This window comes from Loxodonta africana, chromosome X (assembly GCF_030014295.1).
Source record: "Loxodonta africana isolate mLoxAfr1 chromosome X, mLoxAfr1.hap2, whole genome shotgun sequence".
Taxonomy (NCBI): Eukaryota; Metazoa; Chordata; class Mammalia; order Proboscidea; family Elephantidae; genus Loxodonta; species Loxodonta africana.
Genome location: NC_087369.1, coordinates 85,386,547 through 85,458,635, shown reverse-complemented (window position 1 = coordinate 85,458,635; position 72,089 = coordinate 85,386,547). Strand labels below are relative to the sequence as shown.

At 37.9% G+C, this 72,089-nt stretch overlaps 1 protein-coding gene across 2 annotated transcripts; it reads left to right on the top strand.

Annotated features, from left to right (window-relative positions):
* The first annotated feature begins 44,311 nt into the window (after positions 1-44,311).
* On the top strand, positions 44,312-70,357 carry RLIM (ring finger protein, LIM domain interacting). Of its 2 annotated transcripts, XM_010592710.3 has the most exons (5): positions 44,312-44,503; positions 46,326-46,389; positions 60,626-60,817; positions 61,733-61,816; positions 63,427-70,357. In XM_010592710.3, exons 3-5 carry the CDS (start codon positions 60,649-60,651, stop codon positions 65,001-65,003), a joined length of 1,830 nt encoding a protein of 609 aa, XP_010591012.1. In that variant the 5' UTR covers positions 44,312-44,503; positions 46,326-46,389; positions 60,626-60,648; the 3' UTR covers positions 65,004-70,357. The 2 variants fall into 2 exon arrangements, with proteins under 2 accessions (XP_010591012.1, XP_003412765.1); XM_003412717.4 differs by lacking the exon at positions 46,326-46,389.
* The last annotated feature ends 1,732 nt before the right edge of the window (positions 70,358-72,089 follow it).

Below are 72,089 nucleotides of genomic sequence, written 5' to 3'. Positions count from 1 at the left end.
ATTCAGTGACCAGCTGTTGATGAGATTGGAACTTGGCAGGAAAAGGAGGAGCCCTTTAGGTCTTGAGCCTAAGTTATGCACTGTACCCTAGCTTTACCGGAAAACCCTGTCCCACAATACTGGACACCAGCTCCACTAATCACAAGGTATTACTTTAATTTCTGTCTGTCCTTGTGCCTTGTGGGTATCGCTCCCTTATGAACCTTACATGGGAGAGGTAATTAGGTCAAGTCAAAATGTGACTATTCCTGAGTCTCTGCCCATAATACCAAATTATTACCATCAAAAATCTTACCCTAGTTTCTAAGAGGCAGGACTTGTAGGATCAGGGCTTACAGGACTAGCCACATCCACTAGGATGCAATTAGGAAACAGACTAGAAATGAGTGGAAATAGGGTTGGTACCACATGCAAAGATGCTCAACATTATTAGTCATCAGGGAAATGCATATTAAACCCACAATGAGATATTGCTACACATCTATTTAAGAAAAAAAAAAAAGCAAAACCAGTTGTTGCAGAGTAGATTCTGACACATGGTGACCTTATAAGTGTCAGAGTAGAACTGTGCTCCATAGGGTTTTCCATGGCTGATTTTTCAAAAGTGGAGCACCAGGCCTTTCTTCTGAGTCACCTCTGGGTGGACTAAAACTGCCAACCTTTCAGATACCAGCCAATCACTTAACAATTTGTGCCACCCAGGAACCCCATACACCTACTAGAATGACTAAAATAAAAAATACTGATTATTATAGACTGAATTGTGTCCCCTCAAAATATGTGTTGGAATTCTAACCCCTATACCTGTGGATATAATCCCATTTGTGAATAGAATTTACTTTGTTATGTTAATGAGGCCATATCAGTGTAAGGCGTATCCTAAACCTAATCACCTCTGAGTTACATAAAGAAAAGAATAGACACAGTGACATGTAAGCACAAACAACGGAAGACAGATGCTATCTGAGGTAGACACCCTCACTTCCAGGACTAAGGTGTGCCTGACCCAAGCCACGGTATTTTCAATTGCCTCAAATGCATGCAAAACCTGAACGATAAATAAGGAAGACCAAGGAAGAATTGATGTCTTTGAATTATGGTGCTGATAAAGAATATTGAATATACTGTGGACTGCCAGGAAAATCGAACAAATTTGTCTTAGAAAAAGTATAGTCAGAATGCTTCGACTCACATACCTTGGACATGTTGTCAGGAGTCCCTGGAGAAGGACAGCATGCTTGCTAAAGTAGAGGGTCAGAGAAAAAGAGGAAGACCCTCAACAAGATGGATCGACGCAGTGGCTGCAACAATGGGCTCAAGCATAACAATGATTGTGAGGATGGAACAAGACTGGGCAGTGTTCCATTCTGTTGTACATGAGGTTGATAGGAGTTGGAACCAACCCAATGGCACCTAACAACAACAAGATGATTCTATATATAGAAAATCCCAAAGAGTCCACAAGAAAATTTCTAGAGCTAATAGAGGAATTTAGCAAAGTTGCAAGGTACAAGATCAACAAACAAAAATCATTTGGGTTTCTATACACTAAAAAAAAAAAAAAAAACTAGCAATGATAAATTTGAAAGGGAAATTACGGAAACAACTCCACTTACAATAATATCTAAGAGAAAAAAATACCTAGGAATAAATCTCACCAGGGAAGTGAAGGACTTATACAATGAAAACTATAAAAAAAAAAAAATAAAGGAGATTAAAGAATACTTAAATAAATAGAAAGATGTTCTATGTTCATGGATTGGAAAACTTAATGTTGTCAAGATATCAATACTACCCAAAGTGATCTATAGATAAAAATTCCAACAGCCATCTTTACAGAAATTTAAAACCAATCCTCAACTTTATATGGAATGGCAAGAGGCCCAATATAACTAAAACAATGTTGGAAGAGAAGAACAAAGTAGGAGGACTCACACTTCCTGATTTCAAAATATAATCAAAACAGCCTGGTACTAGTACAACAATAGATACTTAGACAAATGGAATAGAATTGAGAATCCAAAAATAAACCCAAACCTATGGTCAAATGATTTTTGACAAGGGTGCTAAATCCATTTAATGGGAAGAGTCTCTTCAATAAACGGTGTTGGGAAAATTGGATTTCCACATGGGGAAAAATGAAACAGGATCCATGCTTCACACCACACACAAAAAACAAATACAAAATGGATTAAGGACATAAATGTACAAAATATAACCATAAAATGCTTAGAAGAAAATACAGGGGCAACGCTGTTAAGCCTAGCTTTTAACAATAGATTATCTAATATAATAACAAAAGCACAAACACAAAAGGCACAATAAATACATAGGACCTCATAAAAATTAAAAAAATTTTTTTCATCAAAACATTTTATTAAAAAAATGAAAAGACAAGCTACAAACTGAGAGAACATCTTTGAAAACCATGTATCAGATAATCTAAAAGTCAAAATATATATAAAACTTTAGAAACTTAATAAGAAAAAGGTAAATAACCCAATCATAAAATGGGCAGAAAACTTAGACATTTCACCAAAGAGGACATTCAGATGGCCATCAAACACATTAAAAAGATGCTGAACACCATTAGCCATCAGAGAGATGCAAATCAAAATCAATGAGATAACATTTCATTACCACTAGAATGGCTAAGATAAAAAAAAAAAACAGAAAATAACAAATGTTGGTGAGGCTGTGGGGAAGTTGAAACCCTTATCCATTGCTGGTGGGAACGCAAAATGGTACAGCTGTTGTGGAAAAGTGTGGCAGTTCCTCAAAAAACTAAAAACAAAACTACCATTATGACCCAACAATTCAATTCCTAGGTATATACCCAAAAAACCTGAAAGCAGAGACTTACACCAGTGTTCATTGCAGCACTATTAACAATAGCCAAAAGGTGGCAACAACCTAAATGCCCATCAAAAGAAAAATGGATAAGCAAAATGTGGAATACAACACAGCCAGGAGGAGAAATAAAGTCTAAATAAATGCTACAATATGGATGGAGCTTGAAGATACTGTTGTTGTTACTGTTAGGTGCTGTCGAGTTGGTTTCAAGTCATTGCGAAACTATATGCAACAGATTGAAATGCTGCCCAATCCTGCACCATCCTCACAAACATCGCTATGCTTGAGCCTATTGTTGCAGCCACTGTGTCAACCCATCCCTTGAGAGTCTTCCTCTTCTTCAATGATCCTCTATTTTACCAAGCATGATGTCCTTCTCCAGGGACTGGCCTCTCTTGATCACATGTACAAAGTGAGACAAAGTCTTGCCATCTTTGTTTCTAAGGGCATTCTGGCTGTACTTCTTCCAAGACAGATTTGTTCGTTCTTTTGGCAGTCCACAGTATATTCGCCAACACCGTGATTCAAATGCATAAATTCATCCTTTGTCTTCCTTATTCATGGTCCAGTTTTTGCATGTATATAAAGTGTTTGAAAACACCATGGCTTGGGTCAGGTGTGCATTAGTCCTTGAAGTGACATCTTTGCCTTTGAACACTTTAAAGAGGTATTTTGAAGCAGATTTGCCCAGTGCAATATGTCCTTTGATTTCTTGACTGCTGCTTTCTTGGGCATTGATTGTTGATCCAAGTAAAATGAAATACTTGACAACCTCAATATTTTTTCCATTTATCATGGTGTTGCTTATTGGTCCGGTTATGAGGATTTTTGTTTTCTTTATGTTGAGGTGCAATCCATATTGAAGAAGGTAGTCTTTGATCTTCATAAGTAAGTGTTTCAGGTACTCTTCATTTTCAGCAAGCAAAGTTGTGTCATCTGCACATTGCAGGTTGTTAATGAGTCTTCCTCCAAACCCAATGCCACCTTCTATTCGTATAGTACAGCTTCTAGGATTATTTGCTCAGAATACCAGTTATACAGATTGAATAAATATGGTAAAAGGATACAACCCTAACACACACACATTTTCTGATTTTAAAATATGCAGTCTCCCCTTCTCTTTGAACACTGCCTCTTGGTGTATGTACAGGTTCCTCCTGAGCACAATTAAGCATTCTTGAATTCCATTCTTTGCAATGTTATCCATAATTTGTTATAATCCACACAGTCAAATGCCTTTGCATGGTCAATAAAACACAGGTAAACATCTTTATGGTATTCTCTGCTTTCAGCCAAAATCCATCTGACATCAGCAATGATATTCCTTGCTCCACATTGTAACGGATTGAATTGAGTCCCCCAAAAAATGTGTATCATGGTTAGGCCATGATTCCCAGTATTGGGTGATTGTCCACCATTTTGTCATCTGATGTGATTTTTCTACTGTGTTCTAAATCCTACCTCTATGATGTTAATGAGGTAGGATTAGAGTCAGTTATGTTATTAATGAGGCAGAATTCAATCTACAAGATGAGATTGTATCTTGAGTCAATCTCTTTTGAGATATAAAAGAGAGAAGCTAGCAGAGAGACAGCCCAATCCCCCCAAAAAAAAAAAATTACCACCAGGTCGATTCCAACTCATAGCAACCCTATAGGACAGAGTGGAACTGCCCCATAGGATTTCCAAGGAGCAGATGGTAGATTAAAACTGCCAACCCTTGGGGGACATTACAACAGACCCAACTGAAATAAAAAGGATCATTACCAAGTATTATGAAAAACTATATACTCCAACAAATTTGAAAATCTAGAGGAGATGGACAAATTCCTAGAAACACACTACCTACCCAAACTAACAGAAAATGATGTTGAAAATCTGAACAGATCCATAACAAGAGAAGAGATTGAAAAGGTAATTTTTTTTAAAAAAACTCCCAACAAAAGAAAAGCCCTGGTCCAGATGGCTTCACTGGAGAATTTTACCAAACATTCAGAGAAGAGCTTATGCCAGTACTACTCAAGCTATCTCAGAACACAGAAAAGGAAGTGATACTTCCAAATTCATTCTATGAAGTCAGCATAACCCTGATACCAAAACCAGGAAAAGACACCACAAAAAAAGAAAATTACGGACCAATACCTCTCACGAATATAGATGCAAAAATTCTCAAAAAAATCAATCCAATAGAATTTAGCATCATATCAAAAAATAATACATCATGATCAAGTAGGATTCATAACAGGTAAGCAAGGATGGTTCAACATTACAAAATCAATCAACATAATCCACCACATAAATAAAAGGAAAGAATCACATGAGCATCTCAATTGACACAAAAAAGGCATTTAACAAAGTCTAACACCCATTCCTGATAAAAACTCTTAATAAAATAGGTGTGAAGGGAAATTTCTCAACAAAACAAAGGGCATCTATGCAAAACCAACAGCCAACATCATTCTTAACGGAAAGGGGTGAAAAAATTTCCCTTGAGAACAGGAACAAGACAAGGATGCCCTTTTTTACCACTCCTATTTAACATTGAGCTGGAAGTTCTAGCTAGAGCAATAAGGCAAGAAAAAGAAATAAAGGGCACCCAAGTTGGCAATGAAGTTAAACTGCCCCTATTTGCAGATGATATGATACTACACATAGAAAATCCAAAAGACTCCATGAGTAAACTACTGGAACTAATAGAAAGATTCAGCAAATTAGCAGGATACAAGATAAACATACAGAAATTGGTTGGATTCCTATACACCAATAAAGAGAAAGATGAAAAGGAAATCAGGAAAGCAATACCATTTATGATAGCCCCTAAAAAAATAAAATACTAGGAATAAATCTAACCAGGGATGAAAAAGACCTATACAAAGAAAACTACAAAACACTACTGCAAGAAACCAAGAGATCTACATAAATGGAACAACATACCATGCTCATGGATAGGTAGACTCAACATTGTGAAAATGACAATTCTACCCAAAGAGATTTACAAATACAATGCAATCCCGATCCAAATACCAGCAACATTCTTTAAAGAGATGGAAAAACTTATCATTAACTTCATATGGGAAGAGAAGAAGCCCGGATAAGTAAAGCACTACCGAAGAAGAATAAAGTAGGAGGACTCACACTACCTGAGCTCAGAACCTGCTATACAGCTACGGTAGTCAAAACAGCCTGGTACTGGTACAACGACAGATACATTGAACAATGGAACGGAATAGAGAACCCAGATGTAAAACCATCCACCTATGGTCACCTGATCTTTGACAAGGGCCCAAAGCCCATCAAATGGGGAGAAGAAATCTTTTAAACAAATGGTGCTGGAAAAACTGGATGTCCATTGCAAAAAAATGAAACAGGACCCATACCTCACACCATATTAAAAAAAATTTCAAAATGGATCAAAGACCTAAATATAAAGCCAAAAACTGTGAAGTTCATAGAAGAAAAAATAGGATCAATGCTAGAGGCCCTGATACACGGCATTAACAGGATACAAACCACAATAAACAGAAGATAAGCTAGATATCTGGGATCTTCCAAAAATTAAACACTTATGCTCATCAAAATACTTCACCAAAAGAGTAAAAAGAGAGCCTACAGGCTGGGGAAAAAAAATTGGCTATTACAAATCAAAGGTCTAATCTCTAAAATCTACAAGAAAATCCAACAACTCTACGACAAAAAGACAATAATCCAATTTAAAAAATGGGCAAAGAAAATGAACAGACACTTCACCAAAGAAGACAATCAAGTGGCCAACAGACAAATGAGGAAATGCTCGTGATCTCTACAAATCAAAACCACAATAAGATACCATCCTACCCCGGCATTACTGGCAGGAATCAAAAATACAGGAAATAACAAATGTTGGAGAGGCTGCAGGGAGATTGGAACTGTTATGCACTGCTGATGGGAATGCAAAATGATACAACCATTTTGAAACACTATAATGCGCTTCCTTAAAAAAAAAAAAGCTAGAAATACCATATGGTCCAGCAATCCCACTCCCAGAAATATATCCTAGAGAAATGAGTCATCACATGAATAGACATTCACACGCCCAGGTTCATTGCAGCATTGTTCACAATAGCAAAAAATGGAAACAACCTAGATGCCCATCAACAGATGATTGGATAAAAAAAATGTGGTGCATACACACAATGGAGTATTGTAATACATAATACTCCATATTATGCAAGGCTAAAGAACAAGGATGAATCTGTGAAGCATCTCATAACATGGATGAATCTGGAGGGCATTATGCTGAGTGAAATAAGCCAATCACAAAAGGACAAATCTTGTATGAGACCACTACTGTAAAAACTCATGAAAAGGTTTACACAAAAAAAGAAACAATCTTTGATGGTTACAAGGGAGGGGAGGGATGGGGATGGAAAAACACTAAACAGACAATAGATAAGTGGTAACTCTGGTGAAGAGTAAGACAGTACACAATACTGAAGAAGCCAGCACAACTTGTCCAAGGCAAGGTCATGGAAGCTCCATAGATACATCCAAACTCCCTGAGGGACCAAATTGCTGGGCTGAGAGCTGTGGGGACCATGGTCTCGGGGAACATCTAGATCAATTGGCATAACATAGTTTATAAAGAAAATGTTCTACATTCTACTTTGGTGAATAGCTTCTGGGGTCTTAAAAGCCCATGAGTGGCCATCTAAGATACTCCACTGGTCTCACCCCTTCAGGAGCAAGGAAGAATGAAGAAAACTAAAGATATAAACAAAAAAAAATTTAATTTTTTAAAGGAAAGATTAATCCAAAGGACTAATGGACCACATCCACCACGACCTCCACCAGACTGAGTCCAGTACAAGTAGATGGTGCCTGGCTACCACCACTGACTGCTCTGACAGGGATCACAATAGAGGGCCCCAGACAGAGCTGGAGAAAAATGTAGAACAAAATTCTAACTCAAAAAGAAAGACAAGACCTGCTGTCCTGACAGAGACTGGAGAAACCCTGAGAGTATGGCCCCCAGACACCCTTTCAGCTCAGTATAATGAAGTCACTCCTGAGGTTCACCCTTCAGCCAAAGATTGGACAGGCCCATAAAACAAAATGAGACTAAAGGGGCACACCAGCCCAGGGGCAAGAACTAGAAGGCAGGAGGGAACAGGAAATCTTGTAATAGGGAACCCGAGGATGAGAAAGGACAGTGTTGACATGTTGTGTGGTTGTTAATGTCATAAAACAATATGTGTACTAACTGTTTAAGGAGAAACTAGTTTGTTCTGTAAACTTTCATCTAAAGTACAATTAAAAATAAAAAAAGAAGAGCAAGGAGCATGACACAAATAAATCATGGTAAGATTAGTAGCCCTTTTAGTTAATTCTTTATATAGCTCCTCTCTTTTCCCCTTAAGAAACTCACTGTAACTGGCCTGTCTCCTCATTTGTCTGAACAGAGCAGTCTGTCTCCCTGTATGCACAAGGATTAGTTGCTCAAATAAACTCTAAAGCTTTTAAAAAAAGCTGTTGACCTTTTCATTAGCAGCCAAATGCTTAACCACTGTGCTACCAGGGCCCCAGCAGAGAGACAGGGTACCATATCACCAGGAAAGCAGTGCCAGGAGCAGCGTGTGTCCTTTGAACCCAAAGTTCCTGCACAGACGAGCTCTTAGACCAGGGTAAGATTGGTGACAAGGACCTTCCCCCAGAGCTAACAGAGAGAAAAAGCCTTCCCCTGGAGTTGGCACCCTGAGTTCGAACTTCTAGCCTCCTAGACTGTGAGAGAATAAATCTCTTTGTTAAAGCCTTCCACTTGTGGTATTTCTGTTATAGGAGCAGTAGATAACTAAGACAGAATTTGATACCGAGAGATTGGGGTGCTGCTCTAACAAATACCTAAAATGTGAAAGCAGTTTTGCAACTATGATTGGATAGAGGCTGAAAGAGTTTTAAAGTGCCTAATAGTAAAAGCCTAGAATGCCTTGAAGAGACAGTTGGTGGAATTATGGACATCAAAGACAATTCTGGCGAGGACTCAGAAGGAAGTGAGGAGAGCTTTTACAATGGAGACGGCACAGACGGCAAGAAGCAGCATCAGAAAAACAGCAGCAGTAGAACCAGGAAACCAGTGTGAGACAGTGCTGGAGCTGACCCATGGAGTGAGAGAGCCAAATGTCTTTGTGCAGGAGGCTTCCTGGTGGGGTGGGGTGCCTCCAGGCACTTAAGGGTGCAGCTGGGATTGTCAACCAATCAAGCTGAGTGCCTTCTGGCTGAAATTTACTGGTGGAGTGGGGTACCTCCGGGCACTTATTAGTTGTGTTAAAGAGCTTTGGAACACTTGCCCCAGCAAGGCAGATGCAAGTGGTGAGACCCGAAGGGCCAAGGAACCAGGGAGAAGAAGAGACAAGAAATACAGGAAGCAGAGTTGCCTCAGTCTCAAAGGATAGGGTCACAATCTTTGGGGTCTCAAAGGGTGGAGTTGATGCTCAGGTGGACTAGGAGAATGGGGCCGCCTGAAGCTGAGGGAGCAGAGTTGCTGTTCCACTGGGCCTGGAAGGTGAAGCTGAAGCCCAGGGCCGAGGGACCTCCACCTAGAATCTGGAGAGTGTGGCCAACACCCAGATTCTGGAGGGCACGGATGTTGCCTAAATGGTCTCAGAGTAGAGAGGATTATTTTCAAACCATGAGAGATTCTGTAATGTGTTCTGCTGACCTGCTTGGTTCCTTTTATTCCTTCTTTCCCTCCAATTTCTCGCATTTGTAAATGGAAATGTCTACCTTGTGTCTGTTCCACCATTGTACTTTGGAAACAGATAACTAGAATTCTAGATTTTACAGATGAAGAGGAATTTTGCAGAATATGAGGTTTTGGACTTGGAGTTGATTTAAGACTTCCTATGATATGATGGGGTGAATGTGTTTTACATGTGGTGAGGACATGAATTTTGGGAGGCCAAAGCAGAATGTTATAGATTGAGTTGTGTCCCCCAAAAATGTGTATCAACTTGGCTAGGCCATGATTCCCAGTATTGTGTGACTATCCACCATTTTGTCATCTGATGTAATTTTCCTATGTGTTGTAAATCCCACCTCTATGATGTTAATGAGGCAGGGTTACAGGCAGTTATGTTAATGAGGCAGGATTCAATCTACAAGATTAGATTGTATTTTGAGTCAATCTCTATTGAGCTATAAAAGACAGAAGAGAGAAGCGAGCAGAGAGACGGGGATCTCATACCACCAAGAAACAAGAGCCAGGAGAATAGCACATCCTTTGGGCCTGAGGTCCCTGCACTGAGAAAACAAACACAATTGCACTGAGAAGCTCCTCAAAACAAGGAAGACTGATGACAAGGACCTTCCCCCAGAGCCAATAGAAACAGAAAGCCTTCCCCTGGAGTTGGTGCCCTGAATTTGGACTTCTAGCTCCCTAAACTGTAAGAGACTAAATTTCTTTGTTAAGAAGTCCATCTATTTGTGGTGTTTCTGTAACAGCAGCACTAGCTAACTAAGACACACATGCTTTTCTGAATCTGGCTTGAAATTCTTGCAGTTCCATGTCGACGTACTGCTCCAACAGCTTTTGAGTTATCTTCAGCAAAATTTTACTTGCGTGTGATACTAATGATATGGTTTGATAAGTTCCACATTCCAATGGATCACCTTTCTTTGGAATGAGCACATATATGGATTTGTTCCAGTCAGTTGACCAGGTAATTGTCTTTCAAATTTCTTGGCATAGACGAGGGCGCTTCCAGTGGAAAATAATTTGGCAGTTCCTCAATTAAACATAGAGGTAACATATGACCCAGCAATTCTACTCCTAGATATATAGCTAAGAGAAATGAAAGCATATGTGCACACAAAGACTTGTATATGAACATTCATGACACCATTATTCATAATAGCCAAAAAGTAGAAACAACCCATACTTCCATTAACAGATGCGTGGTTAAACAAAATGTGGTGTATCCATACAATGGGATACTGTTCTTCTTGTTATTTGTTGTTGAGTTGGCTCTGGTTCATGGTGGCCTTTGTATAGGGTTGCTGCATGTTGGAATTGATTCAATAGCACTGGGTTTTTTTGTTTGTTTGTTTTATTATTGTTATGTATAACAGAACAAAACATTGCCCAGTCCTGTGCCATCTTCATGACTGTTGGTATACTTGAGTACATTGTTGTAACTATTTTGTTATTGGGTCAATCCATCACATTAAGAGTTTCCCTCATCTTTGCTGACCCTCTACTTTATCAAATATTATGCCCTTTGCTAGAGATTGGCCTTTCCTGACGACCTGTCCAAAGTAAGCAAGCTGAAGTCTCACCATCCTCACTTCTAAGGAGCATTCTGATGGTATTTCTTCTAAGGCTGATTTGTTCATTTTTCTGGTAGTCCATGGTATGTTCAACATTCTTTGCCAACACCACAATTCGAATACATCGATTCTTCTCCTGTCTTCCTTAATGGAATACTACTTAGGAATAAAAAGTAATAAACTATTAATAAACACTACAACATGGATGAATCTCAAAATAATTATGTTGAGTGAAGCCAGAAAAAAAAATACTTATTGCTTGCTTCCGTTTATATAAAACTCTCAGAAATGTAAACAGATCTAAAAATGTGACACTGGTTGCTTATGGTTGGGGAAAGGGAGGTGAGGGGTTGGGAAGTAACAATGGGTATGAGGGAGGGACTACAAAGACGTATGAGGAAACTTTAGAGGTGATGAATATGCTCTTTTTTACTTTGGGGTTTCATCGGTGTGTACATTTGTCAACACTTATTAAACTTTATAAAAATGTGTAGTTTATTGTGTGTCAATTATTCCTCAACAAAGTTTTTTTAAAAATAAGACTAATTACAGAGACAAATATAATGTAGCTCTGCCTTTGAGACCATTCGCAGGATTGTGAGGATCACCTGATTGCTTTTTATTTTGTGCCCAGTGATTTTTCAGAATTACTGCCTCTGTGTTACATCTTCCTCCTATTCCCAATGTTCTGTCCTCTTTTAGATTCAGCCTTATGTGTCTCATAATGGACTCTGGGCTGTCTAAGAAGAATCTTCTTTTCCTCTGAATTTAGAATGGAAATAATTCTTGTGACAAGGTACTCAGTAATTATCTGTTGGCTAACAGACACACCCTTTTAGTGGTGCTTTTAAAATTCTAATCATTTCAAGTAATGGACCCTAGAAGCCAACACAATGTTAAAAAATAAATAAATAAAGTAGTTCTATCTTACTCAGAGATGGCTGAAATCAACACCATTTTAGGCAAAATGACCAAGACATTATCCTACATTTCAAAGTAGAGGAGAAGATAGGGTTTTTATATTTATCCAGGAATCTTCACCTTTTCCTAAGAATTAATGGAGAATATGATTTTTTTTTTTATGATCCAATATGAGACTAACTTTCTACTTGAACAGAAAGTACATAGTTAATTAGGTTTCTCCTTGGTCAGGTACAGCACCATTAGATAACGGGAAAGTGTGTCCTCCTCGACAGAAAAGATGCACGAAGATGTCAGCTAGATCAGCCAAATCAATCCTGGTGATAAATGATGTGACCTGATGGGTCCCTGTCATAGACAGACCTATAGCATGGACTGTGCCAGCCCAATGTTCATGCCTATTGCCACTGGCATCTCTAACTCCAGATGTACTCTGCAGTTGCAGCCAGGAAACCATGGTAGGAGTCATAATGACAGAGATTAGGGGACATAGAGAACATGGGGGCTGGAGTTGAATGCAGAAGAACCTGAGGGCTCTTTAATTCTTACAGAATCCTACCTCTTCTACCTCTGCTTCAAAAAATTGTACTTTTAGGAGAATTCTAGAATTCTGAATGCCATTAGTACCTGGGTTGAAGGCCTAGTCCCATCGTGACTTAGGACACTAAACAAATAATATTCCAATTTTGGTCCCTCACAGTGGGGACCTGCCTCCCATAGGTATTCTGCAACTTAATTAATGGCTGTAAAATTATTTTGCACCATACGAAGAAAAATAACGCTAAATCCCTAAGTAACAACACATACAAAGGTGAACAACAATGAATTAAGGAACTAAAATTGAAAAGTGACACTATAGCATTAATACAAGAAGATGCAGAAAAATATATTTGTGACCTGGGGGTAGAGGGTGGATTGGAGGAAGAACTTTTTTTTTTTTTATTGTGCTTTAAGTGCAAGTTTACAAATCAAGTCAGTCTTTCACACAAAAACTTATATACACCTTGCTACATACTCCCAATTGCCCTCCCCCAATGAGACAGCCCGCTCCCTCCCTCCACTCTCTCTTTTCGTGTCCATTTTGCCAGCTTCTAATCCCCTCTACCCTCTCATCTCCCCACCAGGCTGGAAATGCCAACATAGTCTCAAGTGTCCACCTGATCCAAGAAGCTCACTCCTCACCAGCATCTCTCTCCATCCCATTGCCCAGTCCAATCCCTGTCTGAAAAGTTGGTTTTGGGAATGGTTGTTGTCCTGGGCCAACAGAAGATCTGGGGGCCATGACCACCGGGTTCCTTCCAGTCTCAGTTGGACCATTAAGTCTGGTCTTTTTATGAGAACTTGGGGTCTGCATCCCACTGCTCTCCTGCTCCCTCAGGGGTTCTCTGTCGTGTTCCCTGTCAGGGCTGTCATCGGTTATAGCCGGGCACCATCTAGTTCTTCTGGTCTCAGGATGATGTAGTCTCTGGTTTATGTGGCCCTTTCTGTCTCTTGGGCTCGCAATTACCTTGTGTCCTTGGTGTTCTTCATTCTCCTTTGCCAAAGGTGGTTGAGACCAATTGATGCATCTTAGTTTAAGACTCCGGATGCCACTTGCCAAAGTGGGATGCAGAATGTTTTCTTAATAGATTTATTATGCCAAATGACTTAGATGTCCCCTGAAACCATGGTCCCCAAACCCCTGCCCCTGCTATGCTGCCCTTCAAAGCATTCAGTTTATTCAGGAAACTTCTTTGCTTTTGGTTTAGTCCAGTTGTGCTGACCTCACCTGTATTGCGTGTTGTCTTTCCCTTCACCTAAAATAGTTCTTATCTACTATCTAATTAATGAATGTCCCTCTCCCACCCTCCTTCCCTCCCCCCCTCAAAACCATCAAAGAATATATTCTTCTCTGTTTAAACTATTTCTCAAGTTCTTATAATAGTGGTCGTATACAATATTTGTCCTTTTGTAACAGACTAATTTCACTCAGCATAATGCCTTACAGATTCTGGAGGAAGAACTTTGTAAAACAAAATCCTAAAAGTCAAACCATAAGGTAAAAAGTTGATAAATTTAAGTATACTAAAATTAAGAATATCCATCTAATACAGGACACCATGGACAAAATTAATAAAGAGATGATAGAATTTGAGAAGATATTTTCAATGTCTAAAATTAATTTGAAATTTTTAAAATTTATTTTAGTATTTTTGTTGTTGAGATATACACAGCAGAACATACACCAATTCAATGATTTTGACGTGTACAATTCAGTGACCTTAATTACATTCTTACAGTTGTGCAACCATTATCACCCTCCTTTTCCAAATTGTTCCTCCGCCAATAACATAAACTCACAGCCCCATAAGCTTTCTTTTGAGTTGCTGTTGTCAATTTCATCCCATGTATATAGTTCTTTAAAAGAACACAGTGCTCAAGACAGACATTCTTTACTAGTTAAGCTAAACTATTGTTCAGGTTAAAGACTTCAGGGGATATGTTTGGTTTAAGGTTTAAAGATTATCTCAGGGCAATAGTTTTATGGGTTCATCCAGTCTCCATGGCTCCAGAAGTCTGGATTCTATGAGATTTTGAAATTCTGTCCTGCGCTTTCCCCTTTTTGATCAAGATTTTTCTATAGAATCTTCCACCCAAACGTTCAGTAATGATAGCCAGGCACCATTCAGTTCTTCTGGTCTTATGGAAAAGGAGGCAGTTGTTCATGGAGGCAATTAGCTGCACATTCCATTTCCTCCTCCTATTCCTGACTCTCCTTCTTCCTCTGTTGCTTCGGGTGAATAGAGACCAATTGTTGTACCTTGGATGGCCTCTTGCAAGCTTTTAAGACCCCAGGAACTATGTAATGCGCTAGTAGAGCAGAAGCATTAAACATGATTCTTTGTCTTTGTATTGCATATTCCTATTTTCCTGTCAGCACTGTGTCTTAAAGATCCATCCATGTTCCTATGTGTATTGCTTATTTCTGCTGTATGGTACTCCATTATACAAATCATTAATACTTAAAGTATACAAGAACTCTGGAAAATCAACAACAAAAAAAGCAACTCCAGTGGAAAAATGGACAAAAGATATTTACAAGAAACTTACGTAAGAGCAAACCCAAAAGGCAAATAAGCATATGTAGAAATGCTCAAACCCCTTCATAATCAGGGAAACGCAAATTAAAACAACAAAATATCACTTTTTACCTATTAAACTGACAGAAATTAGAAAGCAGGGTTGTCATGGATTGAATTATGTCCCCCAAAAAATGTGTGTATCCATTGGGTTGGGCCATGATTCCAATATGTGTGATTTTCCTATATTTTGTAAATCCTGCCTCTATAATGCTAATGAGGGAGGATGGGCAGCAGTTGCTTTAGTGAGGCAGGACGCAGTTTACAAGATTGGATTGTGTCTTGAGGCAATCTCTTGAGATATAAAAGAAAGAAGTGAGCAGAGAGACAAGAGGACCTCATACTGCCAAGAAAGCAGCACCGGGAGCAGAGCGCATCTTTTAGACCTAGGGTTCCTGCACAGAGAAGCTCCTAGTCCAGGAGAAGATTGACAAGCAAGACCTTCCTCCAGAGGCAACGGAGAAAGAAAGCCTTCCCCTGGAGCTGACGCCCTGAAATTGGACTTTTAGCCTTCTTTAATGTGAGGAAATAAATTTCTTTTTGTTAAAGCCATCCACTTGTGGTATTTCTGGTATAGCAGCACTCGATGATTAAGACAAGGGTGATGCCAAGTGTTGGCAGTGAATGAGGCTATAGGAACTGTCATAGAAGCGTAGATTTGTACCACCACTCTGGAGAACTAACTGGAAGCAGTTAGTTAAATTTAATGCTTACTCATGTCCCAGCAATTCCATTCTTGAGTCAGTATCCCAAAGAAATTTTACATGCATTCAGGTATGTATGTTTATTGCAGTATGGTTTGTGGTGGTGGGGAGCTGGAGATGCTCGGAGAGTGGATGCACATGATGGAACATCACACAGCAGAAAGAAGCAAGAGGCTAGACGTACACATTTTTAAAAAAGAGTGCTGAGGGAAAAATGAAACATACAATGCAAGCCCATTTACATACATTGAAGTAACATGCACGCAAGATAAACACATTTTCTAAGCATACCTATAAATTAAAAGACATACAATAAACACATTACAATGGTTGTATATGGAAAGTGGAGGAGGGAAATAAGAGTTGAATATGGGGATGAAAGAGAATAAACAAGAGAGGGGCATTGCCCAGACCAATGATAATATAAAAATAAAATACCAAAATATAAAATAACTCCGCTAGGAGGCAATAAAAGTAGTCAGCATGCAGATTTTAAGAATACAAAGGCCAAGTTTCTGATTCTTAAAAAAATCTGTAGGATAAGAATCCAAGGAAAGTGAAGTAAATGGCTCAGACTGGAAGCTGAGCTGCTAAAGACAAATATCTAGAAAAAAATGTCCTAGAAAGAGTTAATGCTGCCAAATTTTGGAGTGACATTATTCCTTTCTTTTTAGTGCTTCTACCTATTTTTTTCCACATCTGTGTTAAGAGACAGGAACTTGTACTTGTGGAGCTGGGACTAGAACTCCTGTTTCTTGCCCCCATGAGTTTTGGGACTTAGATGTAAGAAAAAAATTTATAATAACAAAGGTTATTTGACACTGACCCAAATAATTAAGGGAGTTTGTTTCTTTGAAATCTTAAAAATGCAGAACGTTAGTTTTTCCAGGTCGATTTAAATTTGTGGGCTATATGACATTTTCATGTCTCCATCACGCCTGACCATCATTTACCTGACTTATCTCTCAAGTGATCATTTTGAGTCTACTACACTAAACGGAATATGCAGAATAAGAAATAATGTAATACTGTTTAGCCTCAGGTTTTACCTAGGTCAGGAAATAGAAGTAAATTCCTTCCTCCATGAATAATTTCTCACTTTCATTTACAAGTAAGGAACAACAATAGATATGACAAGGTGCTAAGGTAGGTGTTCAGCTGGTCAGTGGTCACTTCCAAACACCTTTTCAAGGATCCACTCTCTATAGTTGGACACACATTTTAAGATGGACTTAATCTGGAAAGCTCACATATACTTATCTCTAGCAGGCACTAAAATATACCATCTTCCTAAATTTATTTATTCATTCATCCAACAAATATCTGTTTAGTGTCTGGTGTGTGAGAATGAGACTGAGGGTGGTAGTCAGACTGAAGGCTGTGAGTCAGACTGGAGGCATAAAGACTTTGCAATAGTATAGGAGGTTCACAGGACGAGGGTGTGAGTGTTGTCATAGGCTTCTGTCCTAAGAGAGTTATTTTTTAGTAAATGTATTGCTTTTTTTTTAACTTTTTTTTTTACTTGTATTGCTTACAGATCCTAGAATTCTCACTACTCCTGGCATCCCCAAGTTTTCTTCATTATGAGCATACCCCCTGCATCTCCCCACGTAATTCAAAGTATAAAATTTTAGCAGCTATCACTCCCAATATTAGATCTGATGTGGTTGAGAGGCTCACAGTGGGTTACAGTTTTAATTATTTACAAATAACACTTTCTGGCTAAATTGAAACAGGATTAAAGCTGGGTGCCATGGGACCTCACTAGCAACCTCTGCTGTTAAATCTTTCCTGACAGTGGGGATCATGCTGCCAGGATTTTGGTGTGGGAGACTTACAGGTTTTGCTGATGAGCAGAGGGAATGTTAAGCCAAGGTCTGCTGCATGGCACTTCGGATTTTAATAGTGGCATTTTATACCTTGACAGCCCAATAAATATGTAAGGAGACAGTGGCATTAGTGTGTCCCCAGGTATAGCCCCTGTCTTAGTTATCTAGTGTTGCTATAACAGAAATACCATAAGTGGATGGCTTTCCCAAACAGAAATTTATTGTCCCACAGTCTAGGAGGCTAGAAGTCTGAAATCAGGGTGCCAGTTCCAGTGGAAGGCTTTCTCTCTCTGTTGGCTCTGGGGGAAGGTCCTTGTCATCAATCTTCCCCTAGTCTAGGGCTTCTCAGTGCAGGGGCCCCGGGTCTAAAGGACATGCTCTGCTTCTGGTGTTGCTTTCTTGGTGGTATGAGGTCTCCCTGTCTCTCTGCTTATTTCTATCTTTTATATCTCAAGAGATTGCCTCAAGGCACAATCTAACCCTGTAGGTTGAGGTCCCTCTCCTCTCTGCTTGCTTCTGTCTTTTATATCTCAAAAGAGATTGACTCAAAATACAACCTAATCCTGTAGTTTGAGTCCCACCTCATCAACTGTCTCTAATCCTGCCTCATTAACATCATAGGGGTTAGGATTTACAACATATAGGATAATCACATCAAATCACAAAATGGTGGCAACCACACAATACTGAGAATCATGGCCTAGACAAGTTGACAGATATTTTTGGGCGACACAACTCAATCCATAACAGCCTCCAACAGGTTAAAATATAATGAGGCAGTATAAATTCACGGTTGGACAATGAACCCAGACTTCTAAATTCCCACCTCTTCAGTCCCCATGGTATGACCCCAAATCTTTAATGGTTACTCTGTACCCTTAGCCTTAGCAAAGTGTTCCTTTTCCCAACATATGGCAAAAAGAGCACTTTTCAAACACTTCTCTTTCATTTTTATTCTCATTATCAATGAAAAAGAGGACGGCATATTTAAATATGTGTGCCCACGTAGGTGCATAGGCTTATATGTATGCACGTGGTTTTGGGTGGGTTTTTGCACAAGTGCAGTCAGTCAACATTTACTGAATGCAGAACACTATGTGGCAGGAAGGACCAGAGGCAATTTTTAAAAAATACACCTTATCTCTGCCCACATGATACTTATGGTCTAATGGACAATTTACAATGCGTAGAAAGATGAGTAAAAACTGTTTAGAGATAAAAATCTCTTTTTTTGTAACATTTAATGTGTTTTTTTGTTTTTCGTTTCTCTTCAGAGTACAAAAGTAATGCATTTTTCCTGCAAAAACTTTGGAAAACCTGTAATGTCAGCACCCAGAAATATATATTAACAGTTTAATACATATCTGTCCAGACTTGATTTTCCTATGTGTGATGGTTAAGATTGTGTGTCAATTTGGCTGGGCGGTGATTCTCAGTGTTTATATGTGATCACTCCCATGATAGAATCTGCTGTGAGTAGCCAATCAGTTGAAAGGGCGTTTCCTTGGGGGTGTGGCCTGCATCCGAATATAAGCAGACGTTCTGGGTTTTTTGCTGTCTCTGAATCCTACCGCTGCCTCCTGTTCATCTCACCTCCAGGTTTTGGGACTTGAGCTATCAGCTTATCAGCAGATCTTGGGATTCATGGATCTTCACAGGCTGTCCATCTGGGTTAGCCAGCCCCTGCGGCTACATGAATTGACAGAGGCCTCTATTCTGATCCACAGACTTGGGATGTTCCAGCCTCTATAATCACGTGAGCCGTTTCCTTGATATAAATCTCTCTCTATATGTATTTGGAAACCCTGGTGGTGTAGTGGTTAAGTGCTACGGCTGCGAACCAAAGGGTCGGCAGTTCGAATCCGCCAGGCGCTCCTTGGAAACTCTATGGGGCGGTTCTACCCTGTCCTATAGGGTCGCTATGAGTCGGAATCGACTCGACGGCACTGGGTTTGGTTATATGTATTTATATGCTTTACTGGTTTTGCTTCTCTAGAGAACCCAGCCTAAGACACTATGCTTATAAAATCTTTTTAAAACAAAATTGGGGTCATATTGTGCACATCACTTGTAAACTGATTTTTCTTACTTGACAATATGTTAAATACATTCTATGTCATTAAACCTTCTAAGATAAAGCTTTTAATGGTGCTATAATATTCTATCATAAAATATGCCATAGCTTATTAAGCAAATACACTAATTGTAGTTGATGAAGAAAAATGAACAAAACGGTCTTAAAAGAAATACAAGCAGAACATTCCTTTGGAGCATGGGTGGCGAGATTTCAGCTCACTTACTTTGGGTACGTCATCAGGAAAGATCAATCATTAGAAAAGGACATCATGTTTGGTAAAATAGAGGGTCAGCAAAAACAAGAGAATCGCACAATGAGATGGATCCACACAATAGCTATAACAATGTACTCAAAAAAAAAAATACCAATAATCATGAAAATGGCACAGGGCCAGGAAACACTTCATTCTGTTATGCATAAGGTCACCATGAGTCAAAGTTGACTTGATGGCAAACAACAACAACAGGGTGTTTCCTTTTACGCAGTTATAAATAATTCCACAATGAACAATCTTTGAGAGTTGTTTTTGCGTGTGTGCATATCTCTGATTCTCTCTTTAGGAAAAAATCCTAAAGTTAGAACTGCTGAGCTAAAGGGTATGAGCAAAAACAGAAATATATTGCTTCTTCTTATTTTAAAAATAATTCATGCTTGTGATTTTTTTCAGAAAATACTGAAAAATATAAAAAAGAAAAAGCTCTACCTGTAACCCTTCCGCCCAGAGATAAACACTATTAATATTTTGGTGAATATCTATCCAGACTTTTTCTATTCATATACATTATACATATTTAAAAATAGGAACGTATTATATTTAGTAACTTGCATTTTCATATTACAACATATCACATATATCTTTCCATAACAATTCATATAGGCGGAAATAACAAAAAACAGATGCATCTTTGTATGCCAAGAAATTTAGAAGTCAGCTACCTGGCCAACCAACTGGAAGAGATCCATAATCTTGCCCATTCCAAAGAAAGGTGATCCAACAGAAAGCGGAAATTATAGAACAATTTCATTAATATCATGCAAGTAAAATTATGCTGAAGATCATTCAGAAACAGTTGCAGCAGTACATCAACAGGGAACAGTCAGATATTCAAACTGGATTCAGAAGGGCACTTAGAACGAGGGATATCATTGCTGATGTCAGGTGGATATTGGATGAAAGCAGAGAATACCAGAAAGATGTTCACCTGTGTTTTATAGACTATGCAAAGGCATACTTTTTTTTTTTTAATGGATCAAAGTTATTTTTTTTAATTGTGCTTTAGGTGAAGTTTGCAGAGCAAATTGGTTTCCCATTCAATAATTTATACACAAAGTGTTCTGTGACATTAGTTGCACAATATGTCAGCACTCCCTCCATTTCCACCCCGAGCTCCCCATTTCCACCTGTCTGGTTTTCCTGGCCCTTCCTGCCTTCTCATCTTTGCTTTTGGGCAAATATTGCCCTTTTGGACTCATTTGGTTAGTTGATTGATCTTAGGAGCACTTTCCTCATGGGTGTTATTGTTTATTTTATAGGCCTGTCTGTTATTAGACTGAAAGGTGATCTCCGGGAGTGGCTTCAGATCCAACTTAGAAGGGTCACTAAGGGCCATAGTCTCAGGATTCCTCCAGTCTTTATCAGACCAGTAAATCTAGTCGTTTTTATGAATTTGGATTTTGTTCTGCAGTTTTCTCCCACTCTGTCTGGGACCCTGAATTGTGATCTTGGTCAGAGTGGTTGGTAGCAGTAGCTGGGCACCACCATCTAGTTATTTTGGTTTCAGGCTAGTGGAGGCTGTGGTCCATATGGGCCATTGGCTAATTGCTTCCTTGAGCCTTTGAGTTTCTTCACTCTCCTTTGCTCTGGACGGGAAAAGACCAATAGTTGTATCTTAGATGGCCGCTCCCAAGCTTTTAATGCCCAGACACTACTCACCAAAGTAGGATGTAGAACATTAACTTTATGAGCTATGTTATGCCAATTGACTTAGGTGTCCCCCAAGACTACAGTCTCTAGCCCTGAAACTCAGTAGCTCAGTCCCGTGAAGTGTTTGGTTATGTCTAAGAAGTTTCCCTGACTGTGTTCCTTTTGTGCTCCATTGTATACATGACTATACATGAGCACATAAGAATATATATGTAGAAATATCCACAACTTGGTTTATATATGCACATGGAAGTACTCATATATCCCCTTTTTTTTATATATAGCATACATATAGGGTCGCTATGAGTCAAAATCGACTTGATGGCAGCAGGTTTGGTTTTGGTTTTTTATCTGCCTATGTATCCATTCATAAATTGTTTGTTATTACTACTGTTGCAGGGTTGTATACGTTGTATATGTTGTAGTATTTAGTGTAGTTGCCTTTTATTCTTGCGTAACTCTCAGTGTCTTTCTTTGCCTTGGTCGTGTTGTGCTGACTTCCCCCATATTGTATATCACCTTTCCTTTCACCGAAGTTAACAAGTGTCTACCATCTATTTGGTGGTTTTTCCTCTCTCCCCATCCCATCTCTGGTAACTAACAAAGAGAGTTACTTTCTGTGTGTGATCATTTTTTTAAACTTTTTATAATAGTGGTCTCAAACAATACTTGTCTTTTTGGGACTGACTTATTCACTCAGCATAATGTCCTCCAGATCCACCCATGTTTTGGGATGTTTCCTAGATTCATCATTATTCTTTCTCATTGAGTAATATTTTGTTGTGTATATGTACCACAGCTTTTTTTATCCATTCATCTGTTGGTGATCTTTGAGGTTGTTTTCATCTTTTGGCTATTGTGAATAATGCTGCAATGAACATGGGTATGTATATGGCTATTCTTGTCATGGTTCTTATTCTCTAGGATATATATACCTGGGATGGAATTGGTGGATCATATTTCTAGCTTTTTAAGAAAGTGCCATACCATTTTTCATAGTGGCTGTACCATTTTATATTCCTACCAGCAGTATACGAGTTCCAGTGTCCCCACAACCTTGCCAGCACTTATTATTTTCTGATTTTTGGATCAGTGACATTCTTGCCAGGGAGAGATGGTATTTCATTGTAGTTTTAATTTCTATCTCTCGAATGGCTAATGATCATAAGCATCTCTTCATGTGTTTGTTAGCCACTCAAATGTCTTCTTGGTGACATGTCTGTTCATGTACTTTGCCCAGTTTTAGATTGGATTGTTTGTCTTTTTGTTGTTGACGTGTTGGCATTTTCTATAAAGTTTACAGATTAGACCCTTTTCATATATGTTGTAGCCAAAATTTTTTTCCAGTCTGAAGAGTCTCTTTTTACTATTTTGGTGAAGTCTTTTGATGAGCATAAGTGTTTAATTTTTAGGAGGTCCCAGTTACCTAGTTTATCTCTGCTATTTGTGCATTTGTAGTTATGTTTGGTATTGTATTTATGCTGTATATTAGGGTCCCTAGCTTTGACCCTATTTTTTCTTCCATGATCTTTATAGTTTTAGGTTTTACATTAGGTCTTTCATACATTTTGAGTTATGTATGGTGAGTTTTTTTATGGTGTGAGGTAGGGACCCTGTTTCATTTATCTGCAGATGGATACCCAGTTTTGCCAATACAATTTGTTAAAGAGACTTGCTCTTCCCCCATTTAATGGATTTCAACCCTTTGTCAAACATCAGCTGTCCATAGGTGGATTGATTTACTTCCGTTCCATTGGTCTATGTGTCTGTAGTTGTACCTGTACCAGGCTGTTTTGACTGCCATGGTTGTATAGTAGGTTCTGAGATTGGGGAATTTGAAGCCTCCTGCTTTGTTCTTCTTCAATAATGCTTTACTTATCTGAGGCCTATTTCTTTTTCATATAGGGTTGGTGATTAGTTTTTCCATCTTATTAAAGAATATTGTTGGAATTTGGATTAGGATTGCATTGTATTTTTAGATCACTTTGGGCAGTATTGACATTTCACAATGTTAAGTCTTCCTATCCATGAGCATGGTATGTTCTTCCATTTATGTAGTTCTCTTTTGGTTTCTTGCAGTAGTGTTTTGTAGTTTTCTTTGTATAAGCCTTTTATGTCCCTAGTTAGATTTATTCCTAAGTATTTTATCTTTTGGGGGGCTATTGAAAAGGGTATAGTTTTCCTGATTTCCCTCTCAGAGTTCTCTTTGTTAGTGTGGAGGAATCTCACTGATTTTTGCGTGTTGATCTTGTACCCTTCCACTTCGCTGATTCTGTTAGTTCCAGTAGTTTTCTTGTGGAATCTCTGGGATTTTCTTGTATAAGATCATATCACTGGTGAATACGGATAGTTTTACTTCTTCCTTACCAATCTGGATACTTTATTTCCCTGTCTTGCCATATCTTCTAGCTAGGACTTCCAGTACAATATCAAATAAGAGTGATGATAAAGGGCATCCTTGTCTGGTTCCCTTTCTCGCAGGGAAGGTTCTCAGTCTTTCCCCACTGAGAATAATGTTGGCTGTGGGTTTCACATATATACCTTTAATTATGTTGAGGAATTTCCCTTCTATTCCTATTTTGCTGAGACTTTTTATCAGGAAAGGGTGCTGGATTTTATCAAACACCTTTTCAGCATCAATTGAGATGATCATGTCCTTTTTTTCCTTTGTTTTACTTATTGGTAGATTATGTTGATTGATTTTCTAATGTTGAGCCATCCTTGAATACCTGGTATGAATGTCACTTGGTCATGATGTATTGTTTTTTTGATATGCTGTTGAATTCCACTGGCTAGAATTTTGTTGAGAATTTTTGTGTCTATATTCATGAGGGATATTGGTCTGTAATTTTCTTTTTTAGTGATGTCTTTGCCTGGATTTGGTATCAGGGTTATTCTGGCTTCATGGAATGAGTCCAGGAGTATTCCTTCCTTTTCTATATCCTGGAGTAGTTTGAGTGGTATTGGTGTCAACTCTTCTCTGAATGTTTGGTAGCATTCTCCAGTGAAGCCGTCTGCATTGAAGCTTTTTTTTTGTCCGGGAGTTTTTTTAATGACCTTTTCAATTTCTTCTTTTGTTATGGATCTGTTCGGATTTTCTACAAATGGATAAACAAATTATGGTACATACACAGAATGGAATACTACGCAGTGATAAAGAACAATGATGAATCTGCAAAGCAGATACAATATGGATGAATCTGCAAAGCAGATACAATATGGATGAATCTGGAAGACATTATGTTGAGCGAAATAAGTCAATCACGAAAGGACAAATAGTGTATGAGATCACAATTATAAAAACACAAGAAAGGTTTACACACAAAAATAAACCATCTTTGATGGTTACGAGGGAGGGGAGGGCTGCTGAGGGAAAAACAGACAAAGACAAGTGGTAACTTTGGTGAAGGGTAAGACAGTATACAGTACTGGGAAAGCCAGCACAACTTGTCCAAGGCTAGGTCATGGAAGCTCCTTAATCCAACCAAACACACTGAGGGGCTGAATTACTGAGCTGAGGGTTGTGGGGACCATGGTCTTGGGGAACATCTAGCTCCATTGGCATAATACAGCTTGTAAAGTAAATGTTCTACATTCTACTTTGGTGAATAGTGTCTGGGGTCTTAAAAACTTGTGAGCAGCCATCTAAGATACTCCACTGGTCTCACCCCATCTGGAGCAAGGGAGAATAAAGAAAACTAAAGATACAAGGGAAAGATTAGTCCAAAGGACTCATGACACAAAAGTACTACAGCCTCCACCAGACTGAGTCCAGCACAACTAGATGGTGCCCAGCTACCACCACCAACTTCTCTGACAGGGATCACAATAGAGGGTCCCAGACAGCTGGAGAAAAATGTAGAACAAAATTCTAACTCACACACACAAAAAGACCAGACTTACCGGTCTGACAGAGGCTGGAGAAACCCTGAGGGTAGGGGTCCCGGACACCCTTTTAGCTCAGTAATAAAGACACTCCTGAGGTTCAACCTTCACCCAAAGATTAGACAGGCCCATAAAACAAAAGGAAACTAAATGGGCACATCAGCCCAGGGGCAAGGACAAGAAGGCAGGAGGGTACAGGAAAGCTGATACTAGAGAACCCAAGGTCGACAAGGGGAGAGTGTTGACATGTCATGGGGTTGACAATGCCACAAAACAATACATATACTAATTGTTTAATGAGAAGCTAGTTTGTTCTGTAAACCTTCATCTAAAGTACAATAAAAATAAATGAATAAATAAAATTTGTTGGAGTAGTGTTTTTTCATAGTCTTCTGTTATGATGCTTTTTATTTTAGTTGTTTCTGTTGTAATGTCACCCATCTCATTTCTTATTTGGGTTATTTGCATCTTCTCCCTCCTTTCTTTTGTCATTTTGGCCAGTGGTTTGTCACTTTTACTGATCTTTTCAAAGAACCAACTTCTAGTCTTGTTGATTCTTTCAGTTGTTTTTCTATATTCTAACTTATTTCTGCTCTAATCTTTGTTATTTCCTTTCTTATGGTGGCTGTGCCTTCTTTTGCTGCTCATTTTCTATTTGTTCAAGTGGTAGGGTTAAGGTATTGATTTTGGCCCCTCTTTTTTGATGTGTGCTGTTATTGCTATAAATTGACCTCTGAGTACTGCTTTTGCTGTGTCCTAAAGGTTTTGGTATGTTGTGTTTTCATTCTAGTTTGATTCTGGAATTTTTTTAATTTCATTTTTAATTTCTTCTAATACCCAGTCATTTTTAAGAAAGGTATTATTCAATTTCTATGAATTTGATTTTTTTCTTGTTCTTCCTGTTATTGATTTATAATTGTATAGGATTGGGATCAGAGAATGTGCTTTGTATTTTTTAATTTATTGAGGTTTACTTTGTGGCCTAAAATATGGTCTGTTCTGGAGAATGATCCATGTGCGTTGGAGAAGAATATGTACTGTACTGTTGCTGGGTGTTCTGTATATGTCTTTGAGGTCAAATTGGTTGCTTATGTTGTTTAGATCTTGTGTATCTCTGTTGAGTTTCTAGTTATTTTTTCCTTCATCAAATATGGTGTGTTAAAGTCTACTATTATTGTGGAATTGTCTCTTTTTTCAATACTGTTAGGGTTTTTTTAAATATATTTTGGAGCTCTGTCGTTTGGTGCATAATATTTATTATAGTTATGTCCTCTTGGTGGATTGACCCTTTAATCATTATATACTGCCCCTCCTTTTCTCTTTTGCTGGATTTTGCCTTAAAGTCTGTTTTATCAGAGATTAATTTTGCTACTCCTGCTCTTTTTTGGCTACTGTTTGCTTGGTATATATATTTTTTTCCATGCTTCGATTTTTAGCTTATTTTCATCTTTATGTCTAAGATGTGTCTCTTGTAGGCAACATATTGATGGGTCATTTTTTCTTAGTCCATTCTGCCACTCTCTTTCTCTTGACTAGTGTGTTTAAAATAGTTATATTCAATGTGATTATCAATAGGCAAGAATTTATCACTGTCATTTGGGTGTGTGTGTGTGTGTGTGTGTGTGTTTGGTGATGTTGACGGTTTCTTTGTTCTGCTTACTTTTCTGCACTGAGTTTTCTTTGTTTACGGATTTTTTCATTTTCTTCTTTGTTGATTTTGTGTTTACTGAGTCTTTATGATTTTCTTCTTTTTTTATTTTGGTGAGTAGATTTTCTTTGTGGTTACCCTGAATTTACCTTTATCTTTCTAAGTTTAAAACAGCCTGTTATATCTCCTTGACTACCCCTCCGTATGGAAGTTCTGTAACTATAACATTTACTCGCCTTTTTATTTTGAAGTTGTCATCTTCTACAGATTGATGTCTCTGGTTCCCTATTTTCAGTCTTGTAGCTTTATTTTGTTTTTGAGAATTCTTTATCTGGGTTGGTATCTGGGTGATGCTGTCATGTGTCAATCTCAGTTTATTGTCTGATATGGTTGGTTCTACAACTGAAAGTCTGATATTTCTTGTAAGGTTGGTCAGGTTTTTACAAATTCCCTTCATTTCTGTTTATCAGAGAATGTCCTAGTTTCACCATTGTATTTGAGAGACAATTTTCCTGGATATATAATTCTTGGTTGGGAATTTTTTTTTCTTTCAGGGCTTTGTGTGTGACATCCCATTGCCTTCTTTCCAGCGTGCCTTCTGCCAAGAAATCAGAGCTTAGTCTTATTGGTTCCCCTTTGCAGATGAGAGTTTGTTTTTCCTTAGCTGCTTTCAGGATTTTTCTTTGTCTTTAGTTTTGGAAAGTTTGATTATGGTATGTCTTGATGACTTTCTTTTGGAATCTATCTTGTTTGGAGTTTGTCGAGCTTTCTGGATGAATATCTTCTTGTCTTTCAAGATATTAGGGAAGTTTTATGGCAGCAAATCTTCAAAAATTCTCTGTGCTTTTTTTGTCTCCTCCAGTTCTGGAATCCCAATCATGTGTAAATTATTCCTCTTGTTACTGCCCCACATAACTCTAAGGCTTTCTTTATTTTTCTTCATTCTTTTTTCTGATTGTTCCTCAAACAAATTAGTGTCAAGGGATTTGTTCTCTATTTGCAGATTTGATTTTGTCTTCCATTGATTCAATTATACTTCTATGTCCTTCTTCACAACTAGACCAATAAGCAACATCATGATAAATGGAGAAAACATTGAAGTTGTCAAGGATTTCATTTTACTTGGATCCACAATCAACGCCCATGGAAGCGAAAAAAAAAGCAGTCAAGAAATCAAAGGACATATTGCAGTGGGCAAATCTGCTGCAAAAGACCTCCTTAAAGTGTTAAAAATCAAAGATGTCACTTTGAGGACTAAGGTGCGCCTGACCCAAGCCATGGTATTTTCAATCACCTCATATGCATGCAAAAGCTGGGCAATGAGTAAGGAAGTCTGAGGAAGAAGTGATGACTTTGAATTATGGTGTTGGTGAAGAATATTGAATATACCATGGACTGCCAGAAGAACAAACAAATCTGTCTTGGAAGATGTACAGCCAGAATGCTCCTCAGAAACAAGGATGGTGAGACTTTGTCTCACGTACTTTGGACATGTTATCAGGAGGAACCGGTTCTGGAGAAGGACATCATGCTTGGTAAACTAGAGGGTCAGCGAAAAAGAGGAAGACCCTCAACAAGATGGATTGACACAGTGGCTGCAACAATGGGCTCAAACATAGCAATGATTGTGAAGATGTTGCAGGACCAGGCAGTCTTTCATTTTGCTGTACATAGGGTTGCTATGAGTTGCAACTGACTCTATGGCAAGTAACAACAACAATCATATTTCACTTCTGCAATATTTTACACTGTATAATTGCACCATAAATTATGTAACCAATACCATATTTCTGCATATTTAGATTGCTTCTACTTTTGCATCATTATTAGCAATACTTTGATGAGCAGTCTTATACATGCAGCTTTATGCATTTATGTTATTACTTCCTCAGGATAAATTCATAAATGTAGAATTGCTGAGTGAGAGTGCACATTTTTATGGCTTCTGGGATACATTGCCAAATTTTACTTCAAATAGTTGAGCCAATGTACACTTTCACCAATTATAGGAGTTTCAGGTTTTATATGAAACACTTTTATCCATATGGATTTTATTTTCATATGTAGTGTGTTGTAATTATGCATCTATTTTTTGTTGTTCTAAGCTAACTAATTGTCTCAACATCACCTCTTAAAAATAATCAATTATTCAGTCGATTTAATACTTGGTCTGATTTGGACTTTCTATTCTTTTCTATGATCTATCTATTCTTGCATCTGGCACTGCTTCTTGAACCATTAATCTAATAACTCGCTTAAATTCTCTTGAAACACCAATAATATACCTCATCTGCTTCCAAATGAGTTCTTCAGGTACTCAAGTCTATAGAATTAACCTTGTCTGGTAAAAAAAAAAAAAAAAAAAAAAAAAATTTTTTTTTTTTTTGGTAATAACATCCTACAGTGTAATTTGACAAACACCATCGAACACTCCAACCAATCTACTATGGCTCCCAAAAAGACCCCCTTTTTGGTTATACCAAAGGTTCCCAAACAGGTTGTACATTCAAATTACATGGGAAGTTTTTTTGTTTTCTGTTTCTTTTTTAATATCTGGACCCCACCCAAAGCAACTAACAACAACAACAACATCTGACAAGTTTGCTCAGGCTTAGAACCAATATCAAGTACCGTATTGTTATGCAAATAACACACATTCTGCATTTGTTTGCGGAGCCTGTGTCCTGCTCCTATGAGGTATTTTCAAAAGCATGCTATGTTAATTTTTTTTACAGCAACACGTGGAAGAGGATTGGCATGGCAGTGCTTGTGAGGTTGCCTCACAGGGGGAGGGCACAGCCAGTAAACACAGAAGAACACGTTATTTGTGTAAAAAATATGGCATACAGTTTTGTTTCTTAGGCTGCCAATTTCATCTTCTATTGGCTTTTACTGTATTTTTTCAGCTGGCATCATGACTCAGTCAAGCTGCTCAACTGCAACTTCACACTGATGGAAGGTGACCAATCCATCTACACTGCTGCCTGCCTAAGTCTAATATTCTATTTATGACTTTAGGCTCCTTGCCGAATCAAGTTCTGAACCAAAGGAAAGGGTAGGAAATCTTATTATGTACCATGACATTTGTGTTACTGCATATCTTTTTACAGAAGATCTTCAAAAACATAGAACGCTAACCCAAAACTCTGACACCCAGGATCAGAGAACTGAAGATTCTTTACTCTTGTTCTTCAAGAAATAGGTTTACCACTCCTGAAACTATTGCCCTGAGATAATCTTTAAACCTTAAAACAAAAATATCCCCTGAAGTCATCTTAAAACCAAACTATAGTTTTTAGCTTGACTAGTAAAAAAGGTCTGCCTGGAGCATTATGCTTTTTTAAGAACTATCTATATGGGATCAAATCGACAGCAGCAACTCACAAAATTAGATAGGAATCTTAGGGGGCAGTGAGTTTATGTTAATGAGGGAAGGAACAACTCAGAAAAAGAGGGTGAGAATGGTTGCACAACTCAAAGAATGTAATCAATGCTACCACACTGTACATGTAGAAACTGTTGAACTGGTGTATGTTTTGCTGTGTACATTCTCAACAACAACAATAAAATAAATGAAACTTGGGGAAAAAATTAAGTGATACAGGAAATAAAATACGGGAGAAAAAAAAACAAAAGAAATAGGCTCATCTCTATCAAGAAGGAGAGTTTGTAGGTGTTCAAAATCAGCAGCTTCGAGCAATAATAATTCTTCCTTTGAAAGTGCAAGTGTGTCTTCCAGCGTGGAAGTAACTGAGATACCATGATGAAGAAGATAGTGCACTGAGTAAAAAGGAGCATGAGGTACTTCTTTTCTGTTCAGTGCTCAAACCAGTGCAGGACAGCCACTACTCAATAGGAAAGGGCATAATAGGTGTGGGCACTTAACATTTGGGAAATCTGCTGGCCCAGTGATCCATGGGGAGAACAAAAGCAGGGCTTTGACCCCCTGCTGAGAATTTGCATTTCTAACAAGTTCCCAGGAAGTTATATATAAAAATCACCTGGGGATCTTGCTAAAATGTAGATTCTGATCCAGTATATCTGGGGTGGAAATGCAAATTCTCAGCAGGGAACTTGTTAGAAATGCAAATTCTCAGCAGGGGTCAAATCAGAACAAACCAGTTTGAAGCATGAACAAAAGCATACAAAATAATATTACTCTGTTCCTCTTATAAGGAGCCCTTGTGGCACAGTGGTTGCAGCACTCAGCTGCTAACTGAAAGGTCAGCAGTTTGAACTTACCAGCCACTCCGTGAGAGAAAGATGCGGCAATCTGCTTCCACAAAGATTTACAGCCTTGGACACCCGATGGGGCACTTCCACTCTGCCCTATAGAGTCACTATGAGTTGGAATCGACTCAACAGCAGTGGGTTTGGTTTGGGTTTGGTATTCCTCTTATTGTTCTGAATTATGTAGGTGTGTCTTTTTAAAAACCAGTCTTAGTTATTTAGTGCTGCTATACCACAAGTGTGTGGCTTTAACAAACAGAAATTTAGTTTCTCACAGTTTAGGACACTAGAAGTCTGAATTCAGGGTTCAGGCTCTAGGGAAAGGCTTTCTCTCTCTGTTGGCTCTGGAGTGATCTTCATGTGGCTAGGCATATCTCTGCTTCTCTCAACTGCTTGTTTAGTCTCTTTTCTACCTCAAAAGAGACTGACTTAAGACACACCCTAGACTAATCCTGTCCTATTAACATAACAAAGAAAATCCATTCCCAAATGGGATTATAACCACAGATATAGGGGTTAGGATTTATAACACATATTTTTGGGAGACACAATTCAATCCATAACGTAACCCATTTGCAGCTGTTTAATCTTTCTAAGTGGTGCTGTTTTTCTGAAACTTTGACTTGTGAAGATTTGACAGAGTGGTTAAAAGCACATGATTTGGACTCTAAAATCAGATAGATTTGGCTTCTATCCCTGACTTTCCACTTAATAGCTGTATTGCCTTGATAAAGTTACTTTAAGCTTTAATTTTTCCATCTGAGTATAATACTAGTACACGTTACAGGTTTATTGTGAGCCTTAAATAAGATTGTTATTGTTAGTTGCTGTCAAGTCAGCTCTGACTCATGGTGCCATCTTCATGATCACTGGTATCTTTGAGTCCATTATTGTGGCTATTTTGTCAATCCATTCCATTGAAAGTTTCCCTCATTTTTCTTGATCCTCTACTTTACTCAACACGATGCCCTTTTCTAGCGATTGGTCTTTCCTGATGATGTGTCCAAAGTAAGTGATCAGAAGTCTCGTCATCCTCACTTCTAAGAAGCATTCTGGTTGTATTTCTTTGATGACTGATTTTTTTTTCTGGAAGTCTGGGGTATATTTAATATTCTTTGCCATCACAGTTTGAATGCACCAATCCTTCTGTCTTCCTTTTTCATTATCCAACTGTCACATGCATATGAGGTGCTTAGGTCAGGTGTACATTAATCTTCAAAGTGACATCTTTGCTTTTTAACACTTTAAAGGGGTCTTTTTGTCTTAGGCTGGGTTCTCTAGAGAAGCAAAATCAGTAAAGTGTATAAATACATATATAAGTAGAGAGAGAGATTTATATCATCAGGAAAATGGCTCATGCAGTTGTAGAGGTTGTAATGTCCCAAGTTCGTGGGTCAGGAAAGAGGCTTCTCCTGATTCATGTAGCCACGGAGGGTGGCGAACCCAAGATTGGCAGGCTTGAGAGCAGGGCTGTTGCTCATAGGCTGTGAAGATCAATGAATCCCAAGATCAGCAAGCAAGACCGAAAGTAACCTGCTAGCTCAAATCCCAAGAACCAGAGGTCAGACCAACAGAAGCCAGCTGCGGGATCCAGAACAAGTAAAAGCCCTGGAGCCCTGGAGCCCTGCAGAACACCCACCCACACTCGATGCAAGACACCACCCAAGGAAGATCCCCTTCAACTGATTTGGCTACTCACAGCAGATCCCATCATGGGAGTGATCATGTATCAGATCTCAACAGGAAAGTGATCACAACATTATACAACTGTCAAAACACTGAGAATCATGGCCCAGCCAAGTTGACACACAATCTTAACCATCACACACTTTAAAGAAGTCTTTTGCAGCAGATTTTCCCAGTACAATACTTCCTTTGATTTCATGACTGTTGCTTCCATGGACATTAATTGATGATCTAAGTAGAATAAAATGACTGACAACTTCAATTTCTTCATCATTTGTCATAATGTTGTTTGCTGGTCCAGTTGTGAGGAGTTTCGTTTTCTTCACATTCAGGTGTGAGCCATCATTATGTCCTTCAAGTCGTTTTCATTTTCAGCAAACGAGGTTGTATCATCTGCATATCACAGGTTGTTAATGAGCCTTCCTCCAATCCTGATGGCACATTCTTCTTCATATAGTCCAACATCTCAGTCCAGCTGAAAAAAATAATCTGAGATGCTGGACTTAAGATAGTTATTACAAAGCCTGGCACATTGTAAGTGATCAATAAATATTGCTTTTATTTTCTACTTATATACGTAGGTAGTAAGGCATATGTTTAACTATCATTATCTTTTCTTCTTGAAATATAGGATTATGGAAGATTGATAGCCATTTTCTCACAGCTGGATGATCTTGAGTACTTGGAAGCAGGTGAGCACTGCGCATATTTACCTGAAGTCAGAAACTGCAACTGTTTTCTAGGTATTTCTAAGTGCTTTTTTTTTTGTCCTACCACAAAGAAAAAAAAAAGTAATATAGCTAAAGAAATAGGTGAATTTTTTTGACTTCTACAATAAGGAGAGAAAGGGAGAAAGGGAGGGAAAAGAAAGGTTGAGGGAGATAACCTATACTTGAAAAGATCATGCCCATTGGAGATCTTTAGTATTGCCTTAGTTATCTAATGCTGCTACAACAGAAATACCACAAGTGGATGGCTTGAACAAAAAGAAATTTATTCTCTCACAGTCTACAAGACCAGAAGTCTGAATTCAGGGTGGTAGCTCCAGGGGAAGGCTTTCTCTCCCTGACGGCTCTGGGTGAAGGTCCTTGACATCAATCTTCCCCTGACTGAGGAGCTTTTCAGCACAAGGACTCCAGATCCAAAGGACACACTATGCTCCTGGTACATCTTTCTTGGTGGTATGATGTCCCCCTGTCTTTCTGCTTGCTTCTCTCTTTTATATCTCAAAAGAGATTGACATAAGACACAACCTAATGTTGTAGATTGAGTCCTGCCTCATTAACATAACTGCCTCTAATCCCACCTCATTAACATCATAAAAAAAATACCCGTTGCCATCAAGTTGATTCCGACTCATAGTGACCCTATAAGACAGAGAACTGCCCCATAGGGTTTCCAAGGAGCAATTGGTGGATTTGAATGGCCAACCTTTTGGTTAGCAGCCATAGCCATTAACCACTACACCACCAGGGCTCCATCATAGAGGTAGGATTTACATTACATAGGAAAATCACGTTAGATGATAAAATGGTGGACAATCACACAATATTGGGAATCATGGCCTAGCCAAATTAACACACATTTTGGGGGAACACAATTTAATCCATGACAAGTATTATGGTAGATATATAAAAAAAAAAAAAATTGAAATTCCAGAACACTTAATTGTGCTCATGTGGAACTTGTACATAGACCAAGAGACAGTTGTTCAAACAGAGCAAGGGGATACTGAGTGGTTTAAAATTAGAAAAGGTGTGTGTCAGGGTTATATTCTTTCACCATACTTATTCAACTGTGTGCTGAGCCAACAATCAAAAAAGCTAAACTATACGAAGAACATGGCATCAGAATTGGAAGAAGACTCAATAACAACCTAAGATATGCAGATGACACAACCTTGCTTATTGAAACCAAAGAGGACGGGAAGCACTTATTGATGAAGATCAAAGACTTGAGTGTGGATTACACCTCAACATAAAGAAAACAAAAATCCTCACAACTGGACTTATAAACAACATTATGATAAACAGAGAAAAGATTTCATACTACTTGGATCCACAATCAACGCACATGGAAGCAGCAGTCGAGAAATCAAAAGGCGCATCGCATTGGGCAAATCTGCTGCAAAAGACCTCTTTAAAGTGTTGAAAAGCAAAGATGTCACCTTGAAGACTAAGGTGCACCTGACCCAAGCCAGGATGTTTTCAATCATGTCCTACGCATGTGAAAGCTGGACGATGAATAAAGAAGACTGAAGAAGAACTGAAGCCTTTGAATTGTGGTTTTAGAGAAGAATACTGAATATATCACTAACTGCCAGAAAAACAAACAAATCTGTCTTGGAAGAAGTACAGCCAGAATGCTCCTTAGAAGCGATGATGGCAAGATTTTGTCTCATGTACTTTGGACGTTATCAGGAGGGACCAGTCCCTGGAGAAGGACATCATGCTTGGTAAGGTAGAGGGTCAGTGAAAATAGGAAGACCCTCAATGAGATGGAATGGCATAGTGGCTGCAACAATGGGCTCAAACACATAATTATTATCAGGATGGTGCAGGACCAGGCAGTGTTTCATTCTGTTGTATATAGGGTCACTATGAATTGGAACCAACTCGATGGCACCTAACAACAATAACAATTATTGTTTTAACTTAAGTCCATTTTCCAAACTCTTCTTGCAGATAACCTGCATCTGAATCTTCTAGAGAGTTTATTTAAAATGAAGATCCCTGAGTTCTACCCTAAAATAACTGAATCAGAATCCTAGGGTGAGGCCTAGATATCTTCTGTATTTTAATTAAATGCCCCTTCCACTTCTCCTTCTAGTTTTGAGATATGAAGGATGTTAGGGAAGAAAAAAAAAATCTGCACTTCAGAATTTTTTGTCAGTGGGTCCTTGGGCAGAGGTGGTCCTTTGGGAGCTGACACTTTTCAGTCAAAGTGTTAAGGAGAGACCTTTCTATGAAGAGCCTAAGAAAGTAGGGGAAAGTGTTAGTATTGACTGTGAAGTCCCAGAGGGCTCAGGGGAAAGTGTTGGGGGGCGGGATGGCAGAAAACAACACATGTGGAGGGAGATGGAGGTGGATTTATAGCTGAGCTGTATGGAGACGAGAGTTTAGTAGTACAGGAGATCAGACCGGTCTGAGGTTTTTGTGGTGACTGAGGAGGACCAAGATAAGAAGCAGGGATGGTAAATCCTGTCTCAAGCCTTCAAAGGGAAAGTTGGTATAAAGTTGCTTGAAGCCAGAGATAGGGCATTATCAACCTAGTCTATTTTAAGCATTTTATTCTTCATACTTTAATTAATTAAATGACAGTCTATTAATTAAAGTAGATTACTAATTGAGGATAAGATGGGTATACCTTCTCTAAATCCAAGCCATCTGTCTCCTGTCTGCTATACTGCTTTTAATTTGCTACAGGGAGATGAATTTCTAGTTGTTTTGGCATGAATTGGAAAACTGCCCTGTGCTTTCTAAACCAGAGCATCTGAAATCTTTATGTTTGGATGTGTAGGGTACTTGATTTTGCTTCATTAGGCACATCATTTTTATATTTCCAGAAAGCACAGAATGTAAAGAAAATAGGTAGCTTTTACTGCTGCTCTAATCATTGGGAAAAAGAAGCATGAGAGTAAATCTGCTCCAAGTTTTCCTGCTACTAATGCAATTAACCAGGCATCAATACATATTTTATTTCTACTATTTCTGAGTCTTTGCAATAATATGTCCTATTTTAGAGTGTATTTTGCTGGAGGATAATAACCCCAGTTAATTAACTCATAGTGCAATTGTGGGAGGAACAATACACATCACTATATACGTTTTTCAAAGAGAAACTGAGTTCTGGAGCAACTAAAATGTTTTTAATAACGATGCTAGTATAAACATGGCATTGTGCTGCTAAGAAATGTAGACAATTGTGATCTTTTCTGCATGCCTAATAGACTCCTCAGCAACCAACAACAACAACAACAAGGTGGGTACAGAAGATGCTGTTCTTAAGGCTTTTAGGTTAAAAAACCTACTAATGGTAAAACTAAAGGGGCTTTGCTATTGTGCTTTGTGTGTTTCACTCCCTAATCTTTCATTTATTTTTAAAATCTATAAAAAAAAAAAAGAAAAAAATTTTTTTTTTTTTTATAACATCCTACAAATAAAAACTTGTGATTGACTTCCTAAAGAGTGTTACCTAGCAGAGAGTAGAAACAGGCAAACCCCAGCACACTACTTATGTGCTATTTTGGTTTATTTTTTAAATCTGCTTTTCTTATTGCAGTGTAAATTTATTGCTAAAAATAATCAAACATTATGAAAAATGTATAATGTAACCACTGTTAATAATTTGGCATCTATTTATCCATATATTTATATACAAGTTTTCTAAGCGCCCCGCCCCCCCCCAGATGAGTGTTTTCTAGGCCTTTACATTGGAACTCTTTTGTGAGTTCAGGTCAGAACATATCTTACTTCACAAATGATTGAAAATTAAACTACATCCTCCCAGATGCCTCTCTTCTCCTGGATGGTGAACTTCCTCAGGAAAGAGACTACTGTGTAGCTTTTATATCTATAGCCCCAGGGCCTAGCACACTACCATGGCATATAATAAATAAGTGTTGAATGAATGATTTAACTAAGTGAATGAATGAATCACTGACTCTTCCACTTTTCTCTTTCCATCTTGCTATCCACTTCCTCAGGGCAAACTAAAGAAATCATTCAGAATTCATTCAAAACTTGAATATTGTTGTGAAACCCTAAAGTAGTAAACTGTGGCAAAATGGAAGCATGGAAGCAGACATTGGTTATCTAGTTAAATTGATTTTGGCCAGTGATTCTTATTCAAACAATAAAAAGTTTAGACATTGGAGCCAGTATCTAAACTAAATAAATAATTTTGTGTCATTTTTTAAAACAAAACCAGTTGCGTTTCTTAAAGGTTAGAGTATTAGAATTTTAAAACAGTAAGTTTATCTACTGTAAAGGAAAGTACAGTCTCAAGCACATAACACTCATAAAGATCTTAAAAAAATAAAACAAAACAAACTTTAATCAGATCATATGGCTCCTCTTTTTAAAACTCTTCAACAACAAGAACAACAATAACAAAAACTCTTCAACAAGTGGCCTCTGGGGTCTTAAACACTAGCAAGCAGCCATCTAACATGCATCAATTGGTCTCAACCCACCTGGATCAAAGGAGAATGAAGAACACCAAGGACACAAGGCGATTACGAGCCCAAGAGACAGAAAGGGCCACATGAATCAGAGACTACATCATCCTGAGACCAGAAGAACTAGATGGTGCCCAGCTACAACTGATGACTGTCCTGACAGGGAACACAACAGAGAACCCCTGAGGGAGGAGGAGAGCAGTGGGATGCTGACCCCAAACTCTCATAAGGCCAGACTTAATGGTCTGACTGAGACTGGAAGGACCCCAGTGGTCATGGCCCCCAGACCTTCTGTTGGCCCAGGACAGGAACCATTCCCGAAGCCAACTCTTCAGATATGGATTGGACCAGACAATGGGTTGGAGAGGGATGCTGGTGAGGAGTGGGCTTCTTGGAGCAGGTGGACACTTGAGACTATGTTGGCATCTCCTGCCTGGAGTGGAGATGAGAGGGTCGAGGGGGTTAGAAGCTGGCGAAATGGACATGAAAAGAGAGTAGAGGGAGAGAGTGGGCTGTCTCATTAAGGGAGAGTAATTTGGAGTGTGTAGCAAGGTGTATATGGGTTTTTGTGTGTGAGACTGACTTGATTTGTAAACTTTCACTTAAAGCACAATAAAAATTATAAAAACAAAAAAACTCTTCACCAACTTCCCATTGCTTTTAGGATAAGATCCAAAGTCTCTAATGTCAACTACAAGCTAATTTATTGATTTATCCAAAAAGTATTTATTGAACACCTATTATGTGTTTTAGGCTCAGAAAATACAGTGATGAAGGGGTGGGGCAAGGCCTCTGTTCCTACAGAGCTTACACTGTGAGAGGTGAGGGGGTCCAGTGATAAGACTGATAGATATAAGCATATAAATAAAATCAATATACAAAAAAAAACAAATAGACATGTTAAATTCCAAAGTGACAAGTGCTATGAGGAAAACAAAATACAGTAATTTGTTAGAGAAAATTAGCTATTTTTTAGTTTCCCCAGGCTCCGCTTTCTCACCCCGGGGTATATGTATAAAGCAAGTCCCTCTCCCAGGGTCCCTTCTTCATCTTGCTTCCTTCCCTAACCATCATTTTCCTTCAGGCCTCGGCTAAAAATTGCAACTTTGCTACATTAAATGTTCCTTTTATATACCCCCCCATTGCACCCACATGTCTCCTTTGTAATGTTCATTGCATTTATAAGTATGTATTCAATGTCTGTCTTCTTGTCTGTGGTCTACTTGATATACCCCCAGAGACCAAAACAGTGACTGGCACATGGTAGGTGATCAATAAATTTTGTTGAATACATAACCAGAAGGAAAGTTGGGGGATTATTATTATTTTCCCTATTAAGGGCCATTTGACCAAGAAAGGTAAAAATCATTTGAAGGTAGTCACAAATATGAAAAAAGCACATGGGAGGGAAATGCAATAGATTAAATGGAAACTGAATGAGAAGTATTCCGTAGTTGCTGCAGTTGATTCTAGGGTGGCACTGAATGCCATCATGAGGTAAACTGCTTTGAGAAGAAATGAGTCATTTCCTAGATATTGGAAGTAAGCAAGTCCATGCTTCTAAGAAGAAAAAGGAGATAAAAGAAATAGTGGGATGAAACATTGAAGGAATAAGTGGGTAAGGGAGATATTTTTTTCTTTTAGATTCAAACAGACTTTTCTTTCGAAATGAAAATGGCTTCCCTCCCCCCTCCCTGAATATCAAGTATTACATACACATTGTAAAATATTCAAGACAATACAGAAAGGGGTAAAGAATAAAGTTACAATGACCAATAATCCTGCCACAGGTGCCTTATCTAGATTTTTTTCTACGCATTTTATACATATCTTGTTAATATAAAAATGTAGTCATACATGCTATTTTGTAAATTGCTTTTTTCATTAAAAATATAACCTGAACATATTTCCATATCTAGCTACTCATTTTTAATCGCTACATGGGAGACCATTATGTAGATGTACTATAAAGTATTTAATTCTCCATTGTTGAATAGTTATTTTTTTCTGATTTTTCAATACAAACCACGCGATGATTAACATCTTTGTACATTCATTACATACATCTTTGCAAACTTGTCCACTTCTTTCCTTAAATGAAATTCCTGTATGTGGACTTGCTGGTCAAACAGTATGCATATAGTGAGGCTCTTGATACACATTGCCAAATTGCCTAAGAAAAAGTTTTGTCAATTTGTACTTCTACCACTAGTGTACAAGTATGCCCATTTCATAGGATTTCATCAACACCTAGGATTATCAATCTTTTTAATCTTGGATGTTCTAATATGCAAAAAAATCAATGTTTTTATTTTTATTTTTGATTGCTAGTGAGGTTGAACATATTTGCATATGCTTGCCAGCCAAGTGTTTCCTCCCTTTTTGAGTTGCCCATTCATGTCCTTTGCTCATTTTTAAATTGGAGCATTTATCTTCTTAAAAAAATCAATTTATTGGCATACCAAAATATATTAAGAAAATGTTCTGCATCCCACTTTGGAGAGAGGCATCTGGGGTCTTAAACACTAGCAAGTGGCCATCTAAGAGCCATCAGTTGGTATCAACCAACCTGGAGCAAAGGAGAATGATGAACACCAAAGACATATGGTGAACACAAAGGGCCACATAAACCAGAGACTACATCAGCCTGAGACCGGAAGAGCTACATGGTGCCTGGCTACCACCGATCACTGCCCTAACAGCGAACACAACAGAGAATCCCTGAGGGAGCAGGAGAACAGTGGGATGCAGACCCCAAATTCTCGTAAAAAGACCAGGCTTAATGGTCTGACTGAGACTAGAGGGACCCTGGAGGTCATGGTCTCCAGATCCTTTGTTAGCCCGGGATTGGAACCATTCCTGAAGGCAACTCTTCAGATAGGTATTGGACTGGACTATAAGATAGATAATGATACTGGTGAGGAGTGAGCTTCTTGGCTCAGGTAGACACATGAGACTCTGTGGGCAACTCCTGTCTGGAGGTGAGATGAGAAGGAAGAGGAGGACAGGAGCTGGTTGAATGAACACCTGGAATATGGCGTGAAGAGGAGGAATGTGCTATCTCATTGCGGGGGGAGCAGCTAGGAGTCCATAGCAAGGTGTGTATAACTTTTTGTATGAGAGACTGACTTGATTGGTAAACTTTCACTTAAAGCACAATAAATTAATTAATTAAAAAATATCAATTTACAATTCTTTATAAAAAAAAAAGTGATATTAGCCATATGTGTTTATCATGCTTATCATATATGTTGCAATTATTTTTGAGTTTGTCATTTGCCTTTTAATTTTGTTATAAACTAAGGATATTAATCCTTTGTTATATGTCCTGTTGAAATTATTTTTCTCGGTTTGTCACTTAACTTTTAACTTTACTGAACTTGTGTTTTGACATCCAGAAGTTTTTCTTTTATAAATATGAAGTCATATTTATCAGTTTTTATCTTTATGGATTTTGTGCCATGTTTAGAAAGTCCTTCTGCAACCCAAGATTATAGAAATAGTCAACTATGTTTTCTTCTACTTCTTTTATGATTTTATATTTTACATAGAGCCACATTTGCCTCAAGAATATGTCAAGGAGTGGCTAATGGGCATTACCTTAAAATATGGCACAAAACAGTTGTTTTGAAACTATTTCTTTCCTCAGAAAATTATATACATACACATTAAATGGTCTCCCCCAGTTATTCTCTCAGATCACCCTGTTTTATTTCCTTCATAGCACTTATTACAACCTGTAATTATTATTTTTTTTCTTTTAAGTTTTATTTTGCTATTGTTGAGAGTATACACAGCAAAATGTACACCAATTCAAGTGTTTCTACATGTAAGACTCAGTGACATTGACTACATTCTTGGAGTTGTGCAACCATCCTCACTCTCCTTTTTTTAATTGTTCCTCCTCCATTAACATAAACTCACTGCCCCCTAAGGTTCCTAATCCCCTGCTGTCCAGTCCATTCTGACTCAGAGTGACCCTATAAAGCTACCTATAATTATTCTTGCTCATTTGTTTACTTGTTCATTGTCTAGCTCTCTGCTCCTCCTCCCTCACCCCGCACTCTCTGGAATGCTATACTGCATTGTTAGGTGCCCTGGAGTCAGTTCCAAGAACAAAATGAAACGCGGCCATCCTCACAATCTTTGCTATGTTTGAACCCATTGTTGCAGCCACAGTGTGTGTAACACAATGACTGGAAGAAATATGGTGCTTGATAAATACTTATTGAATGAGTGAATATTTTTAAAACTGTGTTTTATCTGTTATTGCCATAATCTCAATATCGCACTTAATAGCAGTTGCAGGCCACTGAAGAATTAATTCATTTTACATGTTTTAGGTAAAGGTTCTAGTAGTACATGTACATTCTAGCACATGATTATGTAAAATCAGACAAAAACTGAGTAGAGACACAGCACCTAAATCACATACACATACTGTCGAACATTAAAATACCAAGCCTGCTGGGAAGTTGAGCAGGTATGAGGGATCTCGTTTTAATTGCTTGCAGTGAAATACTCTATTTAAATTCCATGCCGATGAAATGGCCAGCATGTTGAGGAGTGGGTGGGTATTCTCTCAAAAAATGTTTAAGAGCCTAGTATGAGCTTGCTGGGGATACAACAGTGAACATAACAAACAAGTTTGTTGCTTTCAAAAAGGAGGGGTAAACAAATAAATAATATACTTTCAAATTAAGTGCTTTAGAGAAAATGTAGTAGGTAAGGGGATGGGGGAAAGTATTTTAAATAGGGAAGTTAGAGAAGGCATCTCTGGGGAGGTAACAAGAGGCCTGGATGATGGGAGCAAAGTTAAGAAGGGAAAATATTCCAGCCCATGTAAAATTGATGAGGTGTGAACAAGTTTAGTTTGTTGGAAGTCTAGTAAAAAAAGCCAGTGTAGCTGGAATGTTACCTGAAAACACGGAAAAGAGGAAAAGGTGAAAAAAGAAACGCAGCACCACCCTAAAAATTTGGGTAAAGTTGATTTCCTTGAACTGTGAAAATGGTAATTGAATGTTGTGTGGCTAGTTCCCTAACTGGCTTGAGGCATTGCTATCTCTGAAAGGCTTTCCCTAACCGTCGTTTTACAAATTCCAACTTTATCAGATTTTCCCATCCATTTCCAAACACCGCCCTCTTTCAAATATTTCAGAGTTACCTTCTGGGAGTGGCCACTTCTTCACCATTCTTTAAATTGTAACCCCTATTTGCCCCTACCAGGCACTCTCCTATCCCCCTTGCCCACTTTTTTTTTTTTCTTTCCTCCCTGGAGCTTGGCTGCTAACTAAAAGGTAGGCAGTTTGAATCCACCAGCTGCTCCTTGGACACACTTGAGCCAGTTCTCTGTCTGTAGGGTCGCTATGAGTTGGAATTGACCGGATCACAACGGGTTTGGTTTTTTAACGTTGTATTTATTTATCTAGTTATTTATTATTATTATTGCCCCCCAGTAGAATATTAAGATCCATGAGAACTGGGGTTTTGGTCGGTTTTAATTTCTGCTGTATCCTCAGCACCTACAACAGTGCTTGGCATACAGCTGGCACTCAGTAAGTATGTATAATAAAAGGTGAGATACTGTATGAACTGGTCTGGACTATTTGTATGAATTGATGTTAGGTTAGACTAGTATCACGTTTCGTTCTCTCAGAAAGGCTTTATTGTGACGTTCTTCAGTTTCCAAAATGGGAAAGCGAAGGTTCCCACAATTCTCAGACTCGAATTTCTAGCCACAATTCAAAATGGCGGAGGAGGGTGGGGCCTGTCACAATGTGGGCGTCACAGCAGCTTTCCTTTTCCAAACCTTGGCCTGCCTTGCCGCGTCGTCCGCGGTCCCCCTCCTCCTCCCGCCAAGCATTTTCGAGGAATCGACCGGGATTGGCTAGCAGGCTGGGAGTGGGGCTCAGAGTAGGACGCTTCATCATCACTTCCTGTTGTGGGCAGTCGTTTCCTGTCGCTGCTTGGTAACAATGGGGAAGATAATGGCTGCCTGAGCAACGTCTCCGAGCAGGCGCTGGGCTAGAGGCGGGTCTCAACCAGCGACTCATCGGAGGCGGGATTGAGAGCGGCGGTAGGGGAGGTGCAAGGAGCCTAGGCGGCGGAGGCCGAACCGACCGAGTCGGATCCTGACACTAAAACCGAGTAAGTGAAGACTTGGGAATCCCGTGAGAAATGGATGTAGAGCAAGAGGAAGACCGCGGAGCTACTGCTGCCGCGTTTTCTCAAAATGGCCTGAGTGGTGCGTCGTGATAGAAGCTCAGTGCCGCCTCCGAACCCCAGGGCCCGTTCCTGCGGGGGGCTTCGTGGCGTAGTCGCCGCTGCCATTTTAGTTGAGTGGTATAGTCGATGGGTGCTTTGAAGAAGGGGAAGGAGGTGGGTAGTACTTCCTCTTGGTGGCCGCGCGTGCCGCAGCCGGGACCCTCCAAAGTCTTAGGAATTTGGGGCCGGCAGTTTCCGAGTGTTGACCTCAGGCGTGAGAATCTTTTATCATCCCAGGTTTTTCTCCTTTCTCTTCTCTAGAGGCTTCCCCTCACCTCTCCGCCCTCTACATGGCCGGCTTGGGTATGGGAAAAGGAAAAAAAAAATCAGGCCGCTCTCAGATACTGGGAACTCTTGGATCTTTAGATTTCCCAGGATTTACATTTTTCAAAACCCCATGTTGAGCTTTCCTGTAGGACACTGCCCATTAAGCGCCCCCTGGGGTCACGATGACATCTTCCCTTAGGATCTGGGGCAAATGTAGCTTACTTCCTTGTTCGAATTGAAAACCCTGGCGTGTCCTTTGCCTGAAATCACTGGAAGGATCCCCCAAAAGGGAGGGAAAAGCCGTTGCGTGTTTGTTGTTTTTCCCTAGGTTGGGGTAGGAATTGGGACAAATTATTTTAAGTTAATTTCCGTTCAGTCCGCCAACAACCCAACCCCTCCCCATTAAAAAAAAAAAAAGGCCAAAGGGTCTCGTCTTCTGCGGGCGGTACCTGCCACGTACGCCATAGCTTACTAACTAGTATTAACCGGTTGGGCTTCTGCTTCCTGAATACTCAGTCCCTTTTTCCCTTATGCTGATTAATTTCAAGATGGAGGAGACAGCCACGTTCCTTCCCTAGACAGTTTCACCGTACTTATTCCACAGGTTAGCCCGGGAATCTGAGGCCTAGCAGGGCCTTGCTTGTTATTACATCAGAATGTCATCCACCGTTTGCAAGGCCCCACTGTATGTGTATATATATATATAATATATATCTTTTTTTTTTTCTGGAAATAAGAAGCCCACATTTCCTGAATTAGAGTTAACCGCTGTGGTTTTGGATGATTGAAGTGAGGGAGAAATACTAAACGAACTACACAAATCTTTCTTTGACGCTTCATGATTAAAGACAAAATAACTCATATTATCCCTCTGTCCTGGATGACTTGAGAGCAGGCAAGCATAATTATAGCCCCCCCCCCCACCAAAAGACAGTTTTCTAAATTGTAAAAATAGATTAAATACCCAGGAAGACCAGTCTAAACCTTTTTAAAAATATGGTTTTAGGACACTCTTCAGTGATTGAGAAAACGTTTTCAAACATTCTTTAGCCTAAGATGTCCTGAAAATAAAGTATTATTTTTAATACTTTAGTTCCTACCTTAGGCTGGTGTAATGTCCTGAGTAAGTCCTTGAAAGTGACTATCTGAATCTGCAAATAATTACTGGTCTGATAAGGAAAGGCATATTTTAAGCAAGCTTGTGTTAAAAGGTATATGGACTCTCAGCCTTTAAGGGCAATCTTAAGTCTAACTCCTGGTTCCCTCTGACCTTCTGAGTCTACCCAGATATCCCAATATTAATATTGAATTAGGTTGGGTTATGGTGTATTTGTAACTAAAATGCATAGGTATGTGTATTTTTTTTAGGATGTGTCTATTACAAAGAAAATGTGTATCTTATAAAAGAGGAAGAATAATGGATTCTTTTTTTTTCTAGAGCAGAGAGTGAAGAAAACTAAAATCCAGTTTATTGTATTTCAATACTATGTCATAACAGTCAGGTAATTTATTTTTTGTTGCGTCTCCTGATGATTTATGTGTAGAATGCATGTTTAAAAATATTTATTGTTATGTTTTGTAGGCCCTGTAATTGGATGGGCTCATTGATACATGTTAGTTGGTGTTGGGCATTCTTCATGATGAGAAGGGGTACTTTTCACTGGGAATTCAAAGGGTAATGTTCTGTGTAGCTGGAAATCACCATTGCTTTATCTGTGATTTTTTTCCCTTTTTTAAATAATGTCTGAAGTTTGTATAGTACAGAAAGACCAAAAGGAAAATTGCTGCCTAAGTCATTGCTGAAATGAGATGGGTATGAATAAATAAAATAGTGTTTTAAGTGTTCATTGAATAAATGAATTATCAGTAGACTATCTTACAGGAATATAATCTTATATTATTTTTGTGTGGTGCTTGATTTTTTTTCTCTTCAAGATACAAAAAGTCATAATGTATAATCTAATTAGTACTAATTATTTGCATCATCATCATCATCATCATCATGGTTAAGGTAACCACATAGTTTATTGCCCTAACCAGGACACTTTAAAGAGCAAAAGGGACATTATTAATAATTATGCCTGGACAACAGGTGGAAACCTGGATTGTTCCAAGCCTGCGTTCATATCTAGCTTTTATTGGATGGTTATGTTCTAGGCCCTGTGCTTTGCATGTATTATTATATAATCCTTAAAGCCACATGAGTATATTAACGGTTCTGTAGAGAAAACAGACTCAGAAAAGGTTAAGTAATTTGTCCTCAGTTAAATAGCTAATAAGTAAATGGTGGCCCCACATTTTAACTCAGGTCTGTCTGATGCTGAAGTCCCTAAACTTTAATGCCTCTAGATTTGGTTGTTCTCTTATTAGATAGGGAATACAATAGAAATGAAATTACAAAGATTGTAATAAATCTGTAGGTTATGTTGCATCAAAAACTTTTGTTAACACTTAAAATCTTTATGAAACAAGTGAGACCGATCTAGCAATTATCCCTCCACCCTTTTTTTGTCTTTTACAGTTCCTGTTTCAGCCATTAGTACTCTTGATATAATTTGATAAACTTAATTTAAAATCAGAACTGGTTTTAAGAAATGGCTTAATAATCAAATGGTATCTAGATTTGGTAGGCTGGATGGATGGATATTCTCTCAGATTAGTGAACATGGGAGGCCTTAAAATACAGTAGGTCAAATGGGACATCTGCATTTATAGAATTATAATATGTACATTACATTTTCCTTAGCACTTGTGGTTTGGAAAATTAGTGCAAATCACTGACTAGCCTTTTGGTCCCTTGATTGACCATAGAGTGGTTAACAATTAGAAAGTGAAAAGTCTTCTGTCAAACCCAGACCAATGAGGTACTAGAATTTTGAGCCATTGCCTAAGATGGGGACATGTTTTTCTTTTGTAAGTCCAGTTCCTTAACATTTCTGTGTAACACAAAGATCCAGACCCTTATGGCCCATCGATTTAAAAAATTATCCAGTTTACATAATCCCTTGAAGTTTTGATAACCAGTGTGAGAAAGCAGTATAATACTTCTGTGTCCATTTTTTCCCTCATTGTTTCTTTGAATGTGGAAGTTTCCCAGGTAAACAAGCAGTTTATTTTTCCTTTCATCAGTTGAGGTATTTAATATAAAAGACTTGGCAATTTTGAACAGTTTGAGAATACACTTTTGAATGTGTGGTTTTCCTCCTGAGATACGTAGCTGATGTTTTTGCTATATATTTTCTCATATTTTAGTGCTCCGACCCAAGTTTTAATTTCATTAGTCATAATGTTGTTAGGTGCTGTCGAGTCAGTTCCAACTCATAGCAGCCCTGTGTACAACAGAACGAATCACTGTCCCAGTCCTGTGCCACCCTTACAATTGTTGCTATGTTAGAGCCCCGTGTTGCAGTGACTGTGTCATAATAGTACCTACGTATGCATGCGTGAGGAAAGTGTAGACAGCATTTGGTGTCTATATAGATTCTTGGACCTCTTGCAACAATTTTGCAACTAAAAATTGGGCTTAACTTTTTACATTGTAACGGTACTTGGTGGTTAGCATGATACTTTTCCATGGGGGGAAGGAAATAATTGTGTTACAGTATTTTAAATTTTTTCTGGAATGAAGAATGTCCCTTTCCTCTTGATCTCCATTTGACTATAGAAGGAAAGTAGTTCACATTTCTATGGTTTTCATTTTTTATTGATCAAAGTTCCCTTCGGTGTTACTTGTAACTAAGGTGACCTTATAAATTATCCGTATGGACATTTTTGAGTGTGAAAGGGGGTCATATTAATAATTACTCCAGGGTAACAGGTATAAACCATTACTGTTCTGCACAAACCAGGGATGTATGACCACTTATGATAACACTTCTTTATAGGAACACTGGTTCAAGAAGAACTGTCAGTATGGTTGAACTTAAATACAAAACTGTTTTCCTCAAATGATACAACATTGTCAAAGATACGTGTTTTTGGTCAAGTGGTTTTACTTTTTCAAATTGGCTTCACTCTTAACGAAAGTTATTTTTTGATGGGAAACTCTTATGTCCTTAAAATAGTGTAGTTTGGTAATTGCTGAACACATTGCTAGTAATTTCTGGTCAAGTGGTTTTATTTTTTAAAATTGGCTTCACTCTTTTTACAGAAGCTATTTTTTTATGGAAAACTCTTATTCCTTAAAATAGTGTAGTTTAGTAATTGGTGAACACTAACATTGCTAGTAATTAGTGATTTTACATAAACCGTTTTGCTTTTGGAGCCCTGGTGGTGCAGTGGTTAAAAGCTATGGCTGCTAACCAAAAGGCCCGCAGTTCAAATCCACCAGCCACTCCTTGAAAACCCTACGTAGCAGTTCTGCTCTGTACCAGAGGATCTCTATGAGTTGGAATCAACTCGATGGCAGCGAGTTTGGTTTGGTATTTTGCTTTTATAAACACATGAACCTTTCGGATTTTTGAGTCTTTTTGTACTTCTTGGGAATGATGAGAGAAGTAGGTCAAAATTGAGTTAGTGGATAATTCTAATTTAGTGATGTAGCTCAATAATAAAAGAATATGAAGTGAGTAATTGAAGATTAAATCCACAGTCAAAATTAAAGTACATGAGTGAGATGAAATGTCATCATAATGGTTTCCTTTTTTATACTAACTTGATTCTATTAATTGGCAGCATTTGGCATGCATGGTTTTCTGTCTTTTCATTTGTTGACATCCTTAATACTCCTTTGTTTTTAACTGTTTTGGAGGTTGTAGTATTTTTTAGCTGTAAGTAAGTAGATCTCCTGCCAAGAGATTACACCCCTGAGGACTATTTCTGAGCCTTTTTTTTTGTCCCCTTCTAAGTGGTAAAGATAGAAGAATTATAAGCGAGGCTAATCTCTTATTGTTAAAATAGCATCAGCAGTGGTGGATGCTTTGGTAGCATCCTGTGTGATGGGTGAGAGGTATCTTATACAGTAAGGAAAGGCAGTGTAACAGCAACCCTGCCCTGTTTTTTTTTTTTTAAAGAAGAATGTTGTATATTTTTCTTCTAAAAAAGGTAAGATAGGCAGGAAAAAGGAGATATAGTACATAATGAAAGAAATGGCAGTGAGAAAAGAAAATCACATCTTCTAAGTTTACATCCTATTTTTTCATTTTGTTTCTTAAACTTTATTTTTCATATGTAATACTGTAATGTGACCTGGATTATATCTTATTCGCAGTCACAGATTCAATAGAACTGGAAGATACCTTGTAGATGATTTAATCCTATCCTCTAATATTGATGGAGCTCCTAAGGCATAAGGGGTTGTTGAGTGAATTGCCCAAATTGACATAGCTGTTTAATGTTATGGCCAAGAGTAGAACCCAATACTTCCTGTTTTTTCTTTTTCACAGAGCTGAATTCCATGATTCGACGGCAGTGGTTTTTTTTTTTAACCCATGTATGGAGTTAAAAAGCTATCTGGTTGTTATCAAACTTTTATTTGTTGAAAATGCCATCTTTTTTTTGGTAACAACTAGATTGAGATGTAATTACAGTTTACCCATTAAGCTGTATCATTCAGTGGTTTTTAGCATATTTATAGAGTTGTGCAACCATCACCATAATCAACTTTAGAACACTTTCATCATCCCCAAAAGAAAACCTGAACCCTTTAGCAGCCACCTCCTGCTTCCTCCAGCACACCAAACCTAAACAACCACTAATCTACTTTCCATAGATTTGCCTATTCTGGACATTTTATTTAAATGGAATCGTAAAATATGTGGTCTCTTCTGATTGATTTGTTTCGCTTAGCATGATCTCAGAGTTCATGCATGTTGTTCATCAGTCATTTTTTTATTGTGGTAAATTATATATAACAAGATATCCATTTTTAAGTGACATTAATTACATTAACCATATTGTGCTAGCATCACCACTATCCATGGTCAAATGTTTTTCATCCCCCTAGAGAAAAACTCAGTACCGCCTTAAGTGATAACTCTATATTTCTCTTCCCCTCAGCCCCTGGTAACCACTAATAAACTTTTGTCTTTATGCAACAAATGCCAAAAATTTTAAACATTCCATATTTGAAGAATCCAACACTTTTGGTGTCTACATATATGATAGCATTTTATATGCTGACCTCAAATTCAGCAGTTCTTTGTGATTTAACTTTTTTAAACTGTATTAAGTACTTTTTATTTTGATGACGATATTATTGAGCTAACAGTTTTCTTTGCTTTATTGACAAGGATCGAATGACATTAATTCTTATCTCCTTTAGGAGGTTCTTAAAGAAGCTCTATTGCAAACAGGTGTTTGTCCTCTTTTTAGTGTAACATTTTTATATTGAATCTATGATTTTTTTTTTTAATTGACATGTTCTGCTTTAGAACATTGAGTTTGAAGCTTGGATGAACATATGTGAAAGTTGAAAATGGACAGGATGCTTGAGTGGTTGGTTGATGTTACCTTGATTCTTTACTCCTCCCTTTTTTTTTGCCTAAAGAGGTTATTTCTTCCGTATTTAATACATGTGACTTTTTTTAATGTTTATTGTGCTTTAAGTGAAAGTTTATAAATCAAGTCAGTCTCTCGTATAAAAATTTAGGTACACCTTGCCGGTATCATTTTCTATCCCATAGTCCAGTCGAATACCTGTCTGAAGAGTTGGCTTTGGGAATAGTTCCAGTCTTGGGCTAACAGAAGGTCTGGGGACCATGACCCCCTGGGGTCCATCTAGTCTCAGTGCAGCCATTAAGTCTGGTCTTTTTACGAGCATTTGAGGTCTGCATCCTACTGCTCACCTGCTCCCTTAGGGGTTCTCTGTTGTGTTCCCTCTCAGGGCAGTCATCGGTTGTAGCCGGGCACCATCTAGTTCTTCTGGTCTCAGGCCGATGTAGTCTCTGGTTTATGTGGCCCTTTCTGTCTCTTGGGCTCATAATTACATTGTCTTTGATGTTCTTTATTCTCCTTTGCCAAAAGTGGGTTGAAACCAATTGATGCATCTTAGATGGCCGCTTGCTAGCTAGACGCCACTCTCCAAAGTGGGATGCAGAATGTTTTCTTACTAGATTTTATTATGCCAATTGACCTAGAGTTCCCCTGAAACCATGGTCCCCAAACCCCCACCCCTGCCATGCTGGCCTTCAAAGTGTTCAGTTTATTCAGGAAACTTCTTTGCTTTTGGTTTAGTCCAGTTGTGCTGACCTCTCCTGTGTTGTGTGTGGTCTTTCCCTTCACTTGCAAAAAAAAAAAAAGTAGTTCTTATCTACTATCTAATCAGTGAAAACCCCTTTCCCTCCCTCCCCACTCTTGTAACCATCAAAGAATATATTCTTCTGTGTTTAAACTATTTCTCGAGTTCTTATAGTGGTCTCATACACTATTTATCCTTTTGCAACTGACTAATTTCACTCAGCGTAATGCGTTCCAGATTCCTCCGTATTATGAAATGTTTCACAGATTCATCACTGTTCTTTATCGATGCGTAGTATTCCATTGTGTTGAATATACCATAATTTGTTTATCCATTCATCCGTTGATGGGCACCTTGGTTGCTTCCATCTTTTTGCTGTTCTAAACAGTGCTGCAGTGAACATGGGTGTGCATATATCTGTTCATATAAAGGCTCTTATTTCTCTGGGATATATTCCAAGGAGTGGGATTGCTGGATCGTATGGTATTTCTAGTTTTTTAAGGAAGCGCCAAAGCAATTTCCAAAGTGGTTATACCATTTTACATTCCCACCAGCAGTGTATAAGTGTTCCAGTCTCTCCACAATCTCTCCAATATTTATTATTTTGTATTTTTTGGGTTAATGCCAGCCTTGTTGGAATAAGATGGAATCTCATTGTAGTTTTCACTTGCATTTTTCCAATGGCTAATGATTGTGAGCATTTCCTCCTGTACCTGTTAGCTACCTGAATGTCTTCTTTAGTGAAGTGTCTGTTCATATCCTTTGCCCATTTTTTAATTGGGTTATTTGTCTTTTTGTAGTAGAGTTTTTGCTTATTTTTTAAATAGATACACACAAGCATTTGATATGATGTTTTAGAATTCAGTTTTATAAAGTCGGTTTTATTAACAGTCTATGCTGATGCTTTATGCCTCCCTAATTGGGTCTATGATGCAGTGTGTCCATCAAATATAATTAATATGCATGCTTATACTTAGCACCAGGTGGCCTGAACCATTAATATTGAGCAATAGTATTTTAAGTGACTTGCTATAATCCCATAACAAAATTACATTTTTAAAAGATTGACATACATGGATTAAACCAAACACCAAACCCAACCCAGTGCCATCCATTCGATTCTGACTCATAGTGACCCTATAGAACAGGGTAGAACTACCCTATAGAACAGGGTAGAACTGCCCCATAGAGTTTCCAAGGAGCGCCTGGTGGATTCGAACTGCCAAGCCTTTGGTTAGCAGCTGTAGCACTTAACCACTATGGCACCGGGGTTTCCATACATGGATCAGGAGAATTAAATGTAATACTGCTTTTAGCAGTGGTCAAAACATTTGCAGTGTGCATAATTTATATTAACATAATAGTGACTGTAAGAAATGAAGATCACTAACAATGCTTTTAAATTCTCAAGGTGATTAAAATCTGTGTTTTAAATTACCTAATTATAATTAAATCTCAAGTGTTTTTACTGGTTTTTCTTCCCCAGAAACAACTGGGCAGAATTTCTAATTTGGCTGCTTGCTTTCAGGAATGGATTTGGATATACTGGCACGTAGTACTCAGAGAAATGAGGCTAATACAATACATTGTTTCTTCAAGGGGTGACTGTATTTTTTTTTTTTATATTGAGTTGACATTTAAAAATAAGTCCTCATGGATTCATCCTGCTTATAAAAGGTGTTTGTGCCATTTTGGAAGTTTTCGTAAAAGGAGTGAGCATGATACAAAAAGCTCATACCCGTTAAAATCGTTGCTGTCGCGTCGATTCTGACCGATCGTGACCTTATGGGACAAAGTAGAGCTGCCCCAGAGGGTTTAGAAGGAGCAGCTGGTGGATTTGAAGTGCCAGCCTTTTGGTTAGCAGCCTGAACTCTTAACCACTGTGCCACCAGGGCTCCAAAAAGCTCATAGTGAGGTTGAATAGTTCAGACGTGCCTATTGGTGTTGAAGGAATGTATTTTAAAGTATATAGTCTTGGGTTATATTATATTAGGAGGCAATTGTAGTTTAGTGGCTAGTTCACTAGATTTGGAATCAGGAGACCTGTATTTAATTACTGGCTTTTTCCTCTTACGAGCCACATGGACTTGGTAAATCACTTCCTCTCTTTGCTTGTTTCTCATCTGTAAAGTAGAGGTGGGGATTCCTACTTAATAGGATTGTTGTGAGGCTTAAATATAGGTGAAAGGTCTGTATAAATATAGGATGGTGAGTATTGCATATAACTAGGGAGAGGCCTGAGTTATTTAAGAGCAATTATATGTTCTCTTAGATTGTTTTTTATTGATAGGCTTTTCTTAGAAACATTTAAGTTTAAAAGTGGCTGATGTTAATCATAATCCAAAACTTCTGACTTATGCTACATGAATATTATAATTGAGAGTAAAATAACTAAGTAGATTTAAGATTTTTTTCTTTCATAATGACATTGAAGGAGGTCAGAGGTGTGTGGGGAGTCTTTTTTTTCCTTGTAATAGTTAAACTGGAAATCTACCGCAGTGTTATTCATCATAGAGTAGAATCTGGAGACCCTAATATTTTATACATAATATATTAACATTTTGTCCTTAATATTTTCATACCAAAAGAGGTTATTTGGACTGTGATCCCTTGGTATCTGGTATGCTTTAACCTTTAAAATACTCATTTTCACTTATCTTACAATACTAGCATTACATCTACCAGGAGAAGAACTCGTGGTTTAGATTTATTACATTTCTTCATTTATACCACTTAGATAGTGAACCCACTGCCAAACCCACTGCCATTGAGTTGATTGGGACTCATAGCGACCCTATAGGACAGAGTAGAACTGCCCCATAGAGTTTCCAAGGAGCGCCTGCAGGATTTGAACTGCCGATCTCTTGGTTAGCAGCCATAGCACTTAACCACTACGCCACCAGGGTTTCCTAGATAGTGAAGGGCTGCATAAAATGAGACTAGATTCATTAGGTCTGTGAGAGTAAGATTATTTTACAAGGCATTTTAAAGATGTTGCTTGCATTCATTATTTGTTTTCAAAATAGAATTACCACAAGTTCAGGGGCCCTCTTTGGTTAACTCATTCCTTAAATGTCCCTATAGTTTGGAGGTGCCTTGCCAGTGCTAAAATCTCTTGACCTCCGCTCCCCACGCCAAAAAAAAAAAAGAAAAAATAGTTGCCATTGAGTTGATTACAAATCATGGCGACCCCACGTGTACGGAGTAGAATTGTGCTCCACAGGATTTTTAAAGTTGTGACCTTTCAGAAGCAGATCACTAGTCTTTCTTCCAGGGTACTTCTGGGTGGATTCCAACCACCAACCTTTCAGTTAGTAGTCAACCCTCTGATTGTGCCACCCAGGGACTGTGTAGAATACAGCAGACAGCATGGAGCCTTGGGGCAAAAGTAGGGAAGGAAATTGGATTTTTCTCTCCCTGTCTCCTAACCAACTACAAGAACAAACTACTTCCTTAATGGAAACCTCTACCTTAGCAAAAACAACATATGTTCTACTAAATGAAGCCTTGCCAGTTCAGTTGCAATTTAGAAGTAACAAATAAGTGTGTTGTAGGGATATCATGTAGGGAAAATATTTTCTTTGCTGTATAGAAAAGGAGGGTAGAGAGAAAGGAGAGGAGCATATTATGGAAGTAATAGTAATTTAAATTTGTTCACATGTTGCTTTGTGAGTATGTCTTATTGTTAAAATTCTGAATTAAAAAAACTAAACCAAAATAAAAATTACTCTTGCATGGAATTTTGGAGCTTCCTCCAAGCTCATCAGGCAGAAGCTGTTCAGGATTAAAAAAATCTCTAAAATGACAGTGTTGGCAGAGTTTTCAATAGAAGTATAATGCTTTGTCTCTAGTTCACGTGTAGGAAATTACAGAAATTCCAAAAAGTCAAGAGTGGGTCTTCATTGGTGAGCACAGGGAAGAATTATCTGTCCTGTGTGTATTTATAGAGTATCCAATGTTATTACTTTATTTTCTAAGAACATAAATTGAACGTATAATTAATAGGTTTATAGAACAAAAACAGTATATTGGGAACACTTCAGAACTCCGTGTGTGGGACTTCTCTACCTTACAAACAAATGCTTTAAAGCTCTTCTGTCCAATATGGTAGCCACTAGCCACGTGTGGCTATTGGACACTTGAAATGTGGCTAGTGGAACTGAGTTTTTGATTTTATCAAATTTTAATAGAACACTGAAGCAGTGTAAAATATTTTTCCATTAAACACAATTGTTTTGGTAGGAGTTCATTTCACATTAATGGTTGAAAATGTAGCATCTGAGTTGAGTTGTGCTGTAAGTATAAAATACACATCAGATTTTGAAGACAGTATTAAAAACGAATATAAGGCATCTTGATAATTTATACTGGTAGCAGGTCAAAATGGTAATATTTTGATTGTGTTGGGTAAATAAAATATTCTTAGAATTAACTTCACCCTTTTTTCAAACTTAACGTTGCTATTTAAAAATTAAAATTACATATGTAGTTTGCATTTTATTTCTATTGGACAGTGCTGCTTTAGACAGGTTATTAAGGGAAATAAACTCAATATTCTCATTCATTCAGTGAATTTTGGTTGTCATTTAAACATAACGTGCAAGGGAGTTTAAAAGACTATAATTCTGGGTCTTTCCCTAAGGAGAGCTACTTGGGAAGAAAAGACACATGCACTTCAAAAATATAGAAGAGCATGTAAGGCAAGAAGTGCCACTAATAGTGCCACAAACAAATGCAGTATGCAGAAATGGATGGAAAATGTGCTATCTGGATAGTAATAGCTTCTTAAGCTGTGAGATTTCATTGAACCTTGAAGGTTGAGTTAAACGTTGCTAGTTGTTGCCAAGTTAGCTCCAACTCATGGTGACCTTATGTATAACAGAACAAAACCTTGCCCCATCCTGCACCATCTTCATGATCCTTGCTATGTTTGAGTCCATTGTTGCAGCTATTGTGTTAATCCATTTCATTGAGAGTTTCCCTCATTTTTGTTGGCTGTCTACCAAACATGAGGTCCTTTTGTAGCAATTGGCCTTTCCTGATGATGTGTTCAGAGTAATCAAGCAAAGGTTTTACCATCCTCTCTTCTAAGAAACACTGGTTGTATTTCTTCTAAGACTGATTTGTTCATTTTTCTGGCAGTCCATGGTATATTCAATATTCTTTGCTAACACCACAGTTTGAACACATCAGTTCTTCTATCTTCCTTTTTCATTTTCCAACTTTTGAATGCATATGAGGCAATTAAAAGGCCATGGCTTGGTAAACAAAAGACATCTTTGCTTTTTAAAACTTTAAAGAGTCTTTAGAGAGGTACTAAGAAGGGGCTGAGGGAACAGCATGAGCAGAAGTATGAGGGTAGTAAAGCACAAGGTACATTGTAGGGCAGAGTGGGGCAAAGTAAGTGGATTGGTTTTGCCGGGAATATGTCCACCCAGAGAGAGGTACCTTGGAAGAAAGGCCTAGCAATCTACTTCAGAAAAATCAGTTGTTGAAAACCCTGTGGAGTACAGTTTTACTCTGACACCCATGGGGTCACCATGAGTCAGAACTGACTCAGCAGCAACTGGTTTCTTTCCTTTTTTTAATGAGAGTAGGAAACTTTGTCCAAATATGTTAGTCTCCTCCCTTCCTTTTTCTTGACATAGTCATCTTATTAGTTTAAACAATGATAGAATAGTTCTAAGAATGATGATGTAAAGAGAATAGACTAGGGATCTAGGTGTGCCCATGTCTACACTAAAATTTGTTTAGGCTTAGCAGGGAGGCGGAGTTTGGCACATTCGTTTTTTGTATCTGAAAGAGGGTTTTTATTTTCTCTTTAGTATTGTCTTATGAGCATTCTGGTACTTCGTGTGTTGTGTGTGGGCATGTGTGGGGAGTTAAATCCTAGCACCAATCAAGACTACCTCTTTTCCATAAATCACATTTTCTTATGTCCATAGAATTAAGTTTATATTATGTTGATGTGAACTTAAATAAGGTGAATCAGTGGGAAAGGAAAGGATTAGTGAATGAAATTTTTTTGAGTCTTATTTTAGATTCTTTACCATTGCTTTTTATTTGTGTAATTAAATGCAAATATATGGAAACCTGCCAGTATTGTAATTTCCTTAAAGCCATACAAATAGTGAATGATAATTAAGAATTTTGGGCTGATTTTATGTATTACCTAAAGCAAGGTTGGCAAACTTTCCGTAAAAGGCCAGATAGTAAGTATTTTAGGCTTTTTTTCTGAGCCGAAAGGCAAAAATTGAGAGTGTTCTATAAAAAGAGAGAAATCAAATTTCACCAAGTTTTTATTAACAAAATTCAAACTGTAGTATTAATTGAGTACTTTGCTTTTTAATACAGATCAACTAGTGAGAAGAATGGCATTCTTTTTTGAGAGGGATAATATTTCACTTAATTGGAGTCCCAAGTTAGTGTTCCTTATCATCAGAATCATTTGCCAGTGTTCATATATTAATGCTGACTTGAAGTTTTACATATTTCATCTTTGAAAATACCTTAGCACACATATAGGTGTTGCCAGAGACTAATACCAGTCCACAAGCATATGCTTTTAATGAAACATATTCATTCCTTAGAAGGCATTTATAGAATTCTGTTAGGTTGTTCTCTTGATATTTGCCTTTTAGCATATCATTACATTGCAGAGTTGTCGCTTTCAGCAGTTGCACAGTTAAATTAATTTTGAGGCATGGAAATTTCCTTTGCACTGCATAGAGTTTCAAAAAATACTGCTGTAACTGTAGCTTGAGCTCAGAAAACGTTTCTGCTGCACATTTGTGTGAGAATGGAGATCTTATTTCTTTGACAGCACAGGAAATGTACAAAGCAGCTTGACATTACTTATGATTAAAACATTATTGTTGAAATTACCTTAATGCGGTCTAAGTTTAGCATATATAAGCACTATTTTGCCTTGTAATTTTAGGTTGAATACATTAAGAAACATCAAGTCTGCAGCAAAAGCTAATTTCCCAAGCCATTGAGTGTTTAAAAATAGTAATTGAGGACAGTTCTTTTTGGAAAAAAAAATTCAGTCTTGGCCCTGAGCACCAAAAAAATCACTATAAAACTACCACTGATAAGCCATGAAACTGCTGTGTGGTAGGGCAAATCAGGATATTCAGATTATATTTTGAAGGCTATTTACAGAACTGATGATGGTTAAGTCTCCAGAGTGAGTGGTTACTGGTTCAGGAACATGATAGATTAAATATTTTCTGCAGAGTACTTGCTGATGAATATAATAATGAATGACCGTAGGCTTCAGACACCTTACATTTTCACAATCTTTATAAATTTGTCTTTTTCCACTCTATACATTTTTACCACCATCTCAGTTGTAACACATCTTTACAGATTCCACTTCAGATTGTACTGAATTGGTGTTCTCTCAGCTTCTTTGAAAATGTTCTCACATAAAGTTGTTCCATGGGGACTGCTAACTTAGTCACTTCAAACTCCTTGAATTAAAAAAACAGTATTGGTAGCATTTATTGACTCGTCAAAAACCAAGAAAAACCATTCAAAATAATTTGCCTTGTTTTTCAGTTGGTTATTGATGTTGCTCCCAACATCCTCAACTTTTTGAGCAGCTATACTCACTGAAAAGCTAATCTTAAATGTATTTTTTCTGGACACATTTTTTCAGCTCCTGCAATTAAAAGTTTAACTTACCGTTGATAAATGGCTTTCCTTGCTTAGCTAACAAAAGTTGCTTAGAAATTTAATTTGGTTGAAGCCTTATTGTCAATATTTTTAGAAAAAAATACTTTGTAAAGAGCTATTTCATTTAAATTTCCTGATTTTTCAGACCGTAGCTGCCCTATGAGTTGAGAATATTGTAATGAGTGCTTAGTCTGGTGATGTCAATGTATATTTACTACTTTAGCACAGTTGCAGTGTCATTGCATAATAAACACAATTCTTTGCCATGTGGTGGTGTCAAAATAACACTGTACCTTTAAGTATGATATTCAAAGTCCACTTTCCTTTTGACATGATGAGTATGTATTGGTGATAAAATAAATGTCACAGTATGGTAATACTTATGGCACTCAGCGCTGTCAAATTATAACTACATCACTGCAGCAGTGCAAAGCAATGAGAGTGCCACGTACAGTCTCTTTTGCAACAACTCAACTCTGCCATTGTAGCACAAAAGTAGCCATAGATGATATGTAAATAAATGTGTGGCTGCATTGAAATAAAACTATGGACGCTGAAATTTGAGTTTCATAAAATTTTCACATGTCACAAAATACTCTTTTTTTAACCCTTTAAAAGTGTGAAAAACATTCTTAGATTGGAAGAGAATAAAAGTAGGGCTGGATTTGGTCTGAGCTATAGTTTGCCTACCAGTGGTTTAGTCTTTTCCTAGTATAACAGTGCTTTTTCGAGAGTTTTTATGTCATGAAATTTCATTCATTTGTGGTCTTAAAATCCATATCTTGACCTGCATTCTGGGTTTTCACATAATTAAAACTGTTATGTACGATGCATACTGACTATTCTCTTTTCAAGATTGGTGGTCTCCTTTCTCCTTTTAGATAATTTTCCACTTGTTCATAAGATGGAAAACTCAGATTCCAATGATAAAGGAAGTGGTGATCAGTCTGCAGCACAGCGCAGAAGTCAGATGGACCGATTGGATCGGGAAGAAGCTTTCTATCAATTTGTAAATAACCTGAGTGAAGAAGATTATAGGCTTATGAGGGATAACAATTTGCTAGGCACCCCAGGTATGCTTCTTGTAATTTAAGGATTTATGTATGCAAGTTACTGACTTTCTAAAAATACTTGAAGCCGTTTTAAAAATCTTTAGCCATTATGAAATACAATTTTAATACAAGGGATATGAAAGGGTATTTACTGCTATACTTACTACATAATTCTATTCACTTATATTTCAAATTACCCTATATTGGAGAGATTTTTAAATTATGAATTATATTATGAATTTTCATTGAATTAAATTGAAAAGAATAGAGCTGAACATTTTGTTGTTTGTTTTACTTATTAGACATGGGTCCAGGTGCGGAATAGCTAACGGAAACTTTACTTCCTAGACAGACTTACCCTATTTTATGTCATTCCTGATTCCCTGAATATGTCCCAATTATGATTCTCCAGGATGAAATTGTCAACTATACAGAACTTTGTGCTTCGTATTCTCTTTTACCCCTTTAGGTCCCATCTGATCCAGTTAAAACTCACTGTCTTTTTTTCCTCCTCATTTCTATTTAATTCTGCTAACCTTTGGGTGATTGCTTGAATTTTAAAAGGTAAGGTTTTAGCATGACTCTTATGAGAGGGAGTGCATTTTGAGCCAACAGTACCAGAGTTGAATCAGAATGCCTGAGTTGGAGGAGGTCTGGCTCTGCTGCTTATTCAGGTGTGGCTTCTGAGAAGTCAGTCTCATTTTCCTCACTTTGAAATGCAGTTAACAATGTCTACCCAGAATTACATCTTTTTAAAATTAGATATTGTATGCAAAAGCACTTTGTGAACTGAAAAGAAACTTGTATAAGTTGTAATATCATGTTCCCAAAGAAGTGAGTTCTACCCAAGTTGCTACTCCTTGGTTTTTATATGAGAGGGTTAAGAGTTGCTGGTTTTCATTCGTAATTTGGCAAACATTTTTAAACTTCTTTCAGGTGAAAGTACTGAGGAAGAGTTGCTGAGAAGACTACAACAAATTAAAGAGGGACCACCACCACAAAACTCAGACGAAAATAGAGGTATAGTTTCATTTTGGGGGGTAGAGGATGGGATGGATAAGGAACTTTATAGTAGTAAATGTCCACCAAAGATTTATTCAGATATGGTGCAAATTAAGTAACTTTTCATGAAAAGCAGTTTACTTGATATTTGGTGAGAATGTCAATATGTTTTTGTTTCACTTCACCTTTGGGTTGTTTGTATTGAGACGTAGTGAGAAATGGCCCATTTAAATGTGATTTTGTTGTTGTTGCTGTTGTTTGTGGTTTTCCACCCCACTTAAATTTCCTACTTACTGAACTATTCCTTCAATGTATACACGTGACTTCCTCAGCAGCAAAAAGAAACGCTGCATACTCTAACCCACTGGTTATCAACAGGTTACAACTTTATCCCCCAGGGGACATTTGGCAGTGTCTGGAGACATTTTTGGTTGACATAACTGGAGGGGTACTATTGGCATCTAGTGGGTAAGAGGCCAGGGATGCTGCTAAACATCCTATAATGCACAGCATAGTCCTCACAACAAAGAATTAACTGGCTCAAAATGACAAGAGCCCTGCTGTTGAGAAATCCTGCTCAGCCTCAGGTCTGGTATTTCTCTCCCAGTGAGAACTAGGGAATTTGACTGTATAACCTAAGAGGTTATGATTGATAACAGTTTGGTTCCTAAACATGCCATTATATGTACTATGCTGGGTTCAGACTCTTTATTTGGTCTGATCTTCAATTTCATGTCAATTTAAAGTCTTGGTAGCATTAAGAAGTATTCAAATACTTTTAAACCTATAAACCTTGTTTATATTTTACAGTGGCTGAAACAACCTTATGTATTATCAAAGACACTTAAAAGCCTAGAAGAAGTAATGTAAACTAACAAAATTTGACCAAAAATGTGATTTGAACTAAAATACTAGCACTGTACCTTAAGTGAGGAAACCTTGGTGGTGTAGTGGTTAAGTGCTGTGGCAGCTAATCAAAAGGTTGGCAGTTCGAATGCACCAGGCACTCCTTGGAACCTCTGTGGGGCGGTTCTACTCTGTCCTGTAGGGTCACTACGAATCGGAATCGACTTGATAGCAACGGGATACCTTAAGTGAACCCTGGTGGCGCAGTGGTTAAGAGCTCAACTGCTAACCGAAAGGCCAGCGGGTCAGATCCACCAACCGCTCCTTGGAAATCCTACGGTGCGGTTCTACTCTGTCTTATAGGGTCACTGTGGGTCAGAACGAACTCAACCGCAATGGGTATACCTTAAGTACCATTTACCTTGTTTGATTGCATTAGTATTTTGCTAGTGGACTAAAAAATACTGTCTTCTGACAGTCCCAAAGTGATATTCAAGGCTCTCTATATGATAAAATACTGAAAATAGACTTCCACTATATTCCCTTTTTAAAAACGATTCTCTAATTTTCTATAGGATTTGATAGCTCTTCAAATGCAATCGAAACTTTCTTGTCTTTACCCGCAGATCTATGGAGTGTAGTTTACCAAAAATCCGTAAACATGAAATCTGTTCAGATACTTTCTTTTTTTTTTCTTTTAATACGAAGTTTCACAGCACTATTTTATGATTGTCCTAATTTTGGTAGTTCCTTTTTCCTCTCTCCCTCCTTTTTTTAAACAGGTGGAGACTCCTCCGATGATGTATCTAATGGTGACTCTATAATAGACTGGCTTAACTCTGTCAGACAAACTGGAAATACAACAAGAAGTGGGCAGAGAGGAAACCAATCTTGGAGAGCAGTGAGCCGGACTAATCCAAACAGTGGTGATTTCAGATTCAGTTTAGAGATAAATGTTAACCGTAATAATGGGAACCAAAATCCAGAGAATGAAAATGAGCCATCTGCAAGACGGTCTGGTGGAGAAAATATGGAAAACAACAGCCAAGGGCAAGTAGAAAATCTGCGATCTGAATCAACATCTGCGAGGCCATCTAGATTAGAACGAAATTCAAGTGAAGCATTAACAGGAGAAGTCCCACCTACCAGAGGTCAGAGAAGGGCAAGAAGCAGAAGTCCAGACCATCGGAGAACCAGAGCGAGAGCTGAAAGAAGTAGGTCACCTTTGCATCCAATGAGTGAAATTTCAAGGAGATCTCATCATAATATCTCATCTCAGACTTTTGAACATCCTTTGGTAAATGAGACTGAGGGAAGTTCTAGAACCCGGCACCATGTGACATTGAGACAGCAAATAACTGGACCTGAGTTGCTGAGCAGGGGTCTTTTTGCAGCTTCTGGAACAAGAAATGCCTCTCAAGGAGCAGGTTCTTCAGATACAACTGGCAATAGTGAATCTACAGGATCAGGACAGAGACCTCCAACCATAGTCCTTGATCTTCAAGTGAGAAGAGTTCGTCCTGGAGAATATCGGCAGAGAGATAGCATAGCTAGCAGGACTCGGTCAAGGTCTCAGACACCAAACAACACTGTCACCTATGAAAGTGAACGAGGAGGTTTTAGGCGTACGTTTTCACGTTCCGAGCGGGCAGGTGTGAGAACCTATGTCAGTACCATCAGAATTCCCATTCGTAGAATTTTAAATACTGGCTTAAGTGAAACGACATCTGTTGCCATTCAGACCATGTTAAGGCAGATAATGACAGGTTTTGGTGAGTTAAGCTACTTTATGTACAGTGATACTGATTCAGAGCCTGGTGGCTCAGTCCCAAGTCGAAACATGGAAAGGGCAGAGTCACGGGATGGAAGAGGGGGTTCTGGTGGTAATAGTTCTGGTTCTAGTCCTAGTTCCAGTTCTAGTCCTAGTTCCAGTTCTAGTGGTGAAAGTTCAGAAACTAGCTCAGAGGTGTTTGAAGGCAGTAATGAAGGAAGCTCCTCCTCAGGCGCCAGGCGAGAGGGTCGACATAGGGCCCCGGTAACATTTGATGAAAGTGGCTCATTGCCCTTCCTTAGTCTGGCTCAGTTCTTCCTCTTAAATGAGGAGGATGATGACCAGCCTAGAGGACTCACCAAAGAACAAATTGACAACTTGGCAATGAGAAGTTTTGGTGAAAACGATGCATTAAAAACATGTAGTGTTTGCATTACAGAATATACAGAAGGCAACAAACTTCGTAAACTACCTTGTTCCCATGAATACCATGTCCACTGCATCGATCGCTGGTTATCTGAGAATTCTACCTGTCCTATATGTCGCAGAGCAGTCTTAGCTTCTGGTAACAGAGAAAGCGTTGTTTAATTAAGATCCGAACTCTCAGCTATGTAGCTGGTATAGTGATGGGCAAACAGGAATCACATGCTTTATGTCCACTTTTTGAGTGGTGCTTAAATGTAAATTAACAACCTGAATTGAGTCATTGCTTTCGGAGTGAATTACTGTCCTTTCTCCAATTTCTGTTCCAGAATAAAAGGAAATGTTTAAAAAGCAATGTATTAGGGCCCACAAATCTGATTTCAGTACCAGTTGAATCAGTACCATCTCTATTACTGATAATTTATCATATAAACTTGTTTCTCCCTTATTCTGTTAAAAGATCTGCCTTCGCAGTGGCTCGTATCTGTTTCATGTTGATCTTTAAAGTTTCCCACGCCATAGGAGAGAGGGGCGAAGGAAATTCCCAGTTTAGACTAAGTTACAGTCATATTTCATAAGTAATTACTTAAAGCTGTACTGTTTCCAGTTATCAGTTTGATGCAAATCCAGCTATATCATGAATATCATTTGCTCACCTTTCATTCTAGGTGATATTGGACATGTCAGTGTAAATAACACTAAGGTTAAGATCTTCTAAGTGTATAACTGTCTCCTAAGCCCATCACTTGTGGCACACTGTAGAGTGAGCTTTTAGTTTAACTGAGATATTTATCATGTGGAAATATTAAAAAGCCTATGCTTGTGTAAGTGAAAAAAATCACATTCATTTGTTTAAAAATGTAAAGCTATTTTGTAGAGGCTCAGTACTTTTTCCAATGCACTGTTGTATTAATGCGTTAAAAATTGTAAAGTATCATGCTTAGAAATGAGAAAACTGCTTTTTGTGAGCCAGCATAGTAAAACACACCAAACAAAGTACAAAGCTGCTTTTGTGAGTGTGTAGATGTCAAGAGCGGAACATATCTAATAATATTTAATGTATGTGAACAGTTAACTGTGACATGCAAAGGAAAGGACAGTGCAGGATTGAACTGCATTAAAGACCAATGGGAATAGTGTATTTTAACTTGGATTTAGGCAGGAAATGAAAGATGGAGAGAGTAAAGAACTCTGCTCTGAAAAATTCAGACTTTTCATGAAGACAGTAATAAATACATGAACAATTTTCATGAGGTGAGATCAGCAGTCATTTGACAAAGTATTCTACTTAAGTAGGTGAAGTAGAAGATCAGATTTGACAGAGCTTTGGTTTAAGAAAAACCAGTAACACATAGTGCAAATTAAATTGATATTTTTACAAGTCTGTCCCCCCCCCAGAAAAATGGAATAAAAAGTGGAGGAAATGGACTATAAACCACTTTTAACATAAGAATTGAAGTTAGTACAGATGTGTGTGCTAACAGGTATATCTTCGAATTTGCAGTTTTTGAGGTTTATCATTTAAGGTACCAATGCATACTTGATATTTAAAGACCAGATGAAGAATGAAGGGATTTTTATCACTCTTTGTTGAAGGTGAGTGAGATTGGTTTGTTTGAAATTCAGATTTTAATTGTGCTGCCCATATATGATAAGAATGCTGCTCACTCTCCATGGGACATGCACTTTATAATGTTTTCTTAGTAGTAAGAATAGATTTGTGAAAAACCTCAGTACTCTTGCCTAATTTAGCTCTTTTGAGGCTGGTTGGGATTAGAATTAGTCTGACTGTGGAGCAGATGTTTGTTTTTCTGGGAAAGAACTAAGAGGCCCAAAGAGGGATTGAACACGTCCTTGACCTTTAAGAAAGTGAGCTAACTAACCAGAGATAGTCAGTTACTCTACAAAATAAACAAGTGTGCTTTAGAAGTTATCTGGCTACCTTAAATGTTAATCACTTAGCAGCAAAGATTTTTTTCAAAGCTTATTCTTTCCTCTGGCTTTTGGTCCTACCTAAGCATCAAGGAAATGAACTTGTAAATACAGTAGTTGTTTACTAATGATATGTACTGCTCTTGTAAGGAAATAATGTCCAAACAAAGCTTTACTTATTTTTTTTAATATTAAGCAGATTTCACTGTTTATGGCGCTTATGTAATACATTTTATCTTTTTAAAAAATCGTCCATGTAAAAGTCAGGGTTCCTTTATATTTGTGAGCCTCCTTGTCTCCTTTCCTAGGGGTGTAATCTACAGTTCTCAGATCTGCAGGGTAGTCTTGATTGGCTAAAATCAAATCCATTTTCCTCTTGATAAAAAATGTTCCATTTTTAAAGAGGTGTTCATTTTAAATAATTTATAAACAACTGCAGCACATTCTAAGCCTAAAAGGAAGTTATTGACCACAGGTACCTCCCTAACCTCCCGAGATGTATTAATCATTTGTGAAGTATTAAAGCAAGAGGTAACTCATGCAGAATGTTGGTTATGAATGTACATATTGAAGTTATTCATAAACACTGGAAATAGGATTTTAAGTTTATAGCTTTCAGTAGAATGCACATATTTGACATGTGCATGTGGACACCTTTTTCTCTAGCACTCATTAATTTCCATTGGATTGTGTAGAATGCTTACAAGTACTTTAGTGGAATTTGCTACTTAATTTTTTTTTAGTTTTGCAATGTCCATGGCTAATATATACTTACTAGGGTTGTGGACATTGAAGACAAGGCCATTTATAGGTGACAGATGTACAATGGAGAACAGAAATCTTTTTTCCCACCAACGTCCAAACACCTGTTGAGGGAACATTTTCTTGGAAAAGACTTTACATTTCATTTTGTACCTTTGCACTTTTTCTTCATTATAGAAAGGTTCTGTCTTTGAGACTTAGTTTGAACTTCATGTAGTACTTAATAATAAAGAAAAACAATGTTAGGAGATTACATTGTAAAGCATAGGGAAAAGTACTAAAAACTGAATTTCCTTGAATATTTCCGATATTTTTAGAAATTCACTCACTAGTCTGAAATATTCGAAGTGTTTTGTTGTTTAACTCCAAGCAGTTGACAAGATTGAAATTTATTAGCACTAGAAACAATTGAACAAGTTAGGTTCAAAGTCTGCAGACTTATGTGTAGCGGAACGACAAAATGAGCCATGTTGTTAATTTGGGAATATTTACTCTAAAAAGAACACATTAGTTATACCTCATTGGTGTTATTGGATGTGGGGATTGAGAAAAGTGTTCATATTAGTGTTGGAGTGTAGGGTAATAATTGTACAGTTAACAAACACGTTTAGCATGTGTGTATGTATATATGTGTGTGTGTGTATATATATGTATATATATGTATGTATATATACATATGCATATATATTTCTTTTAAAACATTATTGGAGTTCATCCAGACTTAAAGATTAGGAAACTCATTAGCTATTAGTGTTACCTCAAGTAATTGATTTTTATTCCCCCTGGGAAAACACGTCCTTTTCATGCCAAGTATTCTCTCCTATAGTGTCAGTGTCTGAAATTATATTTATGAAGGGTTATCACTTAACATGCTTTGTACTTAACCACCTGCTTCCCAAATGTCCATGACATGAAGTGGGTCAAGCATTAGCCATGACTTTCAGTCATTTCCCAAAATACCCATGTGATAGGGAGGTGAATGTTGCAAAATGCCTCTTAAAGGGCCGTTTTAAACAGCTCGCTAGAATACAGTGGCGCCTTGTGGTTGTCGTTGATACTTTTAAAGACGGAGGATGTATCCCCCCACCCTCTTTTTCTCCTTTGTTCTTTTGTGAACGAAAAAAATTCATAATCTGCCTTATTTTATTATTTTTTTTAAGTTTTACCTTACTGGCTTCCCTGTCAAGTGTATTACCAATATTAAGTACATAGAAGCCACGTTTGCAGGGCACTTTTATTCTTGTCTTATAAGACTATGCTGATTGCTACTTTCTGAAGTATTCTATACCTTAGTAATGAAATTGATAAGGCACATGTTAAAGTGTCAGGCTTTTTTTTTTAAGTACAGTATAATTCTTCAGTATGTTTAATATTCAATTACATTGTTGTAATTCATTGAGTTAGCTAGTAAATTATGTGCTTTTGAAAGACTCATTAGAAAATGTAAATCAGTATAACATGCTTCATTTGAAAAGTTAAAGCGCAAGGTCCAAGGAACTAGTGTTTCATTTATTTTTTCAGTCAGATTTTTTATAAGCAACTAAAAAGCTGTGGGTTTGGTGCCTGCCCTTTAAAAATTCTTTTTCTTAACTGGAATATTTCTAAAACACTATCTAATCTTCCCCAAAAGTGATTGATCTCACTTGATTTAAGTAACTTTGAATCTGAAAGTCTACAGCGTGTACTAGAGCTGTTACTGAGGCGTTAGAACCCTCAGGATAATAACAGGACAGTTTGTATCAGTTTTATGATTCTTATCATGTCTATATAGGTGTTGTGAATCAATTCTGAAGGAAAAAGGCATACCCTCCAGCACTTTACAGTGAGATATTTGGTTTGATTATGATTTGTTTAATGAAGACCCACAGCTGCTTTATTGTCTCTTGGGTTGAGTGATATCTTAAAGACATGCAGTGAAAATTAACCCCATCATACCACCGTGCCTAATTATGTCAAGGTTTATCAGTTTCTCATCTTGAAGATTATTTCAGTTCCAAGGTATGGTTGAACCAGTTGCCCAGCCTTAACTCTATTTAGTGCCCCTTTACTAATACTCTTTTAACAATTGATTTGTATGTGTTTTAACTGTCCAGTGTTTGGATTTTACTTCTTGATAGCTTCATTTGTCCCTGGTGCTGCTTTTAAAGATGCAGGGCCATGTGATCAGGTATCAAGTTGAGTAGGTACGAGGTTGGCCTGGTTATGTATGTATGTGCCTGTTTTATCTTCTCCCAGGAACAGCTACTTTGGTATAAATGTTTACTTGGATTCATCTAAATAACTAGGCAGCAATCTTGGAAAGCTTTCTGAAGCCTATAAGAACCTGAAGTGATTTGGAGGGAGAACAGTAACAAAGGCTGCCTTTATATCTTTGAACATGAAGCACATAAATGTATGTTCTGTAAAGACTGAAGTGATTGTTATACCAGGGCTTCCTGACCTCTGGGAGAGACTTTCAAAAAAGCGGAAAGGAGCACAAAGTGACATGAATTTGGTTGGCTTACTTTATCTGGTTTCTCAGTTTCTTTCCATTTAAACCTGAACATAACACCCTTCTCCAGTATCTATCCAGCAGACTCCCGGTTGGGAAGCCCTGTATTAAATTTTGAGAATGTACCCAGTTTTCCTTTTTTGTACAGTGCTTTATAACTGCTAAAATTTGTTTAATGCAAAAACAAGACCTTGAAAGGTCAGTCATATTAAAGCTGGTTTGATTATTAATAGTTATCTTTTAGGAAGAAGCTTTTTCCCTCTGTAAGATGTCATACTGCAGATTTAAAATATAGACTATCAATAAAATGCATGAAGTGATCATTTGTGCTTGATTATCTCTCCTTGGGCTTTTCTTTTAAAGGGGGAATCTCATAAAGGTTCTGTTGCTTCAAACCAATGTCAAATAGATTTGATTTTTAGAATCAAGTGGAATTATGGTGCAACCTTGACTTTGATTCCCCTCACTACTAAGATTGGGCAGGTACTGGCTTATGTGATATGACATCTGTTTTATCTGTGATGTGTAGTTTAATGGCTTTATCTTTGAGTGGTAAAATAAAAAACCATATTCCAATACAAGAACTCTGAAAAGATTTATGTAAATGCATTTTAAATAAGTGTATCTTTGCTGTTTCTTGCATTCTCACCATTGCCCTGACCACTCCTTTGCTTGACCTGTATACGGAAACCCAGGTACGCATGTATACTCATGAAACTTCTGTCTTCCATCTCTACCTCCAACCTCATACACATGTTCCCTAAGCCAGATGTCCTTGTTTCTGAGTGGACCATCACATTTTGATACCTAGATGAAACTTCCCCATGGTATTGGGGTTTATTTAAGCAGGTGGCGAATTTTGTTATGGCTTCATTTCCCCTGGTGCCTATGTAGCTCTATCATTGGCATCAGAACTCAGTTCCTCACAATATTTTTGATGTGGTCAACTCATGATCTTCCCAGGGTTTTAATTTTAGTGTTTTTTCATGATTCTCTTCTTTGAACCTCAACACCACTGAAAAGTTTACATTCTAGACAAAGTAAGCCAACACACAGGTGTGTGTGTGTGTTGGGAGGAAAGCAGTGCAAAGGACTCAAACCTAGAACAGAGGCTCTAATAAATCAAGGTGGATTATAAACAACTCTTAAATGGTCATTAAAAAATATGAAATGAAAGCTAAGCTTGGGCCCGGTTATCTTGAGGTCTTTGAATTCATGCAAGATTTGATTTAAGTCTTAGCAACTTGCAAATGGATTACTAGCTATATTAAAAATAGCTAAAATGTACTCATTGCTGTCAGACATTGTACTAAGCATTCTATATAATCCTCAGTGACTGAGGGGTAAGCATTATTACCACCGTTTTACAGATGATGCCGAAACAGGTGTTTGGTGATTTGCCCAGGGTCACATATTAAGTGGCAGTGTATTTCCAGAGCTTTTTTTTGTTGTGCTCTGAATAAGCACATTGGTTTTGGCTGCCTTGCCAAGGAAAAAGAAGACCAATAATTTCTCAGGAATAAAGATTATTGTAAATTCAGTAAATCTCTTAGAGCATTGCCAAATACACCTTAGTGCCTTAGTGCTCTGAATAATGTGAATCTCAATCTTAGCAGATTAAGTGTATCTTGTAATTAGCCCTAGGGCAAAAGGTACAAAGATGTTTCTGGAAGTAGGCTGGAATAAGCTTGGGGATGGTTTTAATGATGGACAGATCCCTGGTGGTGCAAAACCAAAAAGTTGGCAGCTCGAACCCACCCAGTGGCTCCACAGGAGAAAGACCTGTCAATCTGCTCCTGTAAAGATTACAATCTAAAAAACTCTATGGGGCAGTTCTACTCTCACATGAGGTCACTATGAGTCGAAGACTCCTCGACGGCACCTAACAACAATGTTAATGGCCATCTCAGCTCCTTATTACATATATTGCTGTTGGCCTAAGTTATGATTTGATTTGAAATATGAAATGACTGGTCACTGCAGCTGACTTTTTAAAAAAATTCCACAAAATATATTTGGAACTTGTTTAAAATTGTTTTCAGAGAAATAGCCTTATTCAGTGTGCT

Bases quoted from the DNA above. Each gene is read 5' to 3' on its own strand.
- RLIM (XM_003412717.4), top strand. From the start codon at position 60,649: ATGGAAAACTCAGATTCCAATGATAAAGGAAGTGGTGATCAGTCTGCA. The intron at 60,818-61,732 runs GTATGCTTCTTG...AACTTCTTTCAG, and splicing joins CAATTTGCTAGGCACCCCAG to GTGAAAGTACTGAGGAAGAG. The intron at 61,817-63,426 runs GTATAGTTTCAT...TTTTTTAAACAG, and splicing joins AAACTCAGACGAAAATAGAG to GTGGAGACTCCTCCGATGAT.